Below are 72,089 nucleotides of genomic sequence, written 5' to 3'. Positions count from 1 at the left end.
TGTCTTTCATACCGATTTTTCCATGTATGTATTTTCCCAAATGAATTGCTATATACCAGGTACATAATAAAAAAACATTGCAAGACCCTGCTCAGTTATTGGCTCTGGGTTCGTCGGGTTCTTGGTGAACCTACAAGTCCTATGTATCCCCACAACCAGAAAGGTCCAGCGGATGTAATAGTATATTGTTTTCAAACAGTTGTCATAATTAGAAGAAGTTACAGGTTAAAACGTTGACACAAATGGCTGGTTTTTTTCCACTAATTTTCAATCTTTCCTATATTCAACAGTTAGTCTCTACAAAGAAACCTTGAAGGATCTACACAAATGACACCTTGCTAAATTCAGAATTTTGTCCACTTATCTAAAATGTATATCTTACCAGGATCCATTATTGCTTTCATACCCATTTCTACCATTAACTGGAAAGAGGTTGAAAGCACAAAAAATACCAAAAATAGGCTATCTCCCAGAAAAATTCCAAAACTGTGTAAAACATTTTGGTTTTCTGACAAAAGTCAGCTTGTCCCTGAAAGCTGGGTAGATGGTGATTTCAGCACCACAACCCCTTTTTTGATACCATTTGCAGGGAAAAAATCAGACGCTTTCATCTGTAGCCCATTTTTGCCAAAAAACCCAAAATGTTGCTGTATTTTGGCTAATTTCTGGGTCCCCTCAAAGGGAATCCAAAACCCTGGGGCATCTTTCCAATTCCCATGATGTTGGAAAAAAAGGAGGCAGATTTGGCATGCATACCGTATGTGGTCAAAACGTTACAGGGGCCTAAGCGTGAACTACCCCAATTAGCCAAAAAAAAGGCTTAGCATAGGGGGTAGGGGAGGCCTAGCAGCGAGGGGTTAAAGCATAAAATATTCTTTCAAAGCTGACAACCAGGAATGCATGTGCATCCACAGAAGGCATCTAAAAATAATTGGAAAATCCAATATGGTTCAGGTTTAGGGTTGCCACCTAACTTGCTCCCTAGCAGAGCCACCATCATTTTAATGTCTCAGTTGAAATAAAAATAAGCAAAATCACCTAATGCAGGAATTTTAAGCCCTTATCTGTATTCTAGACATGAGTAAATCATTCATGACAAATAATTCACGTAAACTAAGACAGAAGAGACATTTTACAAATGAATACATACGATTTTGTTTAAAGTCCTATTTTGGGCCTTTGCAGGCTTTTAAACCAACAACAAATGGTGACATTTTTCTTTTGGAAAGGTGGCAAACCTATTTAGGGGTTAAGATCTATTGGCTTTGCCATTGTTATTTTTACCAGTAGTTCATAAGCACATATATCAAGAGCATAACACTTGAATTCCATATGTAATCAATCAATAAGAAAATAACATACAGCATAATTTGCGCAAGAACAAATGCTTCATGGACATCTGTACTTTCTTGAAAAATTCATGCAGATTGTGCTGCGAGTTAAGAATGTCTTATGATACTCTTTTCTAAATGACTAAAGAATGTTGAACAACATCTGTCTGGACAATATTCGTACATGTGTCTATTTCTTGGGGTTGTCATTACAGTTCGACTGACGGAATCGATCCGGCGCTTGGACATAGAAACCCTTATGGGTTTTTTGGATACGTCTGCTTCTGTCGAACCAGATGAGACCCTTTTATCTTGCTGTAAAATCCTGGAACATCGAAAAAAGGTATCTGTCAGTCTCCATTACTTTACATGGCATTCACGGCAATGAGAGGCAGTGAGGTTTAGCTACATATGTGGTTGTCTAACATTGTGGTATATTGTAGTGTTGTATTGTGACGTGTGCTTTACTGTACTGTAAATGACTGTGTAGTGTGAAGTATTGCTCTAATATGTTAGGTTGTATTGCGTTGCAGTGCAGAGCAGTGCTGTAGTGTACAGTATAAATAAGTTATAGTGCAATAATGCAGTGTTATATCATATGTTTGCAGTGTATTGTAGTCTTGTACAGTTTTGCAGTGACCTGCTTTACAGTAATGCAGCTTTGTGTGTGTTATGGTGTAGTGTTGTAGCATGGTGCAATGATGTATTGTAGTGTATGACCATGCTGTGTTGTGTTGCAGGTACCTGGAATGACATATGTTCATCTAAATGCATCCATTAAGTATGCATATTGATATTGCACTTCTTGGAGGAATCATTAGGGAATACAGAATTGAAACCTTTGCTTCAGCATTTCAACTCTGTTAGTTCAGAGATTGTGGGAGACAATGGTGGACACTATTCCCTTACTGTTACATGTCATGGCCTGCATAATTTTAAAAAATCATTGTTGATCTGAAAAACGATGTTTTAAACCTGAGCACATTTATTTTAAAAGACACGCATTCACTTAAAGTTACACGAATTTGTAATCTCGCCACACTCGCTGTTTTGTGTGATTAATATCATTGCCCCTACCCTGATTACAAGGAGGAGGGAATACTTACAAGCAAACTGAGAAGCCTGTGCTCGTCTTTACTCCTGCCCCGCCCCGTTCTGACGCGGTAGCCAGTACCGTTGCGCGGAGGGCGGGTCAGGGAGAGCCAGCCACTTCCTGCGGGGGCACTTCCCGAGCGGTTAGCGCTCTAGTGAATGATTCTTGAGGGCCTATTTAGGCGGAGCCCTGACATCTGCTAGCTGCGGATGGGAGACGGTGGCAGAGTCTCCACTCCGCTTAGCCTTCTGAAGGTAACTCGATTGTGCCTCGCGCAGTACTAAATGCTGATGCATGTAAGAATTGTGATTTGACTGCATAATTTTTAAAAATCATTGTTGATCTGAAAAACGATGTTTTAAACCTGAGCACATTTATTTTAAAAGACACGCATTCACTTAAAGTTACACAAATTTGTAATCTCGCCACACTCGCTGATTTGTGTGATTAATATCATTGCCCCTACCCTGATTACAAGGAGGAGGGAATACTTACAAGCAAACTGAGAAGCCTGTGCTCGTCTTTACTCCTGCCCCGCCCCGTTCCGACGCGGTAGCCAGTACCGTTGAGCGGAGGGCGGGTCAGGGAGAGCCAGCCACTTCCTGCGGGGGCACTTCCCGAGCGGTTAGCGCTCTAGTGAATGATTCTTGAGGGCCTATTTAGGCGGAGCCCTGACATCTGCTAGCTGCGGATGGGAGACGGTGGCAGAGTCTCCACTCCGCTTAGCCTTCTGAAGGTAACTCGATTGTGCCTCGCGCAGTACTAAATGCTGATGCATGTAAGAATTGTGATTTGACTGCATAATTTTTAAAAATCATTGTTGATCTGAAAAACGATGTTTTAAACCTGAGCACATTTATTTTAAAAGACACGCATTCACTTAAAGTTACACAAATTTGTAATCTCGCCACACTCGCTGATTTGTGTGATTAATATCATTGCCCCTACCCTGATTACAAGGAGGAGGGAATACTTACAAGCAAACTGAGAAGCCTGTGCTCGTCTTTACTCCTGCCCCGCCCCGTTCCGACGCGGTAGCCAGTACCGTTGAGCGGAGGGCGGGTCAGGGAGAGCCAGCCACTTCCTGCGGGGGCACTTCCCGAGCGGTTAGCGCTCTAGTGAATGATTCTTGAGGGCCTATTTAGGCGGAGCCCTGACATCTGCTAGCTGCGGATGGGAGACGGTAGCAGAGTCTCCACTCCGCTTAGCCTTCTGAAGGTAACTCGATTGTGCCTTGCGCAGTACTAAATGCTGATGCATGTAAGAATTGTGATTTGCCTGCATAATTTTAAAAAATCATTGTTGATCTGAAAAACGATGTTTTAAACCTGAGCACATTTATTTTAAAAGACACGCATTCACTTAAAGTTACACAAATTTGTAATCTCGCCACACTCAGGTCAGGGAGAGCCAGCCACTTCCTGCGGGGGCACTTCCCGAGCGGTTAGCGCTCTAGTGAATGATTCTTGAGGGCCTATTTAGCCATCGCCCCCTTTAAGCGCGCAGCGATCGCGCGCAGCGTCGACGAAGCGACGCCGAAGACCAGCCAAAGAGCTGCCCGTCTGCGCCCGTCCGCGACAGTACGAGGCATAGGGGCTATGGGTCCAACCATCATGGATCCTGACACCGCAGGTACGAGATACATTTCATACTCCCCCGAAACTCTCCGACAGCTACAATCTAGGGTGAATTGTGATACTCGCCTATCATGTAAACAGCTCGAGGGGAGCTTCTCATGCCTTCAGTGTCGTTTTCAATCAGACGTGGCAAGGAATAGTACCTTTGACAATGTTCCTAAAGTAACTTCCCCTATGGAACTTAAATGTTTCCTTTTAAATGTACGGTCCCTTCCTAAACATCAACTGCAGATTTGGGACCTTATTTTTACAGCCTGATATATGTTTTTTTACTGAAACGTGGATGAAACCCCACACGATAACAGCAATTACACTAGGGGTCCCTACAGGTTATAAGATCGTACATGTTGATCGGTGTTGGACTTGGGCCTTAGGGCAGGTTCACCCCTAATCTTTTTTGCTTTTATTTGTGACCCTGTGTAGTGATTTTTGGGTCTCTGCGCACTTTTTCCCTGTGTCCCAGAGTAAAGTGCGTGCGTGTAGTATGGCTGGCCTGCCCTCCCATAGGAATGCATGGGGAATGTCTGCCTCCAGACCTTGCTGGAGCTTTGCTGTGCTTGGGGAGCGCTCTCCCTTGTCCCCAGCGCTGGGAGCGCTTCGTTTTGCTCTTAGCGCTGAGAGCGCTTTATTTCATGCCCTAAGCGCTTGGGAGCGCTTTGTGTGCAGCCGGTGCCCACCCGGCATCTGCCCGTTTTAATTTGCCGATTTCCGGCAGCGCGAGTGCCTACCTCGCTTTATATTTGATTTGGAAGCCGGTGCCCACCCGGCATTGCCCCGTCCTTGGATATTTAAATCATCACGAGGGAGCCCACTCCTCGGATGCTGAGAGCCCGCCTGCCTGCCTGAGACGAGCCGCCGCGCTGCCCGAGGCTCCCGATCGAAGGGAGAGCCCCGGGACAAGAGAGAGGAGCCGCCGCAGCCCGAGACAGCCGGTGAGTGGGGCCTGAGAGCGGCCCAAGTGAGAAGAGCCGATTGAGGCTCTGGGGGCATCACTTGATCCTGAGTCCCCCGTGAGGGACTCCAACGAAGCCCGCAGTGGGATTAGGAGCCCCGAGGCTCCTGGGGGCAATTTGGTTATTTAGAGCACGAGAGGCTCCCGCCCTAAACGATATTTACAAGCCCCGAGGCTCGAGGGGGCACCTTGATTTCTTTGTTGAGCCTGCGAGGCTCCCGCCTACATTGTTTAGAGCCCGGAGGCTCCCGCCCCCATTTTGATTCAGAGCCCCGAGAGGCTCTGCAGTGCCACAGTTGTTTTAGAGCCCAGAGAGGCTCTAGGGGCATACCATTGTTTAAGAGCGCTGAAGCTCTTTTAAGGCCAGCAGATTTGTTTTACGAGCCCTGAGAGGCTCTAGGGGGACACAGGCAGTTAGTGGTCAGAGCCCCGTGGCTCCCGCGCTGTGTTCCCTCACTTGTGGTCCTTGAGCCCACAAGGCTCCAACGTGTGCCTAGCTGTGATTTACAACTGTCCAGCACTTAGTGGACAGTTGCTACGTTTAGGCTTTTGTTCTGTGCTGCCTGCGCAGCCTCCCCTGACATTGAGACTCAGGGCATTTCCAGCCCTTGCGAGGCCAGTTGGCCTGGGGGACAGTTCTAGTGGTGTGCCATGTGCATCCTGCGCATTATGATTTACTTGTGAATTTGATTCCTGCGCAAATGTTCTATCTGCACCTCTGAATGTGTTTTAATGTTTCATGTGCAATTATTTGTTATTACCTTTGCTAAAAGTGACCTGCTTGGGTGATTCTTTATGTTTTTATTCCCCTTTGCTAAAAGTGACCTGCTTAGAGGAATGTTTGTTTTTACCTTTGCTAAAAGTGACCTGCTTAGGTAATTGTTTATGTTTTATCCCCTTTGCTAAAAGTGACCTGCTTAGAGGATTGTTTATGTCATTACCTTTGCTAAAAGTGACCTGCTTAGGTAATGCCTTGTGCTTTTATTTCCCTTTGCTAAAAGTGACCTGCTTAGAGGAATGTTGATGTTTTATTGCCTTTGCTAAATGTGACTTGCCTAGGTGATTATTTTAGGTTTCCTTCCCTTTGCTAAATGTGACTTGCTTGAGTGATAGGTTTTCCTTCCATAGGTCCTGATGTTAAGGTCCTAGTTCCCTGCGTGATTTTCCTACAGTGGTTAGGGTGGCGTAGGAGGTATTTACCCTTTACCAGGAAGTCCTGGTTGTGTGCTACATGTAACTATTTTGTGTGCTACATTCATTATATGTTTATGTACTAAGTGTTCTACCTACCAATATTATTTCTGAAAAGTGCATATACCTGACAGTGGTCCAGGTGGCCCTGTCCTGTACATAATCCCTTGTAAATCTTGCCCGTGCCTGTTGGCACATTGTAAAGTGTGTGTGTTATCTAATGTGTTTTTATTGTAATACAAAGGCTATTTTTTATATAACCTTGTGTGGAGTTTCCTTTGTGGTGGGCCTAGGGTGTTGTCGCTGGGGTGCGCGCGCAAACGCTTTACACATCGCCTCTGAGATTAGCCTTGCTGCTCGCGTCACATTACCTAGAGGGTGAGCAGGGGTTATCTTGGTGTGTGACTCCCTTGCCCTGACTTGGAAGTGGTGGTCTCTGACTGACGTTGGCGCAAGCCTTGACCAGCCAGAGATCCCGTTTCTAACAATCGGCTTAATAAAACTGGAGGTGGATTAGCCATTATATTTAAAGATACATATAAGGTGACAATCTTAGAAAAAAGGTGTAGTCCTTTGTTGGAAATCATGACCTTTAAGATTAATTTGGTAGGAAACATTTCCTGGAAAGGTGCATTGGTGTACCGCCCACCAGTGTCCAACCCAGATTTTGCTCTGTCCCTCCTGGAATTATTAGCCCCACACATGAAAGCCAAGGATTTTATCCTCCTTGGGGATTTTAATGTACATATGGATAATCCTGCACACCCTGAAACAACCCAACTAACAGCTGACTTGTCCAATCTTGGGTTAAAAGCAATAAATAATGGTGCTACACACATAGGTGGCCATACACTGGATTCTATATTTACCAACTGCACTAAAATAAGATGCTTCCCCACCAAAGAAGTTCACTGGTCAGACCATTTTCTAATTGAGTTCCATCTGGCTGGCCCGACTAAGCGACTGTACAGAACACCGCCTCCGCCAATTTTTCGCCGGCAATGGCATAAAATATCTGTGAAAAATCTGCGAGACAACTGGCAACAACCGTCATTTACGGTTGCAGACTCAGCAGAGTCTGCATTGGAAAAATTTAATAATTCACTCAAATCAGCCATTGACACCTTGGCCCCTCTAAAACTCCACAAGCAATATCCTCCAACCAAACAAGAAAAATGGTATACTCTAGATCTCAGGAAAGAAAAACAGAAATGTAGACGTTTAGAAAAAGTATGGAGGACATCAAAAAATGAAGAGAAAAGGAAAACCTTCAAGAGGCTCAGTCAACTTATTACAAAAATATAAAGCTAGCAAGGAAAAACAATCTCTCTTTACAACTGGCAGAGGCAGGCAACTGTCCATGGGAACTGTTTAAAATCTTGCAGAGTTTTATAAAACCTACAGCTAGTGAGAGCCCCGATGATGTATCACAAACACTTTGTGATGAGATTTCTGCGTTCTTTGAGGACAAAATTAATCTCATATACAACAAAATCTTGTCCTCTAGGGATGCAGGAACCACGACTTCCCTCCCAGAAAATCCACCCACACAGAATATAAACTCTTTACTTACCATCCCACCAGTCAGTGATCAGGATCTTCCACCACTTATCAACCACATGAAAACCGGTTCTACCAATGATTACCTTCCTGCAAAAATGGTGGCCCCTTTGATCTCTCTCTTGGGACCCTCTATCCAGGCAGTTATGAATATCTCACTGGCTAAGGGACAAGTCCCTAGGGAATGGAAGGTTGCGGTGGTAAACCCAATAAGGAAAAAAGCGGCCTCTCCCTGGACAGATCTTTCTAACCTCCGGCCCATCTCCCTCTTACCATACATCGGCAAGATGACAGAGAAGCACGTGAACACCCATCTATCAAATCATATTGAGGCAGCGGAAGGACTAGACCCCTCACAATCTGGGTTTAGGCCTAATCACAGCACCGAATCAGCCCTACTAGCAGTGACCAATAACATCAGGATGACACTGGACGGTGGGGGGTCTATGATTCTGGTGCTGTTGGATTTATCCGCTGCTTTCGATACGGTGTCTCACGAATTGCTTCTCGGCCGTCTGAGGGATGTGGGACTGGGAGGTGTAGCCCTGTCTTGGATGGAGAGTTTTCTCTCCGGCCGCTCTCAAGAAGTCAGGTTGGGCTCCCATAAATCCACCTCTAGGGAGCTCACCAGGGGTGTGCCACAGGGCTCATGCCTAAGTCCCACAGAATTTAATGTGTATGTGGCCCCCCTGGCTGACTTAGTGAGGTCCTTTGGGTTTACCCCGGTGTCCTACGCTGACGACACCCAACTTTTGTTCCCTTTTAAAACCTTTTCACCTGCTCTGCAAAAGTCTTTTGCAGAAGGCATGAGGGCAGTGTCAAAATGGATGGCTGAGAACTGCCTACAATGCAATGTGGCCAAAACAGAGGTATTATTGTTTGGGGATGCGGTGACACAATGGTCTGATGAGTGGTGGCCCTTAGAATTGGAACCTGTTCCCATCCCAAAGCAGACCGTGAAAAACCTGGGAGTGTTATTCGATCAATCCCTGACATTTAAAGATCATGTCAACCAAGTTGCCGGCACATGCTTTAGGGCCATCGGACTGTTGAGAAGGGTGTTTCCCTATCTTCCGGACAATCACAGAAAGACCTTAGTCCAGGCATTAGTTATCAGTAGGCTGGATTACTGCAACGGCCTCCTTCTATCAACTAATGAAGGCCAATTCAACAAACTACAAGTAGTCCAAAACACGGCGGCGAGGTTAGTCCTTAATGCTCCATCTAGGACTTCCTCCCGACCTCTACTGGCTGAACTCCACTGGTTGCCAGTGCGGCAACGCACTAAGTTTAAAATGTTGTGCATTATTCACAAATGTCTGATAGGAAAGGGCCCTAAATATCTTACAAAGGCCTTTTTGCCCTATGTTCCAGGCCGCTCCCTGCGTTCCAGTAATCTCCAGCTATTACAGGTTCCTAAAATAAAAAAATCTCGACAAGGAGGCCGTGCTTTGGCGCACGCTGGACCGGCTCTCTGGAATTCCCTTCCCCTCACATTAAAACACATCAGCAACCACCTATCCTTTCATAAAACCCTTAAAACCCACCTTTTCACTAGTAGTTAATCACTCCTCATGACCCAGCAACTTCCTGTAATGACCTGGTAGAGTACTTGCTCCTTCTTATGGCAAAAGCGCGGAGATACCCCTGCGGGGGTCTATTCAGGCGCTATACAAGCACATAAATAAATAAATAAATAAATGGCAAAGTCACTGGAGTGAAGAAAGAACAGTTACACTGATAGTTTACTGTAAAAATACTTCAGTTCTTAGGTGTGCAACCTAGAACCATTAAGACTGGATCATGCCAGGTATTCAAGATCTTCCTATAAAACAAATATACATAACACAATCGAAAATAAGATCATTCCAACACTCTGTGGTCAATCCAGGAATCTAGCCTGAAACTTGCCTTGCGAGGCCTTTGTGAAACCACCTGATCATGATTAAAACTAATATGTGAATAGAAATGTCTCATCTTTAGCTATTTTAGACCTAACAATGTTATGTTGAGTGTCATATAAAGGAGAAAGTTCTGAAAGAGCAAGCATTCATAGCTTGTTCCTACTCTGGGTATGGACAGTTGAAAAAAATAAAGAAATATGGCACCAGGAAAAGGTTAATGATTACCAATGCAAAAACAATGAGGGACCTACACACAAAAGTAAATTTACACACATGTGTACATTTACTCTTAGACTTTGCAGTAACTTTACTGCTTTTGCCACGGCACCATTTCCCTAAGCGTATATACATATACAACCATTCTCCTTAGTAGCAAAGATTGGCCAGAGACACTACCATTGCTTGAAATCTGCAGAGGTGGTTTACTACATATATATTGAAATTGAGGGAGATCAAAATTAAGGGGCTCATTACGATGGCGGATAGTTGCGGTGCTGGGACCACCCGCCGGTAAGGCGGCGGTCCCACTGAGTGAATTAGGATGTGCCCGCCACTATGGCAGGCACATTCAGGGCCCTGATCATTGTGGACAGTGCTGCTGGCCGCAGCACCGTTCACAATGCCAAAATGCCATGTAGCGCATTTCCATACACAACGTGGCAGGTACCACGCGGTGCGTGCCACCTTGTGCATGGAAATGTAGGGGGGTACCATGGGTACCCCCAGTGCACATACATCCTCCCCCATACAGAGGGGGGCCGCAAGGGGTCCCCAAACTCATCCTCCGACAGCCTTTACATGGTAGAGACTGGCTGATGCTAGCATTGTCATCTGGTGGGCGGTGGTGGCTAGGCACTGCTGCCATTTTACCCATGCTGACCTCTCCACCAGGCAATCGTGACAATTGCCTGTGGTGAAAGCGTGAAGGGTGGTCTTTGTGACCACCGCGGTCACAAAGCTGATTCCACCTGCCATTCTAATGTGGCTGGGGAAATGGGAGTCAGATGGCGGAAGGACCGCCACCGCCGGCCCAGCAGTGGTGGCCCTTCCGCTATCATAATGAGCCCCTAAGTGCCAATTTTGTTAATTGATGCTGCTGTTGTACATTCTCTTGCAAAAACAACAAGTGATGGACTGAATGTGGATCAATGTCACACACTCCCCTAGTCAAAAGATCTGGGCCCAAATCCATCGTTTTTTTGCACTCCACACCACCCTGGGTTAGACAATGGCGATATGCAAATCAGCTCTGACCCTGTTGCCCCATGGGAACAGTCCAGTCCGAACTACTAAAGCCATGTCTTTCCCAGAACGGAATCAAGCATCCGAGGACCGGACCGGTTTCGAGGTAACACCTCTCTTCAGCCCGGCTAGCTTGACTCCAAGTGGTGTGGAGTGCCTGGGACCCACGTCTGGGCATCCCCAGCGCACTTAGGGCGGCAATTGCAAAAACAACAAGTGATGGACTGAATGTGGATCAATGTCACACACTCCCCCAGTCAAAAGATCTGGGCCCAAATCCATCGTTTTTTTGCACTCCACACCACCCTGGGTTAGACAATGGCGATATGCAAATCAGCTCTGACCCTGTTGCCCCATGGGAACAGTCCAGTCCGAACTACTAAAGCCATGTCTTTCCCAGAACGGAATCAAGCATCCGAGGACCGGACCGGTTTCGAGGTAACACCTCTCTTCAGCCCGGCTAGCTTGACTCCAAGTGGTGTGGAGTGCCTGGGACCCACGTCTGGGCATCCCCAGCGCACTTAGGGCGGCAATTGCAAAAACAACAAGTGATGGACTGAGTGTGGATCAATGTCACACACTCCCCCAGTCAAAAGATCTGGGCCCAAATCCATCGTTTTTTTGCACTCCACACCACCCTGGGTTAGACAATGGCGATATGCAAATCAGCTCTGACCCTGTTGCCCCATGGGAACAGTCCAGTCCGAACTACTAAAGCCATGTCTTTCCCAGAACTGAATCAAGCATCCGAGGACCGGACCTGTTTCGAGGTAACACCTCTCTTCAGCCCGGCTAGCTTGACTCCAAGTGGTGTGGAGTGCCTGGGACCCACGTCTGGGCATCCCCAGCGCACTTAGGGCGGCAATTGCAAAAACAACAAGTGATGGACTGAATGTGGATCAATGTCACACACTCCCCCAGTCAAAAGATCTGGGCCCAAATCCATCGTTTTTTTGCACTCCACACCACCCTGGGTTAGACAATGGCGATATGCAAATCAGCTCTGACCCTGTTGCCCCATGGGAACAGTCCAGTCCGAACTACTAAAGCCATGTCTTTCCCAGAACGGAATCAAGCATCCGAGGACCGGACCGGTTTCGAGGTAACACCTCTCTTCAGCCCGGCTAGCTTGACTCCAAGTGGTGTGGAGTGCCTGGGACCCACGTCTGGGCATCCCCAGCGCACTTAGGGCGGCAATTGCAAAAACAACAAGTGATGGACTGAATGTGGATCAATGTCACACACTCCCCCAGTCAAAAGATCTGGGCCCAAATCCATCGTTTTTTTGCACTCCACACCACCCTGGGTTAGACAATGGCGATATGCAAATCAGCTCTGACCCTGTTGCCCCATGGGAACAGTCCAGTCCGAACTACTAAAGCCATGTCTTTCCCAGAACGGAATCAAGCATCCGAGGACCGGACCGGTTTCGAGGTAACACCTCTCTTCAGCCCGGCTAGCTTGACTCCAAGTGGTGTGGAGTGCCTGGGACCCACGTCTGGGCATCCCCAGCGCACTTAGGGCGGCAATTGCAAAAACAACAAGTGATGGACTGAATGTGGATCAATGTCACACACTCCCCCAGTCAAAAGATCTGGGCCCAAATCCATCGTTTTTTTGCACTCCACACCACCCTGGGTTAGACAATGGCGATATGCAAATCAGCTCTGACCCTGTTGCCCCATGGGAACAGTCCAGTCCGAACTACTAAAGCCATGTCTTTCCCAGAACGGAATCAAGCATCCGAGGACCGGACCGGTTTCGAGGTAACACCTCTCTTCAGCCCGGCTAGCTTGACTCCAAGTGGTGTGGAGTGCCTGGGACTAAGCATGGGCGGATTTTGCGAATTGGCAATCCGCGAAATTGCGTATTTACGGATTCGCAATCCGCAAAATCCGCGAACTCTCGCGAATTTGCGGATTTTTTATTTTTTTTGTGTTCGCAAGGATTTCTGCCAGTTCGCGAGGATTTTGTACCAGTTCGCAAACGCGAACTTACTTTTCGGGTAGCAACGGTCGCGAACATGTTGTTTCTACATCTGGTTCATCACAGCACCCTCTGTTTCACCACTGCCACCCTCTGTTTCACCACTGCCACCCTCTGGCTCACCCATGCCACCCTCTGGCTCACCCATGCCACCCTCTAGTTCATCACTGTAGATTATGGGTGGAAAAGCACACCTGCCCTGCCTCAACTGACATAAATGAATTAGGGGCTGATTAATGTGTTACTGAATTTGAACTTCCTGGCTGCAACCTGCTTCCTTATCTGTAATTGCTTTCTCTGAGCCTGCTGTGAGGGTCAGAGCAGGGTCATAGAATAGTTGCAAGTAGGCAACTGAACTCTGAAGGGGCCCCTCAGGAAGCACTACAGGGAATGGTTACTAATGATAAGATTGAACTTTTGCACCTGCTGAGTGCTTTCAGTTTTGCAAAAATCCAAATATCCAGCAGCATCCACAAAAAGTAATCCTTCCAGGCAGTACAGGGAATGGTTACTAATGATAAGATTGAACTTTTGCACTTGCTGAGTGCTTCCAGGTCAAGATCCAAATCAAAGTGACCAGCACATGAAGAAAGCACTGAGAGGAGCCTGCTGGACAGGAACAGGAAGTTGGAGACTGTGGGGCACTTCCTTCCTCCCACACCCCCCCCCCCCAAAATGGACTCCTTGCAAAAAAAAGTGCAGGCAAATTTCAACCTGAGGAGTTATTCTGATAAAAATCATAATTTTCAAGGTTTATGCTGCCTGCTGGTGGATTTCTTGTGCGAAATTGCAAATTTTGCAATCTCGCAATTGCGAGATTGTCGCTGCCCGCCGCATCTACGTTTTCGAAAGTGTTTACTCCCGCGAAATTGTATAGTATTCTAGTTGGCAAGTGCGACCAAGCAAAAAAATCCGCTTCGCACGGATTTACGAATTTTCGGTAAGTTCGCGAGAGTTCGCGGATTGCGAATTTACCGAAAATCCGCAAAATCCGCGAGCGGAACGGATTTTACGCCCATGCTTACCTGGGACCCACGTCTGGGCATCCCCAGCGCACTTAGGGCGGCAATTGCAAAAACAACAAGTGATGGACTGAATGTGGATCAATGTCACACACTCCCCCAGTCAAAAGATCTGGGCCCAAATCCATCGTTTTTTTGCACTCCACACCACCCTGGGTTAGACAATGGCGATATGCAAATCAGCTCTGACCCTGTTGCCCCATGGGAACAGTCCAGTCCGAACTACTAAAGCCATGTCTTTCCCAGAACGGAATCAAGCATCCGAGGACCGGACCGGTTTCGAGGTAACACCTCTCTTCAGCCCGGCTAGCTTGACTCCAAGTGGTGTGGAGTGCCTGGGACCCACGTCTGGGCATCCCCAGCGCACTTAGGGCGGCAATTGCAAAAACAACAAGTGATGGACTGAATGTGGATCAATGTCACACACTCCCCCAGTCAAAAGATCTGGGCCCAAATCCATCGTTTTTTTGCACTCCACACCACCCTGGGTTAGACAATGGCGATATGCAAATCAGCTCTGACCCTGTTGCCCCATGGGAACAGTCCAGTCCGAACTACTAAAGCCATGTCTTTCCCAGAACGGAATCAAGCATCCGAGGACCGGACCGGTTTCGAGGTAACACCTCTCTTCAGCCCGGCTAGCTTGACTCCAAGTGGTGTGGAGTGCCTGGGACCCACGTCTGGGCATCCCCAGCGCACTTAGGGCGGCAATTGCAAAAACAACAAGTGATGGACTGAATGTGGATCAATGTCACACACTCCCCCAGTCAAAAGATCTGGGCCCAAATCCATCGTTTTTTTGCACTCCACACCACCCTGGGTTAGACAATGGCGATATGCAAATCAGCTCTGACCCTGTTGCCCCATGGGAACAGTCCAGTCCGAACTACTAAAGCCATGTCTTTCCCAGAACGGAATCAAGCATCCGAGGACCGGACCGGTTTCGAGGTAACACCTCTCTTCAGCCCGGCTAGCTTGACTCCAAGTGGTGTGGAGTGCCTGGGACCCACGTCTGGGCATCCCCAGCGCACTTAGGGCGGCAATTGCAAAAACAACAAGTGATGGACTGAATGTGGATCAATGTCACACACTCCCCCAGTCAAAAGATCTGGGCCCAAATCCATCGTTTTTTTGCACTCCACACCACCCTGGGTTAGACAATGGCGATATGCAAATCAGCTCTGACCCTGTTGCCCCATGGGAACAGTCCAGTCCGAACTACTAAAGCCATGTCTTTCCCAGAACGGAATCAAGCATCCGAGGACCGGACCGGTTTCGAGGTAACACCTCTCTTCAGCCCGGCTAGCTTGACTCCAAGTGGTGTGGAGTGCCTGGGACCCACGTCTGGGCATCCCCAGCGCACTTAGGGCGGCAATTGCAAAAACAACAAGTGATGGACTGAATGTGGATCAATGTCACACACTCCCCCAGTCAAAAGATCTGGGCCCAAATCCATCGTTTTTTTGCACTCCACACCACCCTGGGTTAGACAATGGCGATATGCAAATCAGCTCTGACCCTGTTGCCCCATGGGAACAGTCCAGTCCGAACTACTAAAGCCATGTCTTTCCCAGAACGGAATCAAGCATCCGAGGACCGGACCGGTTTCGAGGTAACACCTCTCTTCAGCCCGGCTAGCTTGACTCCATTCTCTTGGTACATGCCATGGTTTGTAAGTACAGGAAATAAACAAACTGTAGAATCTAAATACACAGCTTATACAAGGCTAGATATTTGGAGCAGCCTCTTTAGGAAGTTTATACAAAAGAGGTTTCACACATGATAAACATGCATGTTTTATATAGGTTGCACAGCAGTGTAGGGAATGGAATGTCCATTTCACGATGACTTGCATCATTGAGGGTTTACAGGCATCCTTGAAGTACATTTTCAACATTTATTTATTTAATATAACATGCGTGCTTTAGAAATTGGTCAAATAGATACATAGATTAGGAGACAATTATTTATTTAAATCATGATAGTTGATTCTGCAAACTGTACGCGCAATCATGTTTTTTATTGTGAAGTGTATGGTAAATGGCAAATCTATTCCGATTTATTAAGAAACATTAACATTAACATTAAATATTAATCATGTGCAACACAAAAGATTATGTATTCTATGTCTGCATGTGACTACAAAATGGCCGCCACATTTTTAATCTTTTGAGAATGATTTGAATGGCAGTTCTCTGTTTATGTATATGCTTTAAGATTCTCCCAATCATAATGCGTTGTTTTTAGATTTAACACATTTTGTCACTATGGGTAGCTGACATTGACGAAGGCCAGGGAGCAGAAAAGTGTTGCCAGCTGTAGTTTGCACGTAAAATTGAAAATGAGTATCAAGAAACAAGAAGCATTGAGTGACCAGCGTCTTTCTGAGGGAAAACAACACACACACACACATATATATATGTAGTTGGTTCAGTGGAAGGCTAGTGAAGCCGAAACGCGTAGGCCGTCCGATTTTGCACGAAATTTTGCACATGGTGTGTAAAAACAAATAAAAGAACTGTGAAAAAGCTTACCTGCTGCTGTGCCGTGACTTCTGCCGGTGGGGAACCAGAGGGCAAGGAGATTCGAAGCAATATATATATATATATATATATATATATATCCAAAGACAACTCCATTGAACTTTTCTACACAGGAGCACGCAGAGCACAAACCTTCAAATGCACGTTGCTTTTATTCTGCATTAGATAAGGACAGCTTATGACATTTCCTGACACGTTTCGACATCTGATCTGCCTTGATCACAGGTAAGTAAAATTCTTCGTCATGTGACTGCAATGTCATGTCCTGTTTAAAAGCACCCCGTAGGACTACTGAGTACCATGTGATCTCAAAGGTACTACAGTCCCCAGAATGCACCTTGATAGCTTCTCAGTTCTCGCCTCTCTGTGCAGTTCGTTTTCCAAAACAACTTATTGTCACTGGGACCCTGCACATAGCGTTTGGAATACTTCTGGACTCTTTTTGCAAGGCGCAAAAAGATTCAACACGGGGTTTTAAAACTGTCTTCTTATTTCATTTTGCGCTGCAACAAGTGTTTGGAGGTTAACGTGAATGACACTTTTTAAAATGCTAATTTTTAACTATAACGTGGCTGAAACCTATGTACCCCATCCCCTAGGGCCTGGCCTTCCTCGTTGGGGGCCGTGGGGGGGTCCCCAATCCCCCCACGGTCCCTGCCGGTGCCCCGCATCCTGCGGGAGCCGTCATTGCTTTTCTGCATGGGGAGCAGCTAACATGCTGCTCTCCATATAGAAAAGCATTCGACTTTGTTTTTTGAAAGAGAGAGCAGGTTTCCTGCTCTTTCTTTAAAAAAATCAAAGCAGTTTGCTGTGGTAGGGTGGTAGCCGAGAGGCTCCCTTACCTACCACAGCAAACAGCAGAGTCCCGGGGGTAGGTAGCCCGGGACACTGCAGGAGCCGGCCCTGGGGGTGGCGGTCCCCAGAGCCATTGAGGGCTCCAGGAGGGGGCCGCGCGGCCCCCCTCCCAACATCTAAGAAGCCCTGGGGGGTGGTGGTCCCCGGGGCTGGGTGGTCCATCACGGACCCCCATATTTTGCATATAAGTGCCCCGGGGAGGTAGCGGTCCCCGGGGCATGTGGGAGGGCTTGAGCCCCCCCACACAGGTTGTTTAAAAAAAAAATGAAGCCCCGGGGCTGCGGGGGGGCCTTGAGCCCCCCGCATATTTAGAAAAAAAGCCCCGGGGGTGGCGGTCCCCGGGGCTGCGGGGGGGCTGTGTGCCCCCCGCTAGGATAATGACTTTGCCCCGGGGGGTGGCAGTCCCCGGGGCAGTGTGGGGGGGGATTGGGCCCCCCACACACTTTTTTAAAAATATGCCCCCGGGATTTGGTCCCCCCGGGGGCTAATTTAAAAAGAAGCAACCCTTGTTTTCTTTTTTTTCCGTGGGGTACGTGTACGTACGCGTACCCCGCGATTTTTCAACAATTTATTTTTTATTTTTTGGGCCTTGGAGGTCCTTGTGGGACACCCTGAGCAGGCCTAGGGCGTCAGGGTGTGTCTACCCTGCCCTCTTTGGGTGTTTTGCGCGTTTGTTTTCAGCTTTCTTGTGCCTTGGTTCTACCGAGGCACAAGATGGCTGCCAACACTTCCTGGTTTGGAGTGTTGACAGCCAATTAGCATTCAGCTTGTGCTCGGGAAGGTACAGAGTACAGTTAGCTTACAGTAAGCTTACAGTAAGCTCCTCTAGATATACTTATGATTTTACTTAAGATTTTCTCAGGAACTACTGAACGTATTTACACCATTCAACAAAAAGAGTCATCTGCGAACCAAGCTCTACCTTTTTGCCAAATTTGGTGTAATTCCGTTAAGCCGTTCGAGCTGTAGCCCTGGCTAAAGGTCCTATGGAAAATTGCATGGGGAAAACACGTTTTGGGACCCCCCTTTTTTCTCGGCCCCCCCTTCACGAATCACCCCCAAAGTTTCAGGGAAGGAGCGGAGCAGGACATTTTCTTGGAGAAATTCGCGAAGATTCGTCCACCGGCGCCAAAGTTATTCCAAATAGAATGTTGCGGATTTCCTATGGAAACTAGGTTTTAACTATAACTACCTACTGGCGACAGTAGATATATATATATATATATATATATATATATATCTACAAAAGGAATCCCAGTCATATTCACCGGGAAAACAAAGACTCGCACTCCAGGATCCGTGTAAGATAGGAAATTGTATTTATTGGCGACGCGTTTCGACCAGGCGGTCTTTCTCGTTGGCCAAATGCATACAGTTACAGCCACCATTTTAAAGTGCACAGTAGTGATGAACAGTGAAAAGGGACCATTATCCGAGTAAAAACTACAATAGAGCTGGAAAATAGACTACATTGTTTCCTTGCTCAGGTAATGCATAATGTGAACACATTATTATGGTGAGTATTCTCGGGGAAGATTACATAAATGAATGGCAATTTAGGCCAAGTGGCCAAACAATACTAGCAAAAAATGATGGTCCTGTTACAGCAAATACACATATTTACATGATAAACATGAAGTTGAGTAAACATTGCCGAAAAATATGTACAGAAACAAAATTAAGGTCAATATTCACAGGGAGGAATGGAAAGGGAGGTGTTTCTAAATAAAATGAAATAAAATTAAGGGATGTTTACCTGGCACTGGAACAAGCCTGTTACCAACGCCAAAGTTGTATAGAAAAATATAACCCCTCTGCTAACTATTTACAACCCTCTTGATGCTCTACTACGTGGGGTGCAGTGGTAGGTGGGAGTGTGATGTGCGAAAATTAAAAGGTTGAAGGCATTAACAAAAAGAAGTAACGAAAGGGGAATTGGGGTCGGTTGGATCCCTTGATTGTGGGATTTCCCCAACAAATTAGTTGCGGGGGCAAGCGAGGGGGTTTTTGATGACCAAGTGGACATGGGTTCGGGCCACTGTACTTTAAACAGGGTCCGAAACATGGGTTAGTATACTGTGCTATTTTGTGAAATTTCTATGTCCGGTCTGTTACATTGGGGAGAGAGCCCTCTTCCGTGTTCCAGCGGGGTCAAGGAAATTAGAGATCACAACAGCAGAAAGTTCAAAGAGGCAGAAAAACAGCGCAGGGGTGAAGTCAGGCCTACATGTAGAGTACTCATCCGATATGGACATGTAACTCCTCATCCTTATTCATGCCAAAGGGGTTCTTAGAGTCCAGACGAATGATGTATTGCGATTCCAGGACTCGTAGCTGTTTCACTCTGTCACCCCCTCTGGGGCTGGCTGGTACTCTGTCTATACCAAAAACGAAAAACAATTAACATCTTTGTTATGGTATCGCGTCCAATGGCGTGCAGTAGCATAGCTCATATCACCATTCTTAATTGCCCTCATGTGCTCAAGGATACGTTTCTTGATTGGAAAAATCGTGCTCCCTATGTAGAACTTTCCACAAGGGCATACAATCACATATACACAAAAATCAGTGTTACAGTTCATGAATTTACCAATCAGCTCTGTTCTTCCAGTAGGCAGGGGATATGATTTAACATTTTTGCTGGTCCCACACGCCTTACATTTCCCGCACTTAAAAAAGCCCTTCTGTTCCTGAAGCCAAGTGCGTTTCTTGGGAGCCCCCAGGTAGCTTCTGACCAACATGTCTTTGAGAGAGCGCGCCTTCCTGTATGTAATTTGTGGCTGTTTACTGACTGTGTTCCCTATGACAGGATCGTTCTTCACAATATGCCAGTGCCTTTTGAGTGTCTCGGGCACTTTGTCTGCTTCTACACTGAATGTGGTGATCATCCTGACATTATTGGTTTTACTGGTTTCTCTGGGCTTCATTGTTTTCTTTACCAAGAGCGCCGCTCTGTCTCTAGCCTTTGCTTTCTCCTTGGCCGCCAGCAATACCTGGTTGGAGTACCCTCTAGCCCTGAATCTCTCGGTCATAGATACCTGTTCTTTTTCAAAGGCTGTCTGGGAACTACAGTTGCGCTTGGCTCTCAGAAACTCCCCATACGGGATACTGCTCTTGAGACTGGTTGGGTGGTAACTGCTGGCATGTAAGACGCTGTTTCCTGAGGTGGACTTCCTATATAGGCTTGCGTGTATTGCCCCTTGTTCAATATTGATAGTTACATCAAGGAAATCCATTTCACCCTGATCTTGCTTGCTCGTGAACCTGAGATTTACATCATTTCTGTTAAGTGAGCTGAGGAAACGGTCTAGGTCTGATTTGGGCCCTCCCCAGATCAAGAAAATGTCATCTATGTAACGAGTGTAGAAGGCAATGTGGCATGTGAGGTTGATGTTGTCATCGGTCCAAAGCACTTGCTCCTCCCACCACCCCATTAGCATACACGCATAACTGGGCGCAAAGCAACTTCCCATCGCAGTCCCCACCTCCTGTTTGAACCACCTGTCATCAAATAGGAAGAAATTGTTCAGCAAACAATATTCCAACATTTCAAGTAGCATGTTAGTTTGTTGAAAAAGGAAAATGGATATGTCCCTCAAAAAGTGTTTGCATGCATTGAGACCATCCCGGTGTCTGATACACGTATAGAGGGAAACCACATCTATGGTGACTAGCCAGAAATTGTCCTCCCACGTGATACCCTCTATCTTTCTGATAAAGTCAGTGCTGTCTCTGCAGTATGAGGGAAGGTTAAGAACATACGGAAAGAGAAAAGTGTCCAGAAAAATTGAGGTGTTTTCAAGGAGGCTGCCGTTGGCAGATACAATCGGCCTGCCAGGCGGATTGGTGTCATTCTTGTGCACCTTTGGCAACATGTAAAAACAAGGAGACACAGGGTGCTTGATGTATAGAACTCTATACTCTGACTCAACTAGTAGGCTTCCCTCCTTACACATCTGCAATTTCTCATAATAGCTGGTAATACTAGAAACATATTCATGTCATGAAAAGTATCGAGGCTGTCATGTGGTGTAATTGGATTAAAGGTCGATTTGGGTCTGAGATTGGTAGAATTGCACCCACCCAAAGTGAGTCCCATACGTTCAAGTATTTCAGAGTCATTCAAACCATCTATGTCTTCACCACACAGCTCCATCGCACACGCCAGACTCTCCACATCCTGTATACTGAGTACTTTGGACACCTGTGTGCTCCAGCCCGGTTCATCAACCCTCTGGTCTAGAGCCCGCTTTTACTTGAGCATGAACATTTTCATAAGTTTCAATTTGCGGACAAAAACTCTAGTCCGGCTGTAATCGAAATTGGCCATAGGGTAAAATGTCAAGCCTAATTCCAATACCGATCTCTCAGCCAAAGTCAAAGTATGAGAGGAAAGGTTAACAATTGTCAAATTGGGCTCACCCATCATTGTTGCTTGGTCTGTCGTGATGTTCTCCCATGCGACATTGCTCCTCTTGTGTTTCCCCCCCCCCCTGCTTTGTTTTTTTCCCTTTGCGCTAGTGCCTCTTCCCCTTCCGTAGGTTGGTTCCGGTGGTCTTGCCTGCAATGTCATTCCTGACTGTAAAAAATTATATTCTTCTAAAGGTTTGAAGGTCAGTATGTTCCTGCCACTGGTGTCCAATAGCTCATCCGCTTCGGAGTAGGTTTCTGATCCGGATTCAGAGACCGTGGTGTTACGTTGCTGCGTGTTGGCTCCAAGCTGTTTATATATATATAACAATATATATATATATATATATATATATATATATATATATATATATATATATATATATATATATATATATATATATATATATATATATATATATATACTTTCAGAGTATTTGCCTGCTTCTCCGCCCAGAGGCCCACTAGGATTTTAATGTACTTTCATACAGGGCTGAACTACAGTGCCCACTGTGGCAGTACTGCGCTATTTATCATAAAGAGACTACAGGTACCAGCATGCCATCAGAGAAACACAGAACTGTGAAATAATTAGCGCATGTGCTCAAGTATCGTAGCAGCAGCTTCTACTGTTGTTCTTCACTGGCCTTAAAACGTGTTAGGAAGATGTCGTAATTAAAACTTTGGAGGGAGCCAGCATGGTGTGAGTTTTTCATGTCCCACACTGCGGCGAGTTCCTACATCAGGGCAACTTGTGTTATATATATATATATCTCCATGGCATGTGCCAGGAACATGTGGAACAGCAGCATTAATTATCCAAATTGGCACTTACTTTTGTTCTCCTCAATGTCACTGATGTCATTTGAGATGTCATCAGTGATGTCACTGACCATGTCATGAATGATGTAATATGTGACATCATCACCAGTGGATTGCGGGCGCGAGAGTTACAGTTAGTACAACTAACTATAACATAGGAATTTCAATGGTTTTTTATGTGTGAAATGTCCAGCTAACTATAACACCCCTGAAACCTATGGTTTATTCAATGAATTTCTAAGTTTTTTTTTAAATGATAATTCCTAAGTGTAACCTGCTTGAAACCTATGCTTTTTTCAGTGAATTTCAAAAAAATTTTAAATGATAATTCCTAACAATCCCCTTCCTGAAACCTATGGTTTTTTCAGTGAATTTTAAAGGTTTTTTAAATGACAGTTCCTAATTATAATGTTCACCATTTGCCCATACTTTCACAAGAAGCAAAATGTGTAATGCTACCTAAAAAAATCAGGCAATACTTCCACTTACCAATAACAAATTAACATCAACATGTCCACTATGTACTGCGTAAATTACATCTAACTTATATCCATATTTAAAGAGGAGTATGTGATAGAGGTACTAATTATAAACTTCCAACACCTAACAAAATCACAACACTTAGCGCCAGGACCACAAGAACCACCCCTCCTGACCGCTCCCTCTCTACTACCTCAGACGCAGTGCAAAACAGGACAATGGACCATCCCAAAAAAATATATCCCTTCCACAGCACACTAGCTCAATGTTCAGAGATGTGGCAATCAACTATGTATAAGAGAAGGAATTCGCACATCAACAATAATGTACACAATGCTAATACTACCGGTGATATGCTATACACGACGCACTATAGAAACCAAAAACGTTTCCCTGTGTAGATATACCATTAATACGTGTAGTATGCCACAGAGTGGATGCAACCATATTATCTCAGACACTGGGAAATATTTTGGTGATGGAGCTGTGTTGTCCCCCCCCTTATAGCAGAAGCGGAGTGGGCTGGTCCAACATACGCAACATCAGCGTAAGACTATAAATAATTAGCTCACGCCTTGGGCGTGGTTCTCTTCTGCAAAGACAACAGACTCTGCCACAGTGCAGGTCCGCACCCTGCCACGTGGCTGCTGCCATGACCACATGCCTCCTCGATACAGGACCATTGCGAGCTCAGCGCCACAACACCGCAGATTTATGTCTGTATCGACTACTGCCTTCGATCTACACTGTGGATAGCAGGGTTCACAACTTGAATTCAGATTTGGATCTACACTACGCACAGCATTGAAGTTATCCTTCATTTATATAAGGCAGAGACAATTCTAGTCTATGTCCTCAGACTTTGTTAAATAAGTGATACAAATCTGTCGACGGTATCTGTGCTGAGTACTGCCTTCGATCTACAGTGTGATCAGTAGAGTTGACAACTTGATACCATTTGCTCATCAGCACTACAGAGAACATTGAATCCAGTCTTGATTTATTTAAAGCTGAGAAATTTGTACTATGTCCTCAGATTTTGTCAAAGTATGAACAGTAGGAAATTCAGCCTTAGTTTATTTAATGCAGAGACAATTCTACTATATGTCTTCAGATTTTGTTTAAATAAGTGACAAAAAGCATTCCTCCATGTCTGTGTCAACAGATGCCTTTGATCTACACTATGGACAGCAGGGTTCACAACTTCAATTCAGCTTTCCATCTACATTACTGACAACATTCAAGTTAGCCTTGATTTATGTAAGGCAGAGACGAATTTGTTAATGGATGCCACAAAAAACATTCCTCAATGTCTGTAGTAAGTACTGCCTTCAAATATACACTGCGATCAACAGAGTTCACTACTTGATACTAGAAGCGCATCAGCACTACAGACAACATTAAATTCATCGTCGATTTATTTAAGGCAGAGACAATTGTACTGTGTCCTCAGATTTTGCTAACGTATGTGACAAAAAATCATTCATCGAGTACTGCCTTCCATCTCCAGTGTGGTCATTAGGGTTCACAACTTCAATTCAGCTTTGAATCTATACTACTGACAGCATGAAATTTAGCCTTGATTTATTTAAATTAGAGATAATTGTACTTTATGTCCTCACATTGTGTTAAAGGATATGACAAAAAGAATTTCTTGATGTTTGTGATGACTACTGCCTTCAATCTACATTGTGAGTGCTCACAATTCAGGTGGAATGGCGATTTCAAATGACGCATTTCAGTAGGCAAGAGACATTGTACCAGTGCGACCCGCCCGAACCACGAATCATCGCAGCTTGCACACACACTTAGGGGTATATTATCAAGTGGGTTTATCTCCGCTTTTTTGGCTTTAAAAGCCAAGAAAGCGGAGATAAAATGATCTCCCTATTACCTAGCTGTCGCTAACACCAGTTAGCGACAGCTAGTAGGAGATAGCAACCATCTTGGGACCCACTTTGCATGTCAGTGATATTTATCACTAATGATATGCAAAGTGGGCGTGCCAAGATGTTAGCGACTGGAAACAGTCGCTAACATCACTATCTCCTATTACCAACTTTTGGAGATATTCGCGCTAAGCGCGAATATCTCCAAAAGCTAACACCTGCCCTGAGCAGTTCTTAGCCATGTTATCCAATGGGAGGTGGATAACATGGCTAAGAACATTAGCTCGGTAATGCATGAATATCGCTTTTTTTTCAGCGATATTCATGCATTGCAGCCGTTTTTTATCGCATTTGCGATAAACCTTGGTAATACCAAGGTTTATCTACGATAAAAATCGCCGCCGCTCAGCGGTAAAATTTTGTCTCTAACCAAGCAATAGCGATAATTATCGCTATTGCTTGGTAATATGCCCCTGAGTTCTTCAGGTACGACTAACTCACTGCACAACAAGTCATCTCCCCGTGGCCTTATTAAGGCAGAATTCACTAGGCAAGAAACATTGCTCCCACTGCGGCCTGCCCGGACCATGCATCATCGCAGATTAGGTACACACTCAGTGCCAAAGCTACTTCTAACTCAGTGCACCATAATTCATCGCCACGTGACCGTATTGAGTCAGATGTCTTATTTGCGAGAAAGCATATAGTGTTTGGAGATCTACTGCAACTTTCTCCTGTGAAAGGACAACCAGTATTTATAAGAAAACTTGATTGTAAAGACTTTGCTACCAGTGCATCCTGCTCGGAGCACGCATCATCGCAGGCTCCACAGAACTTTGATGCTTCAGGTGCCACTAACTCTGTGCACCACTTATCATCGCTGGCTGCACACACTAAATTACCAATGCTGTGCAGGTCTAATCAACACCACGCAGTCGTCGGCTCTTGCTAACCGCTGCCTTCTGAATACACTGTGGTCATCAGAGCTCATAATTAATTACACTGTTGATTTATTATTTGCAGAGTACAATACCAAACTAAGCATAACATTTATCAAAACCTATACAAAATCCCTTTTTTATGCTTCCTTTAAGAACTACTTTTGTATCTCTTATAGATTTAGTTGAATAATAAAATTCACGCTGCAAGTGCAAAGGCACACTTAATGATACTCTACACTGTGGACAGCATAGGTCACAATTTAAACCTCACTTTTTCTTCATTGAAAACCCAAATTTCGTTTTTGGAGACAAAAATGTCTACACCACTGGAAGAATCATCTAATTCTGAACATTTTGTTGCCAAAGAATTGATTACCATCCATGGTGCATGCAGTCCAGTATGCAACAGTCAATGCTTTGAGTGCAGCCCGTTCAGACCACGCATCATCGCAGGATGAGCACACGCTAAACACCAGACGTACCACTAATTCAGTACACCATAAATAATCACAACAAGGCTATCTTAAGGCAAAATTCAGTAGTCAAAAAACATTATCCCCAGTGCGGTCTGCCTGGACCACGTATCATCACAGGCTGTGTACAAACTCAGTCCCAAAGGTACTACTAACTCAGTGCACCATAATTCATTGCCACATAGCCGTATTCTGGCAGAATTCAACGGATTATTTATTAATTATTTATAAAGTGCAGTACCAAACAAAGTAATGTCCCTCAAACCTACACAAAATCGCCATGTGGCCTTACTAAGGCAGAATTCACAAGACAAAAAAACATTACTATCAGTACGGCCTGCCCAGACCACACATCATCGCAGCTCCACAGAACCTTGTTACTTCAGGTGGTACCACTAACTCAGTGCAAATCAAACTAAGTATAACACCTATCAAACCCTACACAATATCCCTTTAGTATGCTTCCTTCAAAAATGTATTTCATATCACTTATAGATTTAGTTGAATAATAAAATTTACGCTACATACATGTTCTATTTTTCATTTCAATCATGATTGCAGATAATGCAGTCCACCCTAAGATCTACTCTGCGGACAGCAGGGTTTACAACCTGAATTCAGCTTTCTACACTATAGACAGTAGGGAATTCAACCTTGATTTATTTAATGGAGAGACAATTATATTGTATGTATTCAGATTTTGTTAAAATAAGTGAAAATAACTGTACTGACTACTGGATTCGATGTAGACTGCGGACAGTAGGGTTCACAACTTAAATTTACCTTTCGATCTACACTACAGACAGCATTAAATTCAGCTTGATTTATTTAGAGCAGAGACAAAAATAGTGCTTTTGCACTGTTAGTATGCGCAAGCACCTTCAATCACTGCATCCTGTGAACTATGTTCACAAAGAATGTAGAAGATTGTGCCATAATGTATCTCCACCACGGGCAATACCAAATACCTCTGGGGTATCACCTTCAACATCGCCACCAGACATACGTCCCCAATTTGGGAAGGTTAGAATGCACTGCGTGAAGTGGAATTGTTTAATTTGTTATGGGGAGCAATCAGTACACCTAGTTTGCACAGCAATTGATAACCATCGATGCTAGTTTCCCCCCCAAAGTTCATATAGTCCAGTATGCAACAGTGAATGGTTTGAGTGCGGCCCGCTCAGACAACGCATCATCACAGGGTGAGCACACTGTAAACACCAGACATACCACTAACCCAGTACACCGTAAATAATCGCCATGTGCCCTTGTTAAGGCAAAATTCAATACTCAAAACACATATTGACTAGTGCATTCTGCCTGAACCACGCATCATCGCAGACTCCACACAAACTGCCCCAAACTCAGTGCACCACAACTCATGAACCCTTTACGATAGAATCTTCTCTGTATTATTTCACATATAGTGATCCTACCTTTGTACAGCAGAATTCATAAACCGTTTATGATTGAATAACTGTGTATGATATCATGATTACTATTCGACTTGTTACCAACATTAACGTAATAAAATGGAGTCGAGCGCATGTGCCTGTACCCACTTCAACTATCTATCTGTGTCTGTGTATTTATTATGTGTTTAAAATGCAGCTCCTGCGCCCTACCACATTATATTGTGCAAAAAAACAACGTATGCAATCATCTTACCTCTGCAATAATAAAAACTTCGATTATATAACTTACCCTCGCTCATTCTACAAATACGAACGTACAAAGTCGATCATTACAATACTGCAAAGAAACTGTATAATCAATTTATAAGTGTGTGCTATTTATTGTTTTGTGTTTTTTTTAGTATATTTATATAGCGCGAAGTAGACCCAAAAATATATCAGCAATTTACATGAGCACCGTATTTACAGTACATTTTCAGGCAGGCGTAGCTTACATCATTACTCTACAATAACAGAATGTGGAGGCAACTCCCAGCCTCGAACAATGATTTTCAGCACCAAGTTCGACAGTATATGCGAATGACCACATACGTATATATATATTAGCTACCTATAAAGTGCCAAAAACTACATCCTAAAGATTTCAAAGCCCTGTATTACTACAGCTACAACACTCCACTGAATTTACAACAAACATTCATATTCGCAGAAATGCGTCATGTCCATCATCTTTTATGTTTGCAACTTTGGATGACTGTAGGATCAGTGATTTCCCGGACCTTCCATGTTGGCCATGTTGTGGGACTTCACAGACATAATGACACATATACGTGTAAGACCCGGGTGACAACAGCACTACAACACGGACACCCGAATCACTTGAGACGCCCCTGAGGGTAGTTTTCCCCAAGGCCTTCGACTGCTCCAGAAAGAAGACCACGCGACCCCCTCTCAAAATATAAAAAGCTCCGTAGGGTGGTAATCGCCGGGACTTAGACATACCTTAGAGCTCCCTCACCCATTTATTTTGTAGCACAGAGAAATGTCGGTCCCTAGGCTACAGGGCCCCTCTGAACCCCCATCAAATGTAATATTTTAGACCCCAGGATTTGACCATTCCAGGTAGCTAATTTTTGAAGGAGCACTGAAGCCCGCGCTTCCTTTTTATTTTTTTTTAATGGCAGATCCATGCACCCAACGCATATTTCTCAGTTATTAAAAAGAAGAAAAAAAAATTTGGGACCCCTAGGTCTCCTTGTGGGACCATCTGAGCATGCCTAGAGGGTCAAAATATTTTTTACCTGCCTCCTTTATACATTTTGAACACTTCTTCCACTAATTTCTACATCCTCGCTTCCACCGAGGCACAAAATGGCTGCCAACACTTCCTGGTTTCGAATGTTGACAACCACTTGACAGCCAATTGTCATTCAGCACTTGATCGGGACGGTGCACTTAGTGTCCGTGCAAGATACGAGCATCCACCGAGGCTACAGATATAAATCTACTTGTACTTGTAATTTCCTCAGAAACTACTGAACGTATTTACACCATTTAAGCAAAAGGCATGAGTCTGAACTGAGGACTACCTCTTTGCCAAATATGGTATACTTCCGTTCAACCGTTTGGATTATAGCCGCAATCAATGGCTCCTATGGAAAATTGCATGGGGAAAACACGTTTTGGGACCCCCCTTTTTTCTCTGCCCCCGCTTCAAATGCAATATTTTAGACCACAGGATTTATCCTACCCAGATAGCTAACTTTTGAACAAGCACAGGAGCCCGCGCTTCATTTTAATTTTTTTTACGGAGGATCAATGCACCCAGCGCACATTTATCTGTTTTTAAAAAATATAGTAATCATTTTTGGGGCCCTAGGGGTCCTTGTGGGACCCCCTCAGTATGTCTAGAGGGACAACATATTTTTTACCTGCCTGTGTTATACATTTTGAACACTTGTTCCACTAATTTCTAGATCCTCGCTTCTACCGAGGCACAAAATGGCTGCCAATACTTCCTGGTTTCGAATGTTGACAACCACCTGACAGCCGATTGCATTCAGCGCGTGATCAGGACGGTGTGCTTATAGTCCACGCAAGATGCGTGGATCCACCGAGGCCATAGATATATATGTACTTTTAATTGCCATTTTCTCAGGAACTACTGAACAAATTTACACAATATAAGCAAAAGGCACGAGTCTGAACCGAGGACTACAACTTTGCCAAATTTGGTGTAATTCCGTTCAGCCGTTTGGGCTGTAGCCGCGATGAATAGTATCTATGGGAAATTGCATAGGGAAAACACGTTTTGGGTACCCCCTTTTTTCTCAGCCACCCCTTCACGAATCATCCCAACACTTCCAGGATAGGACCATTGTCAGTGGACCAGCCGGGAGGAGGGAACTCTATCTCTCACATAGAGTTAACTCCCGATGCCTTGCTGCAGGGTTAATTATAACAGAGTGGCGAATCACAGGTAATAAAAAAGCAAAACTAAGTGCCAGTCTTTAACAAATACCTTCGTTTAGACCAAATAGCAAGGAGGAATTTTGAAATTAAAGCACCATAAACTGGGTCAGTGTCAGATTTTAGGATCCTAAAGAATTCACGGTGCCCAGGTTTCTGCACAATTATATAACCCATTTAGACCTGGCCTGTTTGTATGCCGAGCATAAGAACAATACATGAATTACTGTTTCCTCCTCGACAGGCATCCAGGACAGAGGCAATGGGTTGAGCCCGCCCACTTATTAGTTATTGCATAGAGCGGGAGCGTCCCATATCTAAATTGCAGAAACAACTTCCTTGCTAATGGGGGCTGTATTAAATCTAGCACCTGCTCAAATTGATAATGTGACCTAAAATCCAAGAACCCATGTGTTAAACTCATAGTTTTGACTGCCTGTATTAGGCTAGTCAATTTAAACTCTTTTACTACTTTAGCTAAAGTTTTTTTAGGGGTGGCTAGACAAGATTCTTCGGTAGTGATATATAAGTCCTCCATGCCCATAGCTCGAAAAGAATCCCTAACAAAGGACAACCAAGGTATACTACCTACAGCCCCCAGAGATGACATTACCGCTTTTAGTTCCTCCCTATAGTGTCTCAACTCTTGTGTACTCCACAGCCGTTGCCAATAAAGCAACGGTCGGGACAAGATTAAATCCACCATTGGGAGGATACCCAAATCCATCCTTAGCGGTACTAGGGGTGTGTTTGTTGGCAAAGCCAGGATTTGTCTAATGAACCTATTTTCAGTGAGGGTCAGGGCTGGTACTCTGTATATTTCTAGCGGTGGGCTTATAACCTTTAAGGCACAACTCTTCTGGACTTTTAGGATTCCCCCAATTGCCTGGGTTAGCTTCAGATTGGCCTTGTTGATTTGGGGACCCCATACCATTTTATCATTTAGGGAAAGGCCCAAATAATCAAAGATATGGACCCGCTCGAGCGGCCTGTCATCCATCATTGGGTGTGGGCAGTTAGTGAAATTGACATTGAAGACCATATATTTGTTTTATTGATATTTACTACAAGGTTCCTCTTTTTGCAAAACTGGCTAAATTCCTTTAACACTCGCTGCATCCCCATCGGTGATTTTGAGAGGAGAAGGGTGTCATCCGCAAACATTAGTGCGGGAAATTTGCGGAATGATATTTTAGGGGAATCCAAATCCTTGGCGGCAAGTAGATCTTCAATTAAACCGTTTAGGAAGAGGGAAAAGATGGTCGGCGCAAGCACGCATCCCTGCCTCACCCCCTTATCGACAGGGAAGGGGGCTGATAGTTGGCCATTCTTGTCTTATCTTACTCTAGCGTATGTGCCCTCGTGGAGGCGTTTAAGTTGGAAACAAAGATATGGTGGAATTCCCATGTCCAGCAGGATCCTCCACAGCTGGTCACGGTCCACCATATCAAACGCTGATTTCAAATCCACGAAGGTAAGATACAGGCTCCCATCTTCCAGAACCACATGCTTCCAATAGATCAACTGAAGCTTAAACAGCTGATCTACAGTTGAAGTTTTAGCTCTAAAGCCTGCTTGCAACGTAGTTAGAACATCACAGTCTTCCATCCAATCCTGTAGTCTTTCTAATAACACCCTTGCAAAGATTTTTTGGGTAACATCAATGAGGCTAACTGTCCTATAATTTGCAGGTTCAATGGGGGACCCTTTTTTATAGATCGGAATGATCTCTGCACCAGCCCACGTGGACGGTGCTGGAAGGCCATGAAGAATTGCATTAAAAAGTAATAATAGATATGGAGCCCACACAATAGATATGGAGCCCACACATAGATATGGAGCCCACAAATAGAATGTTGCGGATTTACTATGGAAAATAGGTCCTAACTATAACTACCTACTGGCGACCACTAGTAGGTAATAAATATATATACACACACACACAATTATATGTGTATATACGTAGGTTTTAAAAGTCAAAATAAGTTCATGTATTTTAACATTCATTTATATCTCCATTATTTACAATGGAATGGTGTTGCAATTTCAGTGGTTTGGCTTGTGTGACTCTGCACTTACTCCAGATTTGGCCCAAAAACATTTGTAACTCCTTTATGACCTGTATGGCTGAAGTAATAACTTTTGTACAGTTTGTTAATAGCAACAAGCTTAAACCTTTAGAGGTGGATGTTTGTCTTTCTCTAAACACATCATTAATTCTTCCTTTTCCCCTCCTTACCTTTTCCTAAACCTCGATCATTTTGTAATAAGAGTTCCCCATTTTCCAGCCAGGCACCCCTGTTCTTCCCACAGGTAGAACAAAACGGTAGGTGTACATGTGGGGCAGATATCTCCTTGTAAAAAAGATAAGAGAGGTCTTCAGATATAGGTTTTGGGGAAACATTTTGTAGTACGTTGCACTTTGTGAATAAGTTCCTGATTCATCCTGTTGTTCACGTGTATGAAATGTGCTTTTTCTCCCAGTTAACACCCCTGCAGGAACTAGCCATTGTACGTTGTATGTATATTACCATCACTCAAAGGGAGGTGACAAAGAGGAACATGTTTGTGACAGCTGACACTCTGGATCGCATCCTGACAGGCTCGGTAAGCAACAGGGTCTCACTGACAGATGGTGCTCATTCACTCAGTCATGGAAAACCTCAGGACCTTCAGGGTAGGGGCTGCAAAGCACTGGATCTTTCCTGGCACGGCAAAGCAGAATTACTGCTGATCATTCAGTCAGACCTTTGGTATCCCAGATAGTTCCGTCATAGTTTGCAGCCAGTATGGAAATCAGCAGAGGTGCGATTGGATGGTTAACAGGGTTATATAGATGGCTCTCTTAGAGTATCTGAAATAATTAGCACAGGAAGATTACCTTGTCGCTGCAATAGATGTGTGTTGAGAGCCCAGCAAAAGTAGTACATGGGAGATACAATGAGGCATACAAAATAGCAAGATCTTCGTGACATGAAAAAGTCAAATTTTTTACCCAATGGGAATAGGAGGGATTTTGTAGGAGGTACCACAGGATGTTAGATTGGAGATCTCATGGAGCTGCAAGAAATATGGCAGCTCTTCGAAAGACAGCACAGACTTAGTTTTACAGTGGGTGGGAATGTAATAATCAATAGGACTATATATCAGAATATTATATATAGAATATCATTTGATATCACCATCATGTCCTAAATGTGGAAAAAACTTTTATGTACAATGTTTGTTAAAAAAATGTATTTCAGACAATATACTGACAAAGATATTCTGGTACCACACCTTTAATAGACTGTAACATAGGATGATAGATTAAATAATATAAGGGGTGATAGCGGATAATTCCGTAGCACTTAGACAGGCAGGTACACCATATGAAAATCCAGTTTGTATGGCCATATTTTGATCTTGTGCATGGGCATGTGCATTGAAGGCACAGCAGAATAACTATGCATTGACATCAGATGCTTCTGCATCATCAGATTATGTCAGGTGGACCTATACGATATATTAGGTGCTAGTCCAGCAGTACTTGCAGTAAAAAGGTATATTTGGTTTCACATAGTGTAAAATGCAGTCATAGTATTTCTTTTTCAATTAAAATGCAAACACTTAACGTACCACTGTGTGCACACAAATTATTTTTAACAATGACCTTTTCAACTGAGTAAGTTTAAGTATGTACGTTTTATTTGTAAAGTTCATGGTTATTCAAAACCATTACATGGATAATACAATCAGAAAAGTAATTAACTGTAAAATATGGCATTTTCCAACAGTTTGTCATTTACACACCGGTTTCTCATTTATTTCCATTAAGAAGCCTTTAAGGAGGAGTAAAATACAAAGTGCTGCCTTTTTTACTGCCATTGCTGATACTATTGTGGGTGCAATATTCTATTATTCCCATTTAAGAGTTTTAGTAGAGATTCTCTCTGCAGAAAGCACTCACAAGACAATAGTTAATCATTTTGCTACCTAGTATTTGCATGTTATTTTCTGTGATCCTTCTAGGTCCTTTATTCTGGTGTAGTGGTAATTTAGAGTTGATAGGGATGAATTATTATATTGATAATGAGGAGTGTCCTGAGGAAGGAAGTAATAGTGTGCCTCAAATGGTCTGCCTCTATAAAATGAGTGCACTGAACATCAGGTTGCAATACAAACTAGTGTAAACATGCCACTCTGATACATTTTTAGGGACATCTGACATCACCAGCTAAACTCTAACCTGCACCTACAGGGCACATATACACCACACCTTCACCACCTACATCATACATGAAACCTACATCCCAATGTTTGCTGTTCTACACACTTGCAACATAAACTACATCAGGTATGACTAGCTAGCATGTATATCCTTCACCACCACATGCAGCCTACACTGCCAACAGCACTCTTTAAAACAGGTGTCTTCAACCTTTCCTGAGCTACTATCTAATATAGGGAGTTTATACATGTGCATAGATACCAACTAACTTAAATACTTCCCCTAGAGTACCTCATTCCAGATACAGGGAACATAAAGTATTAATATAACAGGAGATGCATTGCAAAGGTTTACATTTGGGATACTTGAGGATCAGCTGTGTCCCTTTGCCCTTGAAAGACCAAAAGAGAGTGAAATAGAGAGAGTGAGAGAAAGAGAGACAGACAATGATGTGAGAGAAAAAAGAGAGGAAGTGAGAATAGAAATAAAATAAAAGGAAAGAATGAAAGAATTAGGGGGGAAAGGCAAGAAACAAAGAAAACAAAGTAAATAGGAAAGAGGAAGCGATATTCAGAAAGACAGCAAAATAAAGGTGAACATCAACATAACCAGAGAAAGAGCACAATACAGGAAATGAAGGAAGAAAGAAATTAAGAAGAAATGAAAAACGAAGAATCAAACTGTAAAGGTATGAATGAAAAGAGGGTAAGAATAAAGAAGGCATGACAAAGGAAGAGGTAGAAGGAGAAAAAATAAAGAGCACAACAGAGAAAGAGTAGCGAAAGAAGGTAAGAGAAAGAAAAAGACAATGAGAAAGAAAGGAAAAAATAAGAGAACGAAAGTAGCAGAAAAAAGAATGAAGGAGATCAGGTCACTAGTGGATGAAGAAAGGAGAAAAAGAAAGAAAAAAGAACAACAGGTAAATACAACAAAAGGAGAAAGACAGAAAAAGAATAACAGAGGAGGAAAAGTGAAGGCAGAGAAAACAGATTGAACAAAAGGAGGGATAGAAGGAAACAACAAGAGAAAAATACAGAGAAAGAAAGACATTGAGAAAGACAGAGATATGACAAAAGAAAAGAAGGAGGGGAGGAGAGGAGAGGAGAGAAATCAAGTAAAGGTGAAAGAAAGAAAAAGGGAAAAAAGAAACACAGAAATGGGAGAAAAAGAAAGAATGAAAGAACAAAGGAAAGAATCACTGAGAGAAACAGGGAGAAAAAGAAAGGTGGAGAAGAAAGAATTAGTTGGAAAAAAGAAATACGCCAAGAAAAAGAGAAAAAATAAAGCGATTTAAAGAGAAAAAAAAGAAAAAGTAAGAAAGAGACAAAGAATGGGAAAATCGAGGAAAAGGACCAAATAGAGATGGAAATGAGAAAAAGGGAAAATAGCAAGAATACAAATTAAGCTTAGAAGATAAAAGAGGTAGAACTGAAAAAGGTTGCACAACAAGTGTTAAAGAAAGAAATAGTGCAAACAAAAAGGAAGAAAGTGAGAAAGATAGAGAACGAGAGAGAACAAGAGAAAGCAAGATAGAGGGAATAAAATAAATTGAGAATGGAAATGGAAAGAGAGACAGGAAAGCAAGAAAAAAGAAAGACAAGGAAAGACGGTGGAAATAAAGTAGAAAAAAGAAAAGTTTCAGAAAAGGATAGTCTACATCATCTAGTACTGTCAGCTTTTGACTAAATCATAGAAACAGGCACAGTGTTTTTAAAAGCTGTGTTATCAGGTGGGCACCTGTCTATTCACAAGCCTGTTGACAGGCAAGTATCATAGGCGAGCTCCAGATTCCACATGTAGGCAAGGGCTGAGAACACAAAATAGATTCAATCTGTATGTAACAGACTTATAGATTCAAAAGCAAAGCTCTCCTGTAGATTTTGATTTGTGTTTTGTAGAATTACTTGCCTATTTTAGTGCCTGAAGTTCACACAGAAATGTGTGTTCATGTCCGTATGTTTTTGTTTGTGTAGTTGTGTATGTGTGTGAGAAACAGAGAAAAGAGAGAGAAAGAAAGGGAGAGAGAGATGGAACTGCATTCATTTTCACAAGACACACAATTATTGATGGACGGAATGCAGAAAAAAATCAAAACATTCACCCCTAGTCAAGGGATCTGGGTTAAATCCATCAAGCTTTTGCTCACCATACCACCCCAGTTTAGACCTGACCAATCATTTTCACCTCATGGACTAGATCAGCAAAGTGCACAGGAAATAGGTGGTGTTAGGTCCTTTTTTTTGCACCCCGTTGGCCCTTCTATTTTGCAGCAGATGCAGCCAAGGTATGTGCGGGTCCTTTTGTAACAAGGTTTGTACTTACACCCATTTCACCCCCTCAGTGTGTCAAGATGCATTAAACCACTTGTTAGGTTTGGCCCCATACAAATGAGGGACCACTTTTGTCCAGGTTTTTCTGTCAAATTACTAAGCACTGACAAAGGCAAACTGCACCCCAGAAGATGTCTATGGGAAGCGGTGCAAAGCTAGCACACCTACCCAGGCACACTTTGGGAGGAGCAATGTGGAGTCTCAGGGACCCAGTCATCCCCATAAAGAAAGATGAAGTTAAGTAATGTATCCACTTCAACATGCAGTTCGATATGCTGGCAGTACAAAACAGAACAGCATGGAAGTTCCACACATCCTCAACTGTTGCACTCTCTTTGGCCTCTGAGAGTTCAGAACTTAACTGGAGAGGTCAACTTTGAATTTGAATTTGAATTTGAACTGGAGAGGTCAACTTTTTAGCAAAATATACAAAGAGACAAAGCAATTGTGGACCTATTTTGTAATACACTACATTGTCATTAAGATGCAGTTTATGTATGTTATTATTATAGTACTTTTGATTTATTGGCATGATGCTTTATCATATATTTCCCGTTATTGCTACCTAAAACAGTCCATCATTTTTAGAGTGTTAGCCATAAAATAAGACAAATGTTTGTAAAAATAAATATTGCAGTCTCTATGTCATGTCATGTATTGTGTTTGAAAAGAAGTTAAATATTTCACAAAATCACACATTAAAGTACAGCTATTTTATAGGTAGAAAACACTAAGTTAATCCAAGTCTAGAGAATAGCCAAATGCACTTAATTACTTTTGATTGTAATGCCCATTTCAAGTACAGAAAGTGGCTATGAAAATAGTTCACACCTCCCAGCCAGTCCCTAGAAATACATTTGGTGCACACTCTAAATGTTATCAGTCGCTTTTGAATATCTCTGCAGTGCAGAAAGACATACATTTATAAAAATAAACCTACCTTGGATGTGAAATAGAGACAGGAATTTCTGATATTGTTAACGGGTGCACCACTATATGTATAATTCTATATATGACCCATCTTTATCCTATACACTTTCTTGCTGCTAGTGCTCAAGAAATCTTAGTCTACAGCCTTATTTTCAATCTGTTTTGGCAACTCATGGTTCCACTTGGTGTATTTCAAGGAGTGAATATATTTCTCTTATCTGCTCCCGTTCTGTCTTATTGTTGATTGAGTCGTAGGGCCTGATTCCGAGTTTGGCGGGAAGGGTTAGTGTTCCGCAAACTTGAGGGATAGCCTGTCTGCAATATTACAACTTCATTATATCCCATGGAACTAATTAGGTGGACAGGATATCCATCATGTTTGTGACTGAGTATCCCAGCCACTGAACTCATAATCAGGCCCTTAATGATGGTTTTAAGCCTCTCCTGTGTCACAATAACTGCTCAATGCCTGATACTTTGTACTTAATTCTTGTTTTGGGTTTATTTGTCTCTTCTTGTTTGTCATAAATCATTCAAATTACCAATATTTCCTTTTTCTGCATATTTAGGAGAATGCTGGCGAACTTGAAAGGATGGCATTAATGTGTCAAATTGCTCTTACCAAGTGGATACCACATTCAATATCTTCTAGGATTGTAAATCTATTTACGATGCCTTCTATTCCAGAGGAGATTGTGTTTTGGGCCATCCATCAAATGATAATTCTATACGGTAATTTGGAATAATGCGATTTAGTTGTGGAACGCTGTGATCTGTGGCAATCTACTGGAATCATCTAACAAAAGAAGAAGAGTGAGGAGGGAACATAGGCACTCGTTCGTCTCCACTAACCTTGAATTCAACTAATAAAGAGAACAAACTCAAAGCTAAGCTTCAATTATACCAGTCATCAGGGTCACCAGAAAAAGTCTCCATTGCAGGGAACCCATTTGGTTTATGGAAGAACCCTCACCCATCAACCTAGTTGGTGTCATGTTCCATCATAGGGTTCCCACCCAGGGGGCCGAGTATCTCCTAGGTGTACTTCGACGCCTGATTACAGCGGATATTTTTTTTTGTTGTGTTTCTTTTTGGTGAGGAGTAAATACCGTGAGAGTGAAAAATTAAGGTTAAAACTACCTCCGGGGTATCAAATTATTTATTATGTGGTCTAAGGGGTAGTGGTAAACGCAAGTTCTTTGGATGTGAGTGAGAGATTGTGGTCTCACACGTCTCTTAAAGGGTGTTCAATAGTCTACATGTTTCAGCCAATGAATATTGCAATTGATTGGCTTTCTTCAGGATCTGTGGTTCAGAGTAAATATAGCCCTGAACCTACGTGAACTATGCATACACGCTAAGGTGTGCATAGGTGTTTAGGGTGCATAACTTACCCTGAACCGCTTTGGTTCTACGGCCCAAAGGATGACAAAATTGCTTTTAGATGGCTTGTGATTTTCCACTGTCCTTGAGAGGTAAAGGTTAATTCACCAGAGGGGCTCACCCCAACTAATCAGAAAGCCTCATCCATGCGTCAATGTGCACCGCTCATTACCGTAGGAAGGATGATGTAGTCTTTCAAACCTCCCGGGAACACTGCTTCACCGAGATCCCGGAAGAGATGAATGAGTAGGTAAGTATGCAGGCGGCTGACCTTGATGCAGTGAGTAACTAAAGCAGAATACCACTCACTTGAGATGCCACATGACAGGTACAACCTGTGTTAAAACCATTTTTGTCCCTGTTCTTTTTTTACCCTTACTACCATGTACAGAGTGTAACAATAGGCACCGCCTCCCACCGGGAACTATGTTATGAAAATGTTTAGTGCATTAAGTAGGTTGTACTTAAAAACCATTTGCTGACACTTGGATTTTATTCTGACAGTCGGTTATAATATCCTTATGCACCTTCCTTGACTCACCTTGCATTATTAATTGACGTGCTGGGGCATTTTGATGGTTTACTTTTAAATGGTAATAAATGGTAATAACAGGCTAATTTATAATCCGATGGCACACGAGGTGTGATTCGGATTTTCGCAAAAATCTGAATTACCAGCTGATAGCCCCTAATTACTAGGCCATAGGCCTAGTAGAGCCCTCCTGCATTCAGTGCTGCATGCCAGATGATGCAACCACTACACTCACAGGCACACCTATCAGTAGAGGATAAGAAACTGCCCGGGACACATGCATGGATGACATGTCCCTACCATGGGGGACCTTTTAATTGTTTGTAATTATGTTGTGTCTCCTTTTCTCTTGCAGAAATGATCAAATCTGACGGTGAAACGTAACAATAAGTTATGTACCTTACACACCTATGCACACCTTAGCGTGTATGCTTAGTTCATGTAGGTTCAGGGCTATTTTTACTCTGAACCACATGTCCTGAAGAAAGACAATTAACTGGAAACGCATTGGCTGAAACATGTAGACCATTTCACACCCTTTAAGAGACGTGCAAGATCACACTCTCTCACTCACATCCAAATAACTTGCTTTGAACTCTACCCCAGGGACCACATAATAAAGAATTTGGTACCCTGGAAGTAGTTTTAACCTTAATTTTTCACTCTCACGGTACTCACTCCTCACCAAAAAGAAACACAACAAAAAAAACAGCTCCGCAGTAATGAGGCGTCAAAGCACACCTAGGAGGCACTCGCCCCCTGGGTGGGAACCGTATGATGAAGCATGATACCAACTAGTTTGGTGGGTGAGGTTTCTTCGATAAACCAAATGGGTTCCCTGCAAGGCAGACTTTTTCTGATGACCCTGATGACTGGGTTGATTGAAACTTAGCTTTGACCTTGTTCTCTTTGTTTGTTGAATCTGCTGGAATCTACATTACTTTTAGGTCTGGCTGCAAATAGTGTTATCTTACTATGGCTGAATGCCATCACCACACTCAAATACACAGAGAGTGGGCTTTAAAACATGTTCCAACAGATGTTGGCTTGTTCATTTAGGTCCCTTAATAGATTGCTTGTGAAAGGTTTTTCACATTTTGAATAAACCCATGACAGTATTGTTGATTTATACATTTTATAGTGGTGATTGAAAATGGTTCAATCACTAGCATTGCATATACAATACAAATTGAAAGCAGAAAAAAGCTATACATGGTAATTTTAAGTTCTCTCCTACAAATATTTCAAACAATGGCGGCATTGAGAATAGAGGCACATGCATTTGTCATTTTAACCTGCATATTTAAAACACTTCATTTGTGAGGAATGTGACAACTGAAATGAAGGAAATAAAACATCACTACTATGCTTTTCTACCCAGTGTCATAATGGGTATACATATAAACTCTAAAATGATTCATTTTTAGACAGTGCTCATGAAAGAAACAAGCATCGCTGTGCTTATGCCATCAGGAAGCTTCAAAATATGCAACTCCAGCAAGAGGCCTTAGAAGTGTATGGTTGCATCTTAATCTAAATACAGGTCCACTGACAGCCACTTTTGAAGGACAAAATGTATTGCTGCTATTTTGGTTATTATGTTAAAATTATGAATATTGTTTTAGATTTGTTGACCTTTGTAGTCATTTCACATTGCAGATACACATTTCAGCATCACATACCAGCAGAAGATGTTCCTTACAGGAGTTGTTTCATTATGTTGCTTGCTAAAAAACAGTTAAAAAGTAAAACAGCTCTACACCAACCAGCTACTTAACTATTAAGCCTTTATTTGTACAAGGAAATGCAGCAACTCTGCTATAATTCTGAACTCCTTAATCACCGTCATAAAAAGGTGCAAGTGAATCCAGGAAAAAAACAATGTGAAACTTTCTTTTCTGCCTACTGATAAAGGTTGATTGCGTAACGTGCGTTGTGAAAAGATGCATTGCGGGAACATTGTTTTGGCTTGGCTTAGGCAACAGAGGCTCCCTTGGCTACATTCCCTACTTGCTTTCTCCAGAACTGTTAGTATAAACTTTGCTGTACATGCAGAAAAGTGTTGACTACACCAAGATGCAAAAATTGTAGTAAAGTCTTACTTGTGTGAGTCATGTTAAGGAAGAGTTGCAGTCATTTTGTCAGAAAATAAAGGTCCTCATTTCTCTGTATCAAAGCTGGTGAAATCTGGTTTCCATATACCTGGGAGGTTTGAAGTTTTATGTTCTGCTGAGTAGAAAATTTAGAAAGCAATACATCAAGTTATTTTACAATATGTATCATAAAAAAAATAAGCTTACAGCACACTCTTCATTTCAAGTTTGTATTCATCTTTCTTTTGATTAATGATGTGTTTTCTATTTTCTCTTTTAGAACCAGAAATGGAACCATGCCTAGGTCTGATTCTTAGAACGTTTTGTCCTGTAATGAAGACTGCTTCTACAGTCAACCAGAAATTTTGGTTTAGCCTTGGTGTGTACTTGCAATGGTGTAACGGTGGGGCTCTGTTTGATACTTGGGGAGTGTGGGGAGAGTACACCTTTATTAAGTTCTCTTTTGTAACATTACCTGAGAACACCCTTCATGCAAAGAGATGCAATTTCTGTTTGGTGCAGCGAATACCAGTCCATATTCATCCTTTTTTTATCTGCATTGAACTCTCATTTGTTGCCCAAATCAGAATTCAACTGCAACATTGGTCTGCATAAAGTGTAACTCCCCTACTTTCTAGTACATCTGCCAATTGAACTGGCATGCTGAGCTGCTGTGTCAAGTTTGCTATGTCATGACTGGAACACATCTCTTGTCTGAAGAGTACACCTCTGAGAGACACCCTATTAATTTCCGCACCAAAAATCTAAGGGTCTGATTTAGAGTTTTGGGGGACATGTTGCTCCATCACAAACGTGACGTCTGTTCCATCATCTGATTTATTATAAGTTCTTTATAACATATTGTATGTGTAATAAGACAGAAGGGGCTATCCCGTCATGCTTTTGATGGGATACCCATCTGTAGAGGATGTAGCCTTATGGCTAGAGCCGATGATCTCGAAGCTGGGGAACAGGGTTCAAGTCTCAGCAACGACGCTGAACATCCTGTGATTCTGGGCAAATCACTTAATCTCCCTGTGCCTAACAAAATGAATATGTCCTTGTGTAATGAAAGCTGGTGCTTATGTACAGCGCTCTGATACCTGATATCTTCGGGTCTAGTTTGCGCTATATAACACTAAAAAAACAGGCCTTATGTTGTGAAATCACATCCATGGAAAGAGGAGCATTAACCTGTAGAAATTGTACACAAATTTCAAGAGGTAGTTGTTCATTTCAATGGCACAGACGTCTAGTTGCAACCTACAGCTCGCACAATTGCAAACTCGGCACTGTTGGAACTGGGGTCACCAGCTCCCCGTGGGCAGCATGGCACGAGCGGGTAGGCATCCGAGAGCTTATGTGTAAAGCGACCATACAGCACACGCAACCACTGAGACCATAAAAATGGGCACGCAATGAGTGACGCCACTCCAGTTAGTTTGTATAAAAATTAGATAACTTTTATAAAGAGCAGAGTCAGGGCAATCAAAAATTACAGTATCAATATCTCATTAGTTTTCCTTCAGAATACATATGTTTCAACACTTTGTAATAAATACTTAGAGGAATAAATATTAAATATTGGATAATATTGATTAATAGATAATGTTAAGTATAGATAACCACAGGCCTGACCTTCGCCTTGCTTCTTATCAGAACCTGTAAGAAATACATTACAAAAGCAACCAAATGACATTGCATCATATTAGTTCTGTAGGCATATTACCCACTTCTCACCAAGCAAGGGTGAGCGTTTCACAGCAGTAAACATGTAAATAAATACCTGTAGGCTTCCCATAAATACAGCACTAAGTGGGAGAAAGACATTTCATTAAGAATACACGTCCCCTTGTGCAGGATTAGCCATCTTAAGAATCACTCCCAGCAGGAATGAGCATTAAACAGTTCCATAGTAGAAGTAGAACTTTTCATTAGTTATGCACCAACATTTCATCCAGGAAGTAACCACTTCTCTGAGCAGAAGTAAACATTTAATAACAGGTAAACCATACATAAGGCCTAGGCTGAGCAGGACACTAGGCGAAATATGGTTAATCCCTGGGTTTGGGCCTAGCCCTCGCTAATACTCTTCATCCTGGTACTGTAGGCATTCTATTACATCCTCTAATCCGGGGTTATCCTTTTATGAATTGAGGCCTATAAACTGTGGGCCTTGGGACCTCTAAAACAGTCCAATACCAGGGTAAACACCCCCTTAATCTAGTATGGACCTTTCATTAGGAATTATCCTATTCACAGGTGAGAACAACATTTCATGTAGAGCCATTCATATTCTCAATAGCAATAACTTATTTCAATAAAGGTTAAAACATTCAATTAGCAGAAGTAACCATTTCCTTAATCAGGAATAAACAGGTCATTAGAACCCAGGCCCCATTAGCAATTTTGCGCAGCAAGCTCCTCGAATCGGCAGGGCCTGTAATAAGGTTTTCCTAGCTCCTGCAGCTTAAAAATAACAGCCCCTTATGTAGGACTAAACATTTCATTTACCCAGAATAACATTCTCCTTAAGCAGGGATCAACCTTCCATTAATTATATCTAAACCCTGTGCCTAAGAACCAGTAAAACAATGGCACATGAGCAGGAATTGTCAGGTTGGAACAAAACCTTTCGTTAGACAGGCACAATTACCCAATTCCTTGCTCTGCAGTTCTTGACGCAGGGATAAAACATTTCAGTATTCAAGAGTATCCCTGTTGGTAGGTAGAAGTTAGAACACTGGGGCAGGAGTATAAAACATTCCATTAGGTAAGTACCCCATAAAAAGGCTCAACATTTCATGAGAGAATAAACGCTGCATTACTCAGCCATAAACATGCATAGGGCTACACTAACTGGCATGCAACTGTACCCCAGGCAGGGGTTAACTTTTATTAGCTGAGGCCCCCACTGTGTCTTTTGGGGGGCCCTGGCCCAGTTCCAGTACTTGAAGTGGCCAATGGGGCTATTCCCCAGTTCAGGGAGCCTTCTGACACAGCGCCAGGCAGCAAATTCAGGTCCTGGGCACACAGCGCCTCGCTGATGCAGCGCTTGAAGTTAATGACAGATGCTGGATGTACATCGCTTCACAGTACCTCAAGGGTCCCCAGGCAGCAGCCGAGCTCTCAGGTTCACAACGCTTCGCAGTAACAGCGCTGGTAATGGCTTTCTGGTGTCAGTTGTAGGGGAAGGGAATATGGCAGTCCTGGAGATAGCGCTTCTCTGGTACAGCGCTTCGCAGGGGACACAGCAGTTCTGGGAGCTAGTGCTCAGACAGCAGTATCGCTTGGGCAGTTTCCACAATAGCGCTCCTGGCAGCCACAGATCCTCAAATGACAGCGCTGGGCACTCAGGGTTAGTTACAGCCCCAGCGCTTCGCAGGCACAGTGCTTCTCATGGGCCATTCCCATAAATAAGGCAGTTCAGGTAGCGCCAGCAGGACAGGTAGTCCAGGGTGCTAGCGCTAGGGAATAGGAGCGCTTAGCCAGCAGGCAGTTTATTTTAGTTGGAAGCAAACCAGCAGATCAGACAGGACAGGCCACACGACAGTGGCAAACCAGCAAAAGGGGGTCCCAGGTGGCGTCAGGGAGCGCGGGGAGCGACACAGGACCAATACCTGGTTGTCTTCTCAATAGTCCTGTGGTGATTTGGTTTCTTCTCGGCGCATTATGTTTCTTGCGCCCTTGTAAATAGCAGTCTCTGGGTTCCTTGAAGGGGGCTGTTGGAGTTGATGGCTGGTATCAAATCTCCTCAGCCGGTCTCCTCAGGTGGACTCTGGGTTCCCCTCCCGCCGGGCCAGATCAGGGGGTAAGTTCAAGATTCCTCAACACTTGGTAGGCAGCACCTAGGCCCTGTCACTCCCAGTGTCATAGGTCCCTGTCTAGGCCCCACTGCCTAAAACTCCTGCGTAGGTTCTTCCCCAGGTCTGTGCTCCCTCAGTCTGACAGGAAAGTTTCCCTCCCTTTCCTTATTTAGTCCCAGTTGACAGTTGGCAGTGGCAGTTGGTGCCACCTCACCTGTTCCAGAAGGTTCCAGGAGGTTCTAGGAGGTTCCACCATTATAGCTATGGACAGGCTGGCAGGCTAGTATGGATACATTGTTTGAGGGTTCTAGCCAGCTCCTGACTACTAGAATGCGCCCACAAAGACCACACTGCAGTAGCAGGGGTCAGTGGCGGCCATGTTAGGGGAAGTAAGCACCTGCACCTTAACATTAGTTTGACATACACAGGGCTTTCTTCACTACACAAGGCCTATACCCTTTTGTTACAATAGGGGGCACCCTAAATTAAATGAATAAAAAACGAAAAATTCTGGGGAAAGGGCCAAGTCCTACAGGCACCATATTAAGTAAAGGTTTGGACTTGTGCAAATCAGGGAGTACACATATTTTAACAATTTTTCCCACTTGAAAAATAAAGAATACAGGAAGCAAGATCTGCACCCAACTAAACATGTGCAATAATAGGACAGAAAAAGGAGAAATGTGATTTCACACTTTTTGCTTTGTTTAAAATAGGAAATTGAGTGAATTAGTGTTTTTTCAGATGTGTGATATTAAATCAGTCCAGTTTCTTCCTGCCTGAGCAGTAAAATAGTGCATAACCATTATACCACATTTTTACTCTGGTGATATCCGAACCAGCACTTCTTTGTTAACCACATAAAATGATTCACAAAATTACTAATAATGAATGTTTTGATGCAACAGCTTTCATATTTTTACATGCACTTTTTTTATTTTGCCCAGAGGGCCAATATCTTCCTACACTATGAACTTGTGCAAATCTGTTTTATCCACTCTTATTTCAAAAACAACAACACTGTGCAAAATGGAATTGCTTTGTTACAAATTTTAAGTAGAAAGCAGCAACCTGGTGACACAAATTCGGCCTTTCATTTTCTTTGAGTTCAAAACAATGAGTTGCATTAATGTGGAATTATTACCATGTATTGTCTAGAATGTTACAACAGTGCAATGGGATGCAGAAGCGAAATGGAAACCATTACATGACCCATGAGAGTCAGAGAAAAGCTATGTGTATTGAGACTATTACCTGTGAATAATCGCTTGTTATCAGCAGACACATTGCACTGTTTTTGCTCAGTATGTCCTATGCACTACCAGGCAAGGTGGGAAATGTGTAGATAAATGCAACACTTAAGCCTTTGAGCTTTAACTGTGATTTTCTGTTTTTCTGCAAGTCATTGAGATGTTATCAGGCCAGTTTGCTGCCAGTGTAGAAACTCCTGTTGTCACACTTTTCTTTGAAGCCTACTCAACCTGTAAGGCATTTCTTCTAGAAACCATCCCCAATCTCCAGGAGGTAAGTTGGGAAAGTGGGAAAAGAACAGAGCGCAGTGGATGAAGGTTGAGAGCTGTTATGTTTTGTGAGATGACTGATGCATACACATTGACTGCCCCTCCCTCTACCTTTGCATATGTACTTCATTTGATGAAATACAAAAAAACGAAATTCATTCTCTTGACCCACATTTGTGATCCCCATTATTGTAGATGACTAAAATGAGTAAAAACCTTTATTGTACAAGACCAAGTATCAAAAGAATATCAGGTCAGCTATATCAAACAAAATCAAAGCTAAACCATGTACTAATACTAAAGTATTAAGCAACACTTTTAAGTCTAGTAAGCATTTTTGAAAAACGAAAGTGACATAGAGAGATTCTATGGCAATTTAATAAAATCAGTGTTACAGTAGTCTCTTTTTTATGTCTACCACAGCCTGTACATGAAGAGGAGTCAGAGAGGACATTGGGATAAAATGATGGCACAGCTGAAAAGTGGTAGTGAGGGTTAATGGCAGGAGTTGTAATGAGGAGCTTCGGGGAAGAGATGACTTAAGTAGGGGAGTAGAAATTGTTAAAAACAGCTGAGAGACGTGGAGGGGTGGCAGGGGAAATACATTTAAAGAATGGATGAGGGGGAGAAAACAGAGAGGGTTGGTGGGGACCCTCATCCAAGTAAAACAAGAGAGGGTTGTGAGGGGTGCAGCATAGGAAGGTATGGCGGTGAACAAAAGGATCTATGCAATTTTAACAAAGGAATAGGAGGCAATTACTCTGATATTACATTCATTAATTATGATAAATATAACAACTTGGGAGTATAATTTATTTGAAATATTTGTGGAAACAAATTCTTGGATAACATTTCAGTTTTGTCTTGTAGATTATGCTGCCAGTAAAAACAAACCACTGCCTTTGCATGGCAGAATCACCTCCTAGGTAACAGATGTCTAGTGCAGCTGCCTCTCCAGGGAACCCCCACCTTCCACATGAGGCTCATGTTTTCTTAGTAGTTAATGTCTAGTGTGTGGAACTGAAAACCTGCTGTGATTGATCTTAACAGGTCTGGGGACAGGTCATCACCACTCTGGGACATTTGGCCTCCGTCCTGCCAGAGGAGGAACTAGATAAGGAGCTTCCATGGTTGGTCAATGAGGTTAAAAGGCTCCAGCCCCAACTGCCTGCTGATATGGCATTTCGTTTACTCACGGTGAGTGTGACCTCTATTTGCTGCCCATGCTTGTCACTTCAACCAATCCCAAGTGGTCCACTCATAATGAACACCGTATCCCATAGTGAGTGATTAGCTGCAATGAAACAATACATTATTGGGAAATGAGGGCTGAATACAGAACTAAAGGGTTCCATTGGTGAGTCTGTTACACCACAGTTAGAGTCTGAGATGGTTCAGGCCTCCATCATGTGACCATTAGGCCATCACATTGGTATTCCACACCTGAAGGTACCAATGTTGTGGGTATCATTAATTTGAGATGTAGGAAAAATGCATGATTCCAAGCTTGCCCCTTAGGTACCCGTGAGAAATAGAAATACTATACATTCAGACTGTAGTACCCCACTTTTTGACACATTCAAGCATGGTAGTTTCTTAAGCACTGAGCTGGTGTATTGTTTGGGGAGATTAAGGGATTAGGGGAATATACTTTTCCAGCATTCAGTCTAAATAATGAACTAAATACATTTTGATTTGTACACAATACGTGAAGGCAGCCTGAGAAGCAAAACTTACATTTTTATTTGTTACATATGAAATTGGGATGAATAAAAAATAAATATGAACCAAACAGTGGTGTTGAAATTTAAATAAACATCAGCATTGCAGTATTTTTCTCCACCTGTTGTTGTGATACTGAGTAAGTAAAATGTGGTTATGGAAGTGAAACAAGCATACTGACGCTCCATATTGGTCCGTTAATCACAACAAAACAGCAAATCTTCAGACACTAGAGGCCTGAGATAGGTCCTGAGCAGTTGAGAGGCTTACTGAAGCCTCAGTGAGCTCATGAAATTATGCTGTTTTAATTGCGCATCCAGCAAGATCATTACAGCAGCATTTAACCCTTGTTGTTGATTTTATGAATAGCTTGGATCTGCGACCAATTTTATTAAATCACATGTTATGAACCTGACACTAAAGTACATAAAAAGTGCCACTTTTTGCCCCAGGGCCATATTTAAGTAAGGTGGATAACTTTCCGTATTTAAGTATCGTATTAGCTGGCAACCATCAGTTAAAAAGAACATATGTTCCTTTATGAGAGTCTGTGCAGGTGTTAATGAATTCTCCTCCTGTTTGTGCCACAAACCTCTGAAAATTATGCTGGATATATATAAAGGCAAATGCATACCAATTGCAACCTTTGGCAGTGAAATATGGGGTAACCGAATATAAAACAACTAATGATAGCAGAGAATAACAATCTCAGAGGACTTTTGGAATTGGGACAATATATCTCCACTGAAATTATACATGAGGAATTAAGTATCAGTTGCATTATGGATTATATTAGGTCACACCTCTAACAGCTCTGGTGTAGCGTGTTGTTAAAAGAAGTTCTACACCTGAACATATTAATCATACTTTATTGCATGAAATTAGGCAATATATGCAATATACCATGGCTGGTTTACATCAGAGATAATTTTATAAACTTAGAAAGACCAGGGTTATTTTCTAATCCATCCAACATTACCAAACAAGACATGACCTGGTTAAAGGAAGCTTTTAATGTAAGAATGGCTGCTGAGCGAGAAGCATGTAATCTCTTTATTGTTTAGTTAATTAAAACCATACCAATTTTTTCTACATGTATCAACTTTGATTAAAAACATACATTGAAATTATTTCATAATATGTCACAATATAATATCACACAGTCATAAAACAAAAATCCTCAATTATCAGTGTTCCCTGAAACCCTCTAAAATGGTATCTAAATTATGTAAGACTATTGATTTGTTTGGGACTGACATGGAAAACCATCAAATAATGGGTGAAAAAAGTATTAGTTTCATTTATGATAGGTAATTTATAAATTAAATGTTGGGGCCCTAGGTCTTTTATATTAGTCATTAGGCCTTTGCGGGTCAATCCGGTGAACCGGTTGCTGTAGGCATTGTTTCTTCAGTGGATGAACCCTCACATGGGGGCTTAGACTTCAGAGCCTGATCATGTAAATGAAGAAACTTAATCAGTTTTCAGTTCATCTGAGGATCAGATGGATCAAGCCCTGTAATAACAGCGGACCTGCAGGATCATATTCCTCTAATCCAGAAGGCTTCCTTTAGTAAAGTGACACATGCTGGATGAAGTTTCTGACAGGTACATATCTGGTGTGTAAGATCTTCCTGATGACTACCACACAAGCAACACATTTTTAAGCCAATGTTTTTCCACCTGGGAGCGCCTGATAGTGAGGGATAATTTCCAAACCGTAGTGCCAACAGCCTTTTTTTTGTGGACTGAAAAAGTTCGGTCTAAATAGGCCGCTGGGTGAGGACTTTATAGTTGTTGAGTACTGTCCAGGAATGAGATCTTTGACTAAAAGTACTTTTGTTCAATCATAAAGAATGGAGTTTTGCTGCTTTGTTTGGTGCTTACCTAGGGGCCAATTATGATCGCGGATGGACTTGAGTCCGTCCGCGACCCCTGAGGAGGAGGGAACGTCCGCAAGGGCTGCGGCGTTCCCCCCCGAGCAGATTAGGATGTGACCGCCAGGGTGGCGGTCACATCCTCTATCTTTAATATTGCGGAGAGTGCAGCTTCAAGCTGCAACCGCCGCAAGGTCAAAAATGCATGCATCGCATTTGCATGCACAAAGCAGCAGGCACCGCGCAGTGCCTGCTGCTTTGTGCACCTAAATGCAGGGGGGTACCATAGGTACCCCCCATGTGCACCCCCAACCCCCCTTCACCCAGGGGGCCCGCAATGGGCCCCCGAAGTGAAAGTCCGTATGCTTTTCCGCGGTGAAAAAGCCGCCGCGGAAAAGCATGTCTTTCACTCCATCCTAATATGGCTGGCGGTGTCTGATAGACACCGCCAGCCATGTTAGAGCTTTTCTGCCGCGGTCGGAAGGCGACCGCGGCGGAAAAGCTGCAGACGGAGTTCCAGACCCACCAGCCATCCTAATATGGCGGTGGGTCTTTGGAGGCTCCGCAGCGGTTTCTCCGCATCCTCCGGGCCGGCGGTGGCTTCCGCCGGCCCGGAGGATGCAGAAAAACCGCAATCATAATCGGGCCCCTAATTGTTAAAGAGGAAAGATATTTATTCCAAAGTTCCAAAGTGCATAAAAACTGTGTATGGTGATTTATTCCCATTATTGAGTTCTTGCCACAATGCCTCATTAAGGCTAGCAATCACCACATATTGTTTTATCCGATACCAAACTTTTATTGATGAGTAAAGTCGGCCCAGTGTTTCATTAATTAGGCCAAATTGTAGGCGCATTTGAGCGGTTTAAGGGAGTTGGAAGACCTTTTTAAAAATAATAGTTATTAAGTTATTTAGAAATGTTGAGTCTTTTCCGTAAAGGGCAGCACTGGCATACATTAAAGTAGGGAGTGTTTTGGCTGCCATTCCTGAAATCATAGGTCTGAATGATTGGCCCTCCAGTTTTTTTGCCAGTGAATTATAAGCAAAAGTTAGTGCAATTTCCCGTTGAGCCATATAATTCTTCTGTTCGCAATGAGTCAGTTGATTGCCAATGTAATATCCTAGATATTTGTAGCTAGACACATTTTTTAAGGATTTTTCTTCCAGACAGATGTTATACGGTCGGGCTGCCCGATGACTAATAAGCATGGTTTTTGTTTTTGTTGTGTTGGGTTCTAACTTGTTTGCTGTTAGAAATTGTGCAAGTTCAGTTAATATTCTGGTTAGGTCAATCTTGGTTAAGCTGATTAACACAATATCATCAGCGTGAGCAAGGTGTGATTGATAGGGCTAAGGTGCCAAGATATGGGGAATGAGAGTTAATTGCAGTAAGGTTTAATGACAGATCAGATATGAAAAGATTAAAAGATGTGGGGCCATCACATATCCCTGCTTCAGGCCTTTGTTCATATATATTTTTCTTGAGACTCTTGAACAGTCCCCGAGTTATACTCTTACCCATGTATCAGCATAAAATAACATTTAGTCCATTTAGAATTCCTTCTGGAATGTTCCATGCTCGCAGTTTAGTCCACAGAAGACTCCGGTCCACGCTATCAAATGCAGCTTTTAGATCAATAAAAACGAGATGCACATTCTGTTTGTTTTGTCTTGCATTTCTCTGCAATTAGGGAGATGGATAAAATGTTAGATATAGTTCCTATCCCTTCTCTAAAGCCCGGTTGATTTGCAGGAATCAGATTGAGTTTGTTAGACCAATTAACCAGATCTCCCAGATTCAGGGAGGCAAGGTAATTTGATTCAACATCCAACAGTACTATTAGCCTATAGTTGGATGGGTTTGTTATTTCCCCTTCTTTGTATATCGGTGTAAAAATAGATCATTGCCAGCTCTCTGGAATTTGGTTTAGGAGCTCAGCTTAAAAAAAAGGTTCTCTAGTGTAGAGCTCCAGAAAGCTGGGTCATGTTTAACAAAGGCTTGCGGGACACCATTGTGCCCCATTGCTTCATCTCTTTTGCTTTGTTTTTTTATACTTTTTATTGCATCTGCTGTGTAACGGGAGTTGTTTGTATTAGATTCCGTTATTTGGTCAAAGATCTTGTTTGTCGCATTTGCAAAGGTGGGTTGGTTGTCAGCACCTAGTTGCTGTGGATGACTTAGGTGAACCTGCACTGTCTATGTCTGTTGGGAAATATGGTGCTGTATTCCAAATTTCTGATGTATATAGTTTGTCCATTCCTGTTCCTGCATATTTAATGTTAGAGTGTTCCTTGGCCGATTCAATTCGTTTATTGTTTGCCAACATTTGTTTGAGTTATGATTTTTTGTGTTGTGTAATATTTTTACCCAGAAGTTATCCGCTTTTGATCTTTTGTTCCCCCATAGCTTTTGTAATAATGTTTTCTCTGCTCTCATAATGCTTCCCATGCAGGGCATTACTGATTTTTGATTGTAGCTTCCTTAGTGTTTTATTTAAGTCTCTTCCTAATTGTTGTACATCACTTGTTAATCCTTTATGTGGGTTGAAGCATGGTATCTTGTGACGAGATTTAATCCTTACAGTTGCTTGAGTAGACTAACCGAGTTGCACTTTCGTTGTTGTAAATTGCAGCTGATTGCTTCCACTTGACGGGTGAGGCATTTTAGTTTTATTGTGTTCAAGTTGCCTTACTGAGATGTAGAGGCTTGAAATCGTGTCAAGTTCAAGCTAAAAACAATGTGCTGAATTGAATGGTCGCTCAGTGTGGTGTATTCAATATAATAATGAGTAAGGAGTGGCGTTTATGGTAGCGTTATGATCGTGTAATCAAGTGTCGGCTGTGATATTGGGCGTGGTATGTGTATTTGGGTGGGGTGTCTTCTTCCGATCTTCCATTAATCACACACATTCCCTGGTATTCTATAGCTTTTACCAGCTGTCGGCTGATTTTGTCCTGTTGAGTCGGCCTATTTTAGAGCTGTTGCAGTACGCTCCAGAAAATATTGTCAGATCCCAGAATTTCATCTTCTTCAGGTGTGTGGAACAAGTTTAGTTGAAATCCCCAGTTAGAACTATATCCCAAGCTGGTTCAGCCCAATGTTATTCCGAAATGGTTTCAAGTAAAAGTGCATTGTTGTTCTTTTGGGGGGGGGCATTCGGCTGCGTGTAGTAGTTGATCAATATTACCGATGTCTTTTTCCCAAGCAATGGTATGTAAGTTTAATATGTTGAATACTCTAATCTGGAGAATTCGACTATTCAGAGTTAAAGTTTAGAGCCAATGCAAACTGTCAGGACCCCATTGTCCAAACATGTTGTTTGCATTTTTCTGCCACCTCTGTGTAATGAGCAAATCCAACTATAGGAAGGTCTTCCAATGCCCATGTCTCCTGTAAGGTTAACTATGTCACAGAAGACCCACTCTTGTAGTGGAAGACCTTCTTCAAGAAATGTATTTGCTCCAGCTATATTCCAGGATAGAATGTGAATCTCGTCCTCGTAAGGATTTCTAGTTTTGTTTGTTCTTTGTCATTCTCTGTTACTGGGGGCTAGTGTACCCCGAAGCTAGTGCCATTCATTTAAGCTTCAGTTGTTTACTGGGTGACGATCTATGGCTATTCTGTCCAATGTCGCATGTGAACTACTGCTTCCCTTAGCACTCTGTAGTATGGAATAAACTTGTTTAGTAACCAGAAGATTGTTGAGATCTTGTTTAGGTTGATGTAAGTGATTATCAATCAGTGGAGAGGGGTAGCAAGGGCTTGTTGGTATAGATAGTTTTATACCGCAGTCCGCAAATTGTTGGGAGCTGTTTATTATTAGCTGAGCAATTTCTGCTGATTGCCATGTAGTTAACGTTTGTTCCCTAGAGTCTTTTCGGTCTGCTGTAAGGAACTGGACTGCCAGAATTTTGGTTGTATGTATCAGTTTTAGGTCCAGGATTACAGCCATGAGTCCAGTATATTACTTCTGTTCAAGATATCATGGCTGCCTTGTGAATTATATTCTGGAGTCCATATTATCTGCTGAGTTGTGCTGTTAAGCTTAGTTATGTCCCTTAAGCTTTCCTTAAGTGTACTCTCCTTTGATACAGGGTTTATCTGGCTTGCAATATGATATCGTAGTGGTACTTGTGATAGCTGGGTTCCCTTTATCGTTTCTTGGCTTACGGCAATGATTCTGGAAATCTCTGGTGGGTCTGTACTATCATTTATTTCCTGCTGCTGGGAGCCCAGTGTATCGTCAGAGTTGAGTGAGTATTCTATTATGTCTAAAGACTTGTTTGAATAGTTGACAGGTTTAGGACCTACTGTTATTCTGGGTAAAAGATTCCGAACTGGAGGAAGTGAATGTGCGGTTGATCAGAGATGCGAGTTTAAAGGAGCTTGGTTTCCCCTTTTTTTGGATCGTTCTCGGTCTGCTCGCCTCTTGAGTTTTTGTGCACACAAACCAACTCTGTCAACTGACTTGTGTATTTCCATTTCCTCCTGGTGGTTATAGCATAAACCGAGACAGTGGTATCAGTGCTTTTGTTTTTAAGAGACCCAGAGCCTTCTGTATTCATTCCTGCGGTCTCTTTAATTGAGTTGGTTTGGATTAGCGGGGGATTTGCAAGTGTTGATGACGATTGACTTTCTTCTAAGTTTTTAGTTTGACATGGTGTAGTAAAGATCGGGTATAGTTTGGTGAAGCTTTCAGTAGGATGTTCCTTTATTCTATTTCTTGCTTTCCTTACTCTCTTTTCTTGCCTTCTGGATTGCAACAGTGTGTTTGGTTGACCTGGATATAGCAATGGTTTTGTTAATTGCTCAGCATTTGCATATTCACCCGTTTCTGCGGTAGAAGACTGGGTTGTGCTATTAATGCCAAGTGCGGAGACTGGCACTACTTACTGAGGCTGCTTGTTTGAAGTTGAATTGGTATGATCTGTAATGATACTCCCTGGATGGGGGTTAAAGTGAACCATGTGTTTGTTAAGACAAAGAATCTGTTCCATTAAAGTTGGTAGAAAGCTTAGCTTATCTAGTATTGGGCCGCATACACATGAAGTGGGCTGGGTGGAGTCAATGGATTGTACTCTCATTATTAGATTAGTTAAGTTATCCAGTTTTGACTTCATACCTGCAATGTAAGATGCAATAAAGTTCATTAGGTCTATTTGAATGTCAAGCTTGTGTAACTGCATAATCAGAGTTTCTGTTGATGCTTGCAATGCTTGCAGCAACAGGGGTATGAGCTCAATCGGAATCTGTGTCGTGGTCCTTGCCCCGCTGTCTGTTAGGGGAATTTGTCTGGCATTTTCCTTAGGTCCGAGTGGAACATTTGCACCTAAACTGGCAATTACAGTGAGCTCTGGGGGCGGGCAAGACTTAATAGCACATTTTTGAGGCAACATTGTTTGTTGAACTGGCCCATTGTTATTGCTATGTAGGAGTTCTTCCATGTCCTCTCTTTGCCACACCTCAGGCAAACCATCTTGCGAGTTTTGTTTGAACATATTAGTGTGCGGGTAAACCTTGTCAATTTCTGGGATATGTAGGTTTAGCCATAAAAGATCTAGGTTCTCGTTACTCAATTGAGACGTTTGGGAGATAAATATGTGACCTTGGTCTTGAGTCCTAGAGAGTGCCCCAGGTGGCATGTCTTGTTTCTCTTGTTTAGTGACTAGACTTACTGGGATATTGTCTCCTTCATTTTTTATTAGCCTAGGTGTCTGCACATGGGTTCCCCTATATTGTTTTCTTTGCAGTCTGTGTGTACAAGAGCTGTTATTGTTGAGATGTTATCTCCTGATATAATTGTACTGCGTGGCAGCAAATGGCTCCCCATGTTGTTTTTTTCTGTAGAATCTATATGTGCAATTGCTGTTGTTGTAGATATATGTTGCAAGACAGTACCACCATCAGGGAGTGTCCTGCTCTGACTCTCCGCTTGGAGACTTATCTCACAGGAGTCCTGAGCTGAGCTTGCAGTTTGTAGTGACATTGTTGATCCTATTGGAGTATTGGAAAGATTGTGGGCTGCTTGGGTAACCAGCCGCTGTAAAATCTTTGTACGAGCCAGGGGAGTCACCAAACCTGGAGTATGCCCTGTTGCTGCAAAGATTACTGAAACCGGGTCCTTGAGCAATTGAAATATGAGGTGTTTCGTATTGAACCTGAAACTTCTATACAAAATTAAACCTTTCCTCCCCCCCAAAGACCTGAAACAGGCCACTCAGGCACTTGTGCTTTCCAGAATAGACTATGGCATCGCAGTGCTGACTGGAACTGCCAAGGCACACCTGGGACCTCTCACCTCCACCCTCAACGCAGCAGCAAGTATGGTCAGAGGAACAAAGAAATTTGACCACATCTCCCCAGCACTCAAAGAACTGAAATGGCTCCCGATTGACCATCGAGCCAACTTCCGCACAGCTTGCCTCACTCATAAAGCCCTGCATACAGGCAAACCGGAATACCTGGCTTCCAAACTCAAAAGGGGGGTCAGTCCAGGAACCTCAGAAGCTCCAACACACTTCTACTCATCCCTCTGAAATCACAGAAACGAAAAACCTCAAATAAATCCTTTGCGGGGAATGCCCCCAGGATCTGGAACTCCATCCCCCCATATCAGAATGACTGCCTCCTTCCCGCAATTCAAATCGCTACTCAAAGCCCTCTTCCTTGATTCACCTACTTCTCCTGAGGCACAGCCGGGAGCTACGATCTCTTGTCATTTTTTAAAATTGTATAACTTTGTGTTTTTAAAATTGCACACTTGCCTGCCCTTGGCGCAGCTAATTCTCCTTGCTCATAGACACCCCTGCACAGCGGAGTTAGCGCTGCAGCGGGCGAGGTGTTTTTGCTCATCATTGCCGCCATTTCCGCGTTCAGCAGGACACGCCCACCTGCCTTGGCCACGCCCCCTTCACCAAGCCTACTTATAGCGCTGAGTACAAGCGCCGCCCTGATTCACCTACTTCTCCTGAGGCACAGCCGGGAGCTACGATCTCTTGTCATTTTTTAAAATTGTATAACTTTGTGTTTTTAAAATTGCACACTTGCCTGCCCTTGGCGCAGCTAATTCTCCTTGCTCATAGACACCCCTGCACAGCGGAGTTAGCGCTGCAGCGGGCGAGGTGTTTTTGCTCATCATTGCCGCCATTTCCGCGTTCAGCAGGACACGCCCACCTGCCTTGGCCACGCCCCCTTCACCAAGCCTACTTATAGCGCTGAGTACAAGCGCCGCCCTGATTCACCTACTTCTCCTGAGGCACAGCCGGGAGCTACGATCTCTTGTCATTTTTTAAAATTGTATAACTTTGTGTTTTTAAAATTGCACACTTGCCTGCCCTTGGCGCAGCTAATTCTCCTTGCTCATAGACACCCCTGCACAGCGGAGTTAGCGCTGCAGCGGGCGAGGTGTTTTTGCTCATCATTGCCGCCATTTCCGCGTTCAGCAGGACACGCCCACCTGCCTTGGCCACGCCCCCTTCACCAAGCCTACTTATAGCGCTGAGTACAAGCGCCGCCCTGATTCACCTACTTCTCCTGAGGCACAGCCGGGAGCTACGATCTCTTGTCATTTTTTAAAATTGTATAACTTTGTGTTTTTAAAATTGCACACTTGCCTGCCCTTGGCGCAGCTAATTCTCCTTGCTCATAGACACCCCTGCACAGCGAAGTTAGCGCTGCAGCGGGCGAGGTGTTTTTGCTCATCATTGCCGCCATTTCCGCGTTCAGCAGGACACGCCCACCTGCCTTGGCCACGCCCCCTTCACCAAGCCTACTTATAGTGCTGAGTACAGGCGCCGCCCTGACTCACCTACTTCTCCTGAGGCACAGCCGGGAGCTACGATCTCTTGTAATTTTTTAAAATTGTATAACTTTGTGTTTTTAAAATTGCACACTTGCCTGCCCTTGGCGCAGCTAATTCTCCTTGCTCATAGACACCCCTGCACAGCGGAGTTAGCGCTGCAGCGGGCGAGGTTCTTTTGCTCATCATTGCCGCCATTTCCGCGTTCAGCAGGACACGCCCACCTGCCTTGGCCACGCCCCCTTTACCAAGCCTACTTATAGCGCTGAGTACAAGCGTCGCCCTGATTCACCTACTTCTCCTGAGGCACAGCCGGGAGCTACGATCTCTTGTCATTTTTTAAAATTGTATAACTTTGTGTTTTTAAAATTGCACACTTGCCTGCCGTTGGCGCAGCTAATTCTCCTTGCTCATAGACACCCCTGCACAGCGGAGTTAGCGCTGCAGCGGGCGAGGTATTAGCGCTGCAGCGGGCGAGGTGTTTTTGCTCATCATTGCCGCCATTTCCGCGTTCAGCAGGACACGCCCACCTGCCTTGGCCACGCCCCCTTCCAACCCTTTCCCCCACCTGTATATAATATGTGTCACTTCCGGAAGCGCAGCGGACGAGCGCAGCGGGCGCGACGATTGCGCGCCGGAGGCGCGCCTAAGGCAAGCCCGTCTGCGCCCGTCCGCGACCGACCGGACCTAGGGCCACCTCCCCCTGCCCTGGTAAGACTCTACACGCCGACTCAACTTCACAGTCTTCAAGGCCCATGGACGATTAATGATTCTGTGACTTCCCTTATTCACAGCTTGGGTCTCACACCCTCCTCACTCTCCCCCTCTTCTCCACCCCCTCTACCTCTCCCTCTGCTCCCTCCTGTCTCCTGCTCTAAGCACTCGACCGCACCCCTACTCGCTTCTCTTTCCATCTACTACCTCAATACGCGTTCTGCTGTTAAGCACTTTCATGAGCTCTTTGTTCTTTTAGATCTACATAAACCTTATCTCCTATTCCTCACAGAGACTTGGTTTCGCGATAGTTCTCTTCCTTCCCTATTAGCGGCTCTCCCTAACAACTACTACTCGCTCCTAGCTGATCGATCCTCGGATAAAGTGGGCGGGGGTGTCGCACTGATCGCTCGGAAGGAATTTCTCTTCCAGCCCCTCACTTTTTCCCCTATTGGCTCATCTGATTTTCTAGTAATCCGCTCCCTTTCCCTCAAAGCCCCTCTTACTTCTCTACTTATGTATCGCCCCCCCCAACCTTCCCAAGCCTTTCTCCCTGGGTTCCAAGACCTGGTGGCCACCCTAGCGGTTAACAATTCCTCCGTCATGGTGCTAGGCGACTTTAATTTCTGGCCCTCGGACCCAGCTGAATGTGCTACTTCTAAAGAATTTTCTGATACCCTTCGCTCCCTTAACTTTAGTTCTCACGTTCACTCCCCCACCCACACTAAGGGACACACCCCCGACCAGATCTGGTCTCTAAACTGCCCGGTCATGTCCCTCTCTATCTCCCCCTGCCCCTGGTCTGATCACTTTCTGATTTCTTTTTCCTTACCCCTTGACTTAACCTCCAAGCCCCCACTTCCCAAAAACATTTGGGCACGCTCCTGGGGCCGGATCGACTCACACTTGGTGGCTTCCACTCTCCTTCCCCTCTGTCCAGACTTACTTGGATTACCACTCACAACCCAAGCTGATTCTATTAATTCATGGCTCGTGTCAGGTTGTGACTCTATTGTTCCTCTTCGACGAGTCTCTTCTAAACGGCCCAATGATTCTAACCGTTGGTTCAGTGACGAACTGAAGGCACTGAAACTCTCAGTTCGCCATGCCGAACGTGCCTGGCGGCGCCAATACTGTCCTAACCTCAAAATACAGTACACCTCTCTTTTGTCCAAATATAAAAAAAACATTTTAACCACCAAAACGGATTACTTCTCCTCTAAAATCTTAACTGATGACAATCAGGCTAAAGAAATATTTTCCATAGTCCATAATCTGGCCTATGCTGATAGAACTTCTCTCAAACCCCCTCCGTCACAGTCCCTATGTGACTCACTGAATAACTACTTCTTGGACAAAATTGAAAAAATCAAAGTCAACATTCCTCCCCCATCTCCCTCCTTCCATATTCCTCCTAGCCCTTCTCCAAAGGCTTGTTTTGACTCATTTCCCCCCTTAACAGAAGATTCTTTTCTCTCTCTTCTTTCTTTGGTTAAATCAGGTTCCCCTCTAGACCCTTGTCCTGCTCACATCCTCAGGCTCATTTTCACAATTTGTGTGCTACCCCCACTTTCCTTCCTCAACTGTTCCCTATCTCAGGGCGTTGTTCCTCCGATTCTTAAAACAGCCATTATTCTTCCCATCTTGAAAAAACCTGGTGCCGACCCCTCTGCCCCTGCCAACTTTCGACCTATTTCCTTACTTCCCTTCTTAGGGAAAGTATTGGAACGGCATGTAACTCGAGCCCTTACTTCATTTGTGGAAGAAAACCAGGTTTTAGCCCCCCGTCAGGCCGGATTCCGTCCCGCTCACTCCACCGAATCTGTGGCGCTTTCCGTGCTTGACAACCTTAGAGAAGGTATGGATACCAACCATCCCCAGGCCCTGGTCCTCCTCGACCTGTCCGCCGCCTTCGACACGGTGGACCACTCCATCTTACTCTCCCGTGTCGGGGCGGCTGGGGTCGGTGGAGTAGCCTTGGTCTGGCTATCCTCCTTCCTAAGGGACCGCACCCAAGCAGTGCGGCTGGGCGAGTTCTCGGCTGAGCCGCGCAAGGTTCCATGCGGGGTTCCCCAGGGCTCCTCTCTTTCTCCTTTACTCTTTAATCTTTACATAGCCCCTCTTATTTTTGCCCTGCAACAAATGGAGGTCTCCGTATTTAATTATGCGGATGACCTCCAGCTCATTTTTGATCTTTCTTCATCCCCAGACTCTATATCCAATTTCCAGACCATCATGATTTTCATCCGGGACTGGATGAGCCACAACCACCTAAAACTTAACCCGGATAAAACCGAACTGGTTTTGACAGGTGGTTGTGCCAGTTCCTGGTCCTCTCTTTTTTGGCCCCTTTCCCTGGGTTCCCCTCCTTCTCCCTCCCCTTCCGTGAAAGCGCTTGGTTTCAAGATTACCGATCAACTCACTCTGCACTCCCAGGTGAGCTCGGTGGTGTCCTCTTCTTTCCTTTCCCTCCGCACCATCCGTAAGGTATCCCGCTTCTTCTCCTTCCCCGCTCTAAAACTTATTGTACTGGCTATGGTCGTTTCCAAATTAGACTATGGCAATGCCTTATACTGCGGTATGCCTGCCTACAGTGTTCGACGGCTCCAACTGGTCCAGAACCAGGCCGCTCGACTAGTCTATAAGTTGGCCAAGTCACACCATGTAACTCCACTCCTGAAATCCCTGCATTGGCTCCCTATCCGCGAACGCTCATTGTTCAAGATGGGTTGTATTACCTTTCAGGCTCACTCAGGTTTCGCCCCGGTCTTTATCTCGTCTGAGATAAAGCTCTATACCCCAGCCAGAGAACTACGATCATCTTCTCAACATCTGCTGGCTGTCCCCCGGTTTCGTCGGAAAAAATGGGGTGGTTCCAAATTCTCCACCATCGCTCCTATTTTCTGGAATTCACTCCCCCCTCATCTTAGATCCCTCACGCAATACCCTCTGTTCCGTAAAGCGTTAAAAACTTTTCTTTTTTCACAAGCCTTTCCCCAATGAGTTACCCTCTGTTTCCCGGCTCCTTTTCCTGCTAATTGAGGCTTAAGTGAACCCTAGCGCCATGAAACCGTCAGGTGTACGTGCGCTTTAGAAGTGATTTAAACTTAAACTTAAACACTCTGGTGCCTAAGGAGAACCCCATGCCTGATGGTGGAAGTCCGCTTTCTATCTAAACCCAGAGCCGGCTGATTCACTCCAGATCTCCGTCCCTTATTCCGCTCAAGTTACTGTCGCACAGACTCTATTTCCTGCTTGTTGTTTTTTCCTCTGCTGCATATCTGTATTTGCTGTGAAGCGCTCTGATAGCTAGCGCTATACAAAACTTCAATAAATAAATAAAAAATAAATAAATAAATAGTGGTTATTGGTGAGATCAATGGGCTCCTTCATGTAGTACTAGTGCCGGTTGTTTTGGACGCTTCCCTAGTGTTTTGTTGTGCTTTAGTTACTTTTTTGTGGGCTCCTGGTTTGTCCCTGGTCCTTCCTGACCTTGCAAGATCACATATTTATTTATGGTTGTTACCTTCCTTGAGTTCCTGTTGAGTTTTCGTATTTGCCTTTATCAGGTTATGTTTACTCGTTTCTGTAGGAGAGTAGGATCTGCTTACTATGGCACTTTTTGCTGGTGTTTCACTGTTTTTCAACATAAGTCTAGCTGGGCCCTGCTATTCAGGACCCCAGCCCAGCTGCTTCCTCTCTAACTTGATTGCATGTACTTAAGGTACACTCCAGATTGGGTACTTGGTTACCCTTGTGAGTCCCTAGTATGTGGTACTTAGGTACCAAGGGCATAGGTACCCCAGAGGCCTACCATGGTCTGAAGCATGTACTATGCCACCCCTGGGAAGCCTTCCAAAATGGTACCACAGGTCTGCTACTGCAGCCTGGGTAAGGTGGTGCTTGCACCCCTTACTAGGATATAGGTTACCTATATCTACCTTCAATCACTGACACATATAAACCTATAAGTCACTCCTATGGCAAGCCTTATCAATCCTGAAGGCAGAGTGCTTGGTTTTGTGTGAGAGGGTGCCCAATAATGAGCTGAGCCACTCTGCAGCTTTCTGAATCTATCTCTGAGGCTGTTCTGTGATGCAGCATGATCATTTACTCTTAAGTGCATTATAACCTTGCGGTAAATGCTAACTTTGGAATGGCTGCATGGAAACATGTGTCAAACACTTTGGAATCCTACCCCCCCCCCCACCGGTCCTGGCGGCGGGGGTAGTATTCCACCCTTCTAGAGGGAGAAGACATGTACACACTTACCTAACCGGTAATAGTTTAAAAGAGCCCCAGCATCACAAAACGGATGCTGCAGCCATAGACACGGGTCTGACCTCCTGCTGCTGGATGAAACTCCGGCAGGGGAGGCCTGGACAATATGTTTCCTGTCACAGGGAGGTGTAACCACCTTCCAGACAGGCTTTGGTGTATTGGGGCTGGATGGGTGCATTCATAGAATGCTTTTCAGACAGTGCTGGGGGCACACTTGGTCTCCCTGTGCATACCCCAGTTCAAACCGGTTGCAGGGGCACTCAACCCCTGCTCTGGTGCACAACTGGACAAAGGGAAAGGGGTGTTACCACCCCCTCCCTGGGTCCTCCCATAGGTGGGACCCTAGAGTAAGTCCAACCCCTAAAAAAAGTATGAGATTAGGAAACGATCCTTAAGACTTTAGATTATATCTGGAAGAAATTCTGCAACATATATCCTGGAACTTCGACATTCTATTTCGACTAGAAGATAGAAGGATCTCTCTTGGGGTCAAGGAGTGACTCCCCTGTTCAATCAGGCACCAAAGAAGCATCTTGCCAGTCTGCATTTCCAAGGCTCCCGCTGGATCCGGATGGATTTGCGACACAAGACACAGACTTTCAGACTTCTCCAAAGCCGACACGAGATCCCAGCAAAGCTGAAACCCGCAGCCCTCACGAGTGACGTGGAACCAGAACTCCTAGACACCATTCACATTTGCTAATGCATCGACTTCTCGAGCTTTCCCAAAGTTGCGCATTGGGCTAGTTATAGTCCAAGCCCCGAGCACCATCTGCACCAAAGATTGTGTGCCTACACTCCACGAGTGTTCCGTGAGCCCGCTTCTAGCATTTCTGCTCGGGCCCCTTCGCAATCCCTGGTCCATCGACTTGTGGGTCCCCACGAAGGTAACTCTTTTGTTTCTTGGGCTTCCCTGTTTGCTCTAGACGTGCCATGACTCCCCTCCAAAGGGTGAGTCCCTCAGATCTTGCTGGTCTGCACCGAAGCCAATCTTTGCTTTCTGCGTGGGATGCCAAGGCTTGCTGGGTGCAATCTGGACACCGACGCCGCAGTACTTGACATCCTTCGTGGGACAGCTCCGATCCAGCTCCTGGTTGTTGTTGACGCCTCCTGGTCCTCGTGGCTGAAGAGTCAAGCTTCACCTTCTGTACCTGAAATCACCCGACATCGGTGGGCATCTGCTCATCGCCTTTCTGGTCACTGGCTAGTGACCCAGACTCTGTCTCCTCTGCTTTCAGGTTCTTCAGATCTTCAATCCACCCTTGGATCCGTTCGGACACTCTCTATTGGGTGCCTGCAGCACTTTTCATTAGCTCGCCATAGAAAACGACGACGAAACCCGACATGAAAAGACACCTATGCACCGGCTTCCCTCGGTGAGATAACTCGAGTACTCTGGTGCTCCCATGGATATTGACTCTAGAACTGTCTAGTTCTAAAGGGGTTTGCTCCAAGTCCACTTCTAAGTGTCCCTAATCTTTAAAATTCTAATCGCAACTTTCTCCATAGAAATCTATGGTGATTCTCTCCTGTGCCACTACATTGGGTGGTTCCTGGTTGCCCCAGCGATTATACAGGCCTGAGACCTTGTCCCTATGTCTATCGTGGTTCTTGTACTACTTTCTTAGTATATGGTTTGTTACGCCCCCTAGGGCTAATCATATATTGTGCTAATTTACTCTGTGCTAAATAAATTTACCGAATGTACTTTTGCCTCTAGCCTCATAAGGAGACTAGAGGGATGTGTTTAGAATAAATGCATATATTTTATATACATATGCCTGGTGTGGTTCTCCTTTCATTTTGTCATTTATGAGATTATAGACTGGTAAAACAAGCTGCTTTACATTCCTTCACGACTTAGCCTGAAGGCTATTCCCCACAGCTACCACTAAGATAGCTTTCTAAAAAGGTTGTCTTTAAATCTACCATCAATAAGGGTCGCTTGGACTAGTGCAAGGTGCCCAATAGAATAGTGGACAGCATATGCCAGGCCAACTTCTCACATTGATGCGCAGCGTGTGGGATTCCAGCTTGCCATTGTTTTACCAGAAAATCATAATCATTTGAAAACCACTAAAGGTACCAGAGGTACATATAATGCAAGCGTAAATACAGTAGGTTCTACTGAACTTAGGGTTGTGTGTCAAGGGCTTAAGTACACCCTTTCTACAACTCAAGAGAGGTTTAGTAGGTAAACAACTAGAGTAGGTAGTGCATACACCACACCTCACTAGTCATGACTTCAAGGACAGGACCTAGTGGGTCTCTGCCAGATGTCAGTCAAGTCTAGACATCCAAATATGACACATTCCCCATTCAAGAGTTAAGGGCTCTGTGTGCTATGAGGAAATTGAAGCCAGGACAAAATCCCAACACCCAACACTTCATTGAGACATTGCTGCTTGATGACTTTAGATAGGCCTCAGAGCCTGAAAGGGTAGGCAGTGGGATGGGGACAGCAGAGGAAGAAGGGCCCAGTGGGACAAGCCAACAGGACCTAGACTCTGATGCTGACCAGGCAGGTAAACATGACCTAGACCTGGACAATCCAGCTCCAACTGGAGATGAAGACGGCCAAAGTGGCCCTCTCTTTGTCCCCCCAGGAAGAGTTGAGGGTGTGCCTAGAAGACTCAGATCACTTTCAGTGGAATCTGATCATTCTGACACATCTGTAGGGACTTCTGTCTCTTCTCATAGGAGCGACACCTCTCAGGAGAAGAGAGAGACAGCTGAGGCTTAAAGAAGCTCATCTGAACATAAGGAGACAAAAGGTAGTCTTAGAAAGGGAGTCCATAGAGCTTGAAAAAACTAGAGAAAAGATGGGACTAGAGTCCCATGGTGGCAGCAACTTCCCTAGTGGTATGGAAAGGTCCTATGAACATAGACACTTAAATAGATTCTCCTTCCCTACCAGAGTGGGGATGACATCCCCTAATGGATAACTGCACTGGAATGGACCTGCAAAGTACAGAAGGTCCCCCAGGAGCAGTGGGCAGCACTTTTGTGGCTCTCCTTTGCAGACAATGGTAGAGACAAGCTCCTCGCTGTAGGAGTAGAGGATGCTGATGATTACAAAGTCCTGAAGAGTGCTCTAATAGATGGGTTTGGCTTAACCACTTAGCAGTATAGAATACAGTTCAGAGACACCCAGAAGACACAGACACAGGACTGGGTTGACTTTGTTGATTGTGCTACTAAGGCTCTGGAGGACTGGTTACTGGGCAGTAAAGTGTGTGATTATAAAGGATTGTATAACTTGATCATGAGGGAGCAGATCCTTAATAACTGTCAATATCAGCTGTGCATCAGCACCTGGTAAACTCAGATCTGACCTCTCCCCAAGAATTGGGAAAGGCTGCAGACAAATGTGTCACAATCATGGCTACTGATGAGGGACATGTGGAAGAGAGTGACCCACTCCCAGACCTGCTCTCCCAGAACCCTGATGATGGGTTAGTTGATGGTGTAACCTTGGCAGGCAGCCTCACTGACCAGCAGCAAACTGATTGCAGACAAGTTCTCAATCAGTTCAGACATATGTTTTCTCTGACTCCAAGTCGGACCACCTGGTGCACTCATGAAGTGGACACTGAGGACAGTCTGCCTGTTAAAAATAAGATTTACCGGCAACCTGATCATGTCATGGACTGTATCAGGACTGAAGTCTAGAAAATGTTGGATTTGGGAGTTATTGAACCCGCAGATAGCCCTTGGGCTAGTCAGTAGACTTGGTACCTAAACCTCACACCCAGGGTGGTAAGAAAGAGATGAGGTTGTGTGTTGACTACAGGGGTCTCAATGCAGTCACTAGGACCGATGCCCATCCAATCCCAAAAGCAGATGAGTTGATAGATATGTTGGACTCAGCCAAATTTCTGAGCACAATTGATCTTACAGCAGGCTACTGGCAGATCAGATCAGCTGATGATGCGAAGCCAAAGACAGCATTCTCAACCCCTGTGGGCACTATCAATTTGTGGTAATGCCCTTTGGTCTGAAGAATGCGCCTGCCACTTTTCAAAGGTTGGTGAATAAAGTCCTAACAGGCCTGGAAGACTATATTGCAGGATATCTAGGTGATATTGCTGTCTTTAGCTCCACCTGAGAGGATCACCTGGTCCACCTGTGAAATGTTTTCAAGGCCCTGCAAAAGGCAGGCCTAACTATCAAGGCTACTAAGGGCCAGATAGGGTAGAATCAAGTTGTGTACTTGGGCCACCTTGTAGGTGGAGGCCAGCTTCAACCATTGCAGAGTAAAATCCAAACCATCATGGAATGGGTTGCTCCAACTACCCAGACTCAGGTCAGAGCTTTCTTGGGCCTGACTGGGTACTACAGGAGATTTGTCAAGGGGTATAGTTCCATTGTGACACCCCTAAATGACTTTTCTTTAAATCTTTTTATTAGGGTTTTACTTTACAGATTCCCATGTGGGACGTCAGACAGGTCACAGGTCAATCATCACATAAGTTATTGATTACACATCATCTACCGTTATAGCACATCATTATCATTTGGGTTCGATTCCTCCAAATATGGTTACACATCATCTCTCAGGTATCTGTTAATAAATCGTCTTGTTACATGATGCTGTGCAGTATTGCGTCCGGTCCCTTGTGTTGTATGATGGCGAGGACTGGTGTAACCTCCTCCCCTCTACCTGTGTATGATCACCCTTTACTGCATGTTCAGTCGGTAGTACTATGTGAATAGGTTGGCTTCCAAATCGCCACCTGGAACTTAACTGGAAACTGTGGGAAGAAACATCTCACAAAAGAGAGGGGAGGGGGAGTACAAGGGGCGGGTGAGGACAGGTGGCCGTGGCGGGCGGTATGTGAGCCGGGTACTGGCCTGGGGGGTGGGGTCATGTGCGACCCGGGATGGGGAATGAGTGATCTGTAATGGGGGCAGACGATAGGATCAGTAGTATTGACTGCCTGTCCTATTCTATCCTCTCACCGGGGGCTTCACTCGGCTGGCATTGAGACCTGTGACCTGCGGTGTTGGGAAGCGTTGCGGGGCGGGGGTTGTGTCAGCTCCGGTGCCTCCTCTACTGTTGTCTCTAGTTTAAATTGTATTAATAGTTGCGCCCACTCCATAGAGATTGGCTGTTTACGTGTGCCTTTCACCTCTTCCTCTCTCAGGGTCTCTTCCTCCGCTGCCCCCCATTTGCTCACCAATCCCACCCATGCTACATCTGGGGGTCCTGTAGGGGCTCTCCAGTGCATGGCTTTGTTTCTTTTTGCTAGGAGGATAGCTAGGGATGCGAATCGCCACTGCAGCTTGTCAGACTTTTTTTCTGGTAAATTCCTAAGGCACACGCCTCCCATGTGGTAATGTGTGGCAGGTTGACTATTGTTTGTAGTGTGCGATGTATTTTGTCCCAATAGCATTGTATGGATGAGCAGTCCCAGAACATGTGTCTGAAGTTCGCCTCTAGTGTGTGACATCGGGGGCATTTGAATTGTGTGTCTGGATAGTACCGATGTAGTTTATCTGGTGTGAGGTATGCACGGTGCAGGATATTAAACTGTATGTTTTTGAAACATGCATTCGTGAAAAAACTTTTTATGGTATTCTAAGGCCTGGGACCATTCTTTGTCGTGGAGGGCTCGACCCACATCATCCTCCCACGAATGTCTCAATCCGTCCAGTGAGACATTGGTCAATTCCCGGATCGCTTTGCAGTGCCATGTTACCAGGTGTCTGCCTGCCCCTATTCGTAATATCGTGTGCAGTACCGGGTGTGTTGGGGGTTCCCCATCTCGTAGGTCCCAGCGTTGACGACCGCTATCCAAGAGTTGCCTATGTGTTACGAATTGCCCCTGCGGGAGGTTGTACCATTCAACCATTTGCTTATATGTTTTTAGTTGCCCTTCGTGGAACAGAGCTTCTACTTCCGTCACGTTGTGATTGGTCCATACCTGCAGGGCTCTCGCGGTGTAGTAGTCTTCCTTTCGGGGGAGGCCCACCAAGGGAAGCAGTGGGGAGTATAGCAGTCGCCCTTTCGACATTCTGTGCACTCGCATCATGGAAGGAACAAGGTGGGATCACTGGAAGATTTGTGAAGTAATATAGCATTCTGGGAACCATAATCATTTTAGCTATAGCTACCCGCCCAATAGGAGCCAGGGGTAGTGTCTTCCAGAAGCCCACCGCTGATCGTAGGCCTGCTAACACTTTGCAATGGTTACCTTCGGAGAGGTCCTCCGGGGAGTGATATAGGCGTACTCCCAGATATCTGGGGCCGCTTCGCTCCACTTCAATGTCTGTCTGCCTATCTCTATGTTCTGTGGTGCCAAATGGCGGACCAAGTGGGTAAATAATCGATTTTCCCCAGTTGACTTTGAGACCGGAGGTCTCTCCAAATTCCTGTAAAGCTGCCCATATTGAGGTGTAGCTGCCTGTTACGTCCCGAACGTATATCAGCAGATCATCTGCGTATAGCGATACGCAGTGTAGTGTTTCCGCTATCCGGATATCCCATGCTTCCCCCTCTCATCGTAATCGTATGGCCAGGGGTTCCACTGCCAGTGCAAAAAGGAGGGGGGAGAGGGGGCACCCCTGTCCAGTCCCCCTCTCCACCAGGAATGGGGCTCAGATAAGTTTGCCGACTCTCACCCTAGAGGTGACGCCTCTGTATAGGAGCTTTGTGTATGCCATCAGTGTGGGGCCAATATTTATTTTCCAAAGGACTTCAAGCAGATGGGGCCATGCCAGAGTGTTGAATGCCTTTTCTAAATCGAGGATCAGGCACGCCGCAAGTGGGAATCTGTCTTTTACCCTGTCCTGTATATAAAACAGTCTACGTAAATTATGCGAAGTATTACATCGTGGCCGCATTGGTCAGGATGTACCAAGTCTGGGAGAATTTGACTGTAGCGATTGGCCAACAGATTTCCTAGGATCTTGCAGTCTGCATTCAGAAGTGTTATCGGCCTGTAAGAGGCCGGGAATGTTGGGTTTCTATGGAGTTTCGGAAATGTCACCAACACCGATTCGCGGAATGACTCCGGTAGTATGCTTCTGGTTAGGGCGTCATCGTATGTGGATGCTAGGTGGGGCACTATCTGGGCAGCGAACGTGCTGTAGTACTCTAGTGGGAATCCGTCCATACCCGGCGCTTTTTTCTTTGCTAACGGCCCGATTGCATGCTTTATGTCGGAGGGTGTAATTTTGCTGTCTAAACCATTCCTATCTGCCAGGGAGATTGTGGGCATAGGCGATGGGTCCATAAATTGTGCCTGCTCACTTGGTGTCTCCGGTGTCGGGGCACGGTATACTTCTGTATAATAGTCCTGAAATATGTGCAAGATGTCGATTTGGGAGTGTTTTAGGTGCCCATTCCTGTCTGTGAACTCTGTGATGGGATGTGACGCCGTGTCCTGTTTGACTACGAATGCCAGTAAGGCTCCCGTTCTATTGCTCTCCCTGTGTGCCCTGGTTGCATACGCGCCAAAGTTGTATTTGCGTATGTCTCGTAGCGCCTCTGCGTGTAAGAGTTGTGCCGCTGAGAGCTGTGCTACTGTGGCCCTCCCATGGTCCGTGTCTCGGGACATGTTTGCCAATGTTTTCTCCGCTCCGTTTAGTGTCTGTTCTAGTGTTCTCCGTACCCCCACCACCTGTTGGATACATTGTCCTCTGGCGCTGACCTTATTTGCATCCCACTCTATTGCTCTGGAGGAGGCCGAGCCAGCGTTCCGTAGAAAATGTTCCTGGATATATTCCCCATTGATGTGGCGAAAGGCCTGATCGGTGAGACAGTCTTGGGGCAGTTTCCATGTTGGGACTGGGGGATGGGGCGGTCTCCATCTAAGGGTCACTATGTGTGCATCATGGTCCGACAGTATCCTTCCCATATAGTCAGCGTATTGCATCTTGGGTAAGAGGTCTGTGGAGCACAGGAACGTATTAAGTCTAACTCGCAAGTTGTGAGGGATGGAGTGAAAGGAGTACAGCCTGGCGTCTCGGTTCCGCGCCCTCCAGGCATCCACTAGTGCCCAGTGCTCTACCCATCTACGGAAGCGGTCAGTTTGTTTATGCGCAGGCGAGTTTAGTGGTAGGGGATGTGACCTATCTAGGTGTAAATCTAGTACGCAGTTGTAGTCTCCCCCCAGGAGCCATGGGATGGCTGTGTGGTGAGCTAGCACGTTTGTAAGTTTGTCCCAGTACTGGTCTTGTTCCACATTGGGGGCGTATATACATCCTATGAGTATAGGTTGACCCTCTAATAGCCCTGTCATGATTACATATCGCCCTTCCCTATCTATGTGTCGAGTATATTCCTTAAAGGGCACCCCTGGTCTTATCCATATAAGTGTACCTCTGGTGAAGGCGGAGTACACAGTGGCACAAGACTATGCCCCGCCATTTTTTGTGCAGGCGGCCTACTTCCTGTTCTGTCAGATGTGTGTCCTGTAGGAGGGCCACTTGGGCCTGTTGCCTCTTAACATAGGCGTAGACAGAGTAACGTTTCGTGGCTGTATGCATACCCCTGACGTTCAGTGTGACAAATTTTATGTCTGTGTTTGGTGTTTTATGTGTTGTGTCACATGAACAATCCACGTTCTTCTCTAGCTGTACTGTCCCCTTTCCCCTACCCACCCCACCCGCCCCCCATCGCTCACCGTCTCTGAGAACTCTGTATTATCCAGTCTCTTCACATCTCACCCG

General features: G+C 44.3%; 1 long non-coding RNA gene across 1 annotated transcript; it reads left to right on the top strand.

Moving 5' to 3' along the window:
* Positions 1-32,719: 32,719 nt before the first annotated feature.
* On the top strand, positions 32,720-42,032 carry LOC144819743 (uncharacterized). Its single transcript, XR_013607546.1, has 3 exons — positions 32,720-32,822; positions 38,255-38,417; positions 41,974-42,032. It is a non-coding gene; the product is annotated as an uncharacterized LOC144819743 (long non-coding RNA).
* Positions 42,033-72,089: the final 30,057 nt, after the last annotated feature.

This window comes from Lissotriton helveticus, chromosome 2_1, assembly GCF_964261635.1.
Source record: "Lissotriton helveticus chromosome 2_1, aLisHel1.1, whole genome shotgun sequence".
NCBI lineage: Eukaryota > Metazoa > Chordata > Amphibia > Caudata > Salamandridae > Lissotriton > Lissotriton helveticus.
Note: the sequence above shows the minus strand (reverse complement) of the source record. Positions and strands in the feature narration are given on the sequence as shown.